The 72,089-nt window shown below is 40.8% G+C and overlaps 2 protein-coding genes across 3 annotated transcripts; one reads left to right on the forward strand and one right to left on the reverse strand.

Moving 5' to 3' along the window:
• The first annotated feature begins 10,640 nt into the window (after window positions 1–10,640).
• FHL2 (four and a half LIM domains 2) lies at window positions 10,641–42,693 on the forward strand. Of its 2 annotated transcripts, XM_063304927.1 has the most exons (7): window positions 10,641–10,830; window positions 10,951–11,143; window positions 27,027–27,206; window positions 32,104–32,278; window positions 35,522–35,691; window positions 37,826–38,012; window positions 41,197–42,693. In XM_063304927.1, the coding sequence occupies exons 3-7, from the start codon at window positions 27,051–27,053 to the stop codon at window positions 41,346–41,348; spliced, it is 840 nt and encodes a 279-aa protein (XP_063160997.1). In that variant the 5' UTR covers window positions 10,641–10,830; window positions 10,951–11,143; window positions 27,027–27,050; the 3' UTR covers window positions 41,349–42,693. The 2 variants fall into 2 exon arrangements, with proteins under 2 accessions (XP_063160997.1, XP_063160998.1); XM_063304928.1 differs by lacking the exon at window positions 10,641–10,830 and having other exon boundaries at window positions 10,908–11,143.
• Window positions 42,694–44,769: 2,076 nt separating this feature from the next.
• On the reverse strand, window positions 44,770–53,610 carry C5H2orf49 (chromosome 5 C2orf49 homolog). The gene is made up of 4 exons (XM_063304929.1): window positions 53,126–53,610; window positions 49,724–49,890; window positions 47,610–47,973; window positions 44,770–46,429 (listed from the first exon to the last, which is right to left on the reverse strand). Exons 1-4 carry the CDS (start codon window positions 53,288–53,290, stop codon window positions 46,373–46,375), a joined length of 753 nt encoding a protein of 250 aa, XP_063160999.1. The 5' UTR covers window positions 53,291–53,610; the 3' UTR covers window positions 44,770–46,372.
• Window positions 53,611–72,089: the final 18,479 nt, after the last annotated feature.

Genomic DNA, 72,089 nt, shown 5'->3' on the forward strand with positions numbered 1-72,089 from the left:
GCGTCTTCTGATTTCCTGACTGCAGTCAGCATCTGCAGTAATCTTTGCACCTAGGAATACAAAGTCTTTCACTGCTTCTACATTTTCTCCCTCTATTTGCCAGTTATCAATCAAGCTGGTTGCCATAATCTTGGTTTTTTTGAGGTTTAGCTGCAAACCAGCTTTTGCACTTTCTTCTTTCACCTTCATCATAAGGCTCCTCAGTTCCTCTTCACTTTCAGCCATCAAGGTGGTATCATCTGCATATCTGAGATTGTTAATGTTTCTTCCAGCGATTTTAACTCCAGCCTTGGATTCCTCAAGGCCAGCTTGTCGCATGATGTGTTCTGCATACAAGTTGAATAGGTAGGGTGAGAGTATACAGCCCTGCCGTACTCCTTTCCCAATCTTAAACCAGTCTGTTGTTCCGTGGTCTGTTCTTACTGTTGCTACTTGGTCATTATACAGATTCTTCAGGAGGCATACAAGATGACTTGGTATCCCCATACCACTAAGAACTTGCCACAATTTGTTATGCTCCACACAGTCAAAGGCTTTAGAATAGTCAATAAAACAGAAATAGATGTTTTTCTGAAACTCCCTGGCTTTTTCCATTATCCAGCGGATATTGGCAATTTGGTCTCTAGTTCCTCTGCCTTTTCTAAACCCAGCTTGTACATCTGGCAATTCTCGCTCCATGAACTGCTGAAGTCTACCTTGCAGGATCTTGAGCATTACCTTACTGGCATGTGAAATGAGTGCCACTGTTCGATAGTTTGAACATTCTTTAGTGTTTCCCTTTTTTGGTATGGGGATATAAGTTGATTTTTTCCAGTCTGATGGCCATTCTTGTGTTTTCCAAATTTGCTGGCATATAGCATGCATTACCTTGACAGCATCATCTTGTAAGATTTTGAACAGTTCAGCTGGGATGCCATCGTCTCCTGTTGCCTTGTTATTAGCAATGCTTCTTAAGGCCCACTCAACCTCACTCTTCAGGATGTCTGGCTCTAGCTCACCGACCACACCGTCAAAGCTATCCCCGATATTGTTATCCTTCCTATACAGGTCTTCCGTATATTCTTGCCACCTTTTCTTGATCTCTTCTTCTTCTGTTAGGTCCTTGCCATCTTTGTTTTTGATCATACCCATTTTTGCCTGGAATTTACCTCCAATGTTTCTAATTTTCTGGAAGAGGTCTCTTGTCCTTCCTATTCTATTGTCTTCTTCCACTTCCGCGCATTGCTTGTTTAAAAATAATTCCTTATCTCTTCTGGCTAACCTCTGGAATTTTGCATTTAATTGGGCATATCTCCCCCTATCACTGTTGCCTTTTGCTTTCCTTCTTTCTTGGGCTACTTCTAGTGTCTCAGCAGACAGCCATTTTGCCTTCTTGGTTTTCTCTTTCTTTGGGATGTATTTTGTTGCCGCCTCCTGAACAATGCTGCCAACTTCTGTCCAGAGTTCTTCCGGGACCCTATCTACTAAGTCCAGTCCCTTAAATCTATTCTTCACCTCCACTGCATATTCCTTAGGAATATTAGTGAGCTCATATCTAGCTGATCTGTGGGTCTTCCCTAATCTCTTTAGTCTGATCCTAAATTGTGCAAGAAGAAGTTCGTGATCTGAACTACAGTCAGCTCCAGGCCTTGTTTTTACCGACTGTACAGATGTCCGCCACCTTTGGCTGCAAAGGATGTAATCAATCTGATTTCGGTGTTGTCCATCTGGTGAAGTCCATGTATAAAGCCGTCTCTTAGGTTGTTGGAAGAGAGTGTTAGTTATGCAGAGTGAGTTGTCTTGGCAAAATTCTATCAGCCTGTGTCCTGCTTCGTTTTGTTCTCCCAGGCCATACTTACCTGTAATTCGAGTTGTCATTTGACTGCCCACCTTAGCATTCCAGTCTCCTGTGATGAAAATAACATCTCTTTTAGGTGTTGTCCAGTAGGTGCTGCAGATCCTCATAGAACTGCTCTACTTCAGCTTCTTCAGCATTTGTGGTTGGGGCGTATATTTGGATCACTGTGATGTTAGATGGCTTGCCCTGAATTCGAATTGAGATCATTCTGTCGTTTTTTGGGTTGTATCCAAGCACTGCTTTAGCCACTTTACTATTAATTATGAAGGCTACTCCATTTCTTCTGTGGTCCTCTTGTCCGCAGTAGTAGATCTGGTGGTCATTTGATGTGAAGTGGCCCATTCCAGTCCATTTCAGTTCACTGATGCCCAGAATGTCTATCTTTAATCTTGACATCTCACCAATAACCACATCCAATTTGCCCTGGCTCATAGATCTTACATTCCAGGTTCCGATGGTGTGTTGATCCTTAGAACATTGGATTCGCCGTTCACCACCAGCACCGTCGGCCGCTAGCCGTCCTTCCGGCTTTGAGCTAGCTGCGTCATCACGTCTGGGGCTAGTTGAGCTCATCCTCTGTTCCTCCCCAGTAGCATTTGGCCATCTTCCGACCTGGGGGTCTCATCTTCCGATGGTATACCGACATATCTCTGGTTGTACTGATCCATTTAGTTTTCACGGCAAGAATACTGAGGTGGGTTGCCATTACCTTCCCCAGGGATCGCATTTAGTCTGACCTCTCTGTCATGACCTTCCCGTCTTGGGTGGCCCTTCACGGTTTAGCTCATGGCATCATTGAGGTGCTCAAGCTCCAGCACCACGACAAGGTAACGATCCTTTGCTGAAGATGTCATACATAGGTTGACTTAAATGAGGAAAGAGAGCAGGGTTCCGCTAGCTGTTACCAAAGTCATAACAGATTTTTGGCTGCTTCTGACAACCAGTCCACTTTTTCCTATTTTTACTACTTTGGGGAAGGCGGCGTCATTTTGCCTGTTTCATGAGCGATGTCGAGATGCTGCTAGCCACAGCCACTCACTGCCAGGACCACCATTCTAGTCAAGGATGGATTTTGCTCTTTGTCAATTCTCCCTCCTGCTTCACCCTTTAACTTCTATGTGCAATCTCTTGACCAAGCTATTTTTGGACAAGGGTTTAGGGCTGTTTTGTGTACAGAAGTAGCCTGACTGACAGGTAATAGGCACAGAGCACCTCTGCACCTGCGACCTGTTTGTTGGCAGCTTGGCTAAATATCCAGCTGAAAACCTTGACCACCACATGATTAGGACAGTGATGGCTGGTTGTTCCTCTGACCAGCAGGTGATACTTAGTGCAAGAAAAACTAAGCTTAGGGATCACTAATCATTTTCCTTAACTTGTCCTGCATTAAAACTATAAAGAGAAGTTAACTTCTCTTTACAGTTTACTACTGGCTAGCTTTCTAGCTCACTGCTGAAGCAGAATAGGGATCAACAATGTGAAGCCAATTTAATGGCCTGCTAGAACCACTGAAATGGAGCAGAGCTTATAACACAGCTGAGAAGCTGGCACAGAAAAAGAATATTATCTTGAAATAGCTTCAATGAGCATGCCATAAAAATACAGGTTATGGATCTTACACACTCAGCCCTCCAAAGCATAAAGAATCACACGCTTAGACATATTAGGTTAAGAAGTAAAAAGAATCTTACTGACTTTATTGTTGCTTCTGCTATCCACCTTGGTGGAAAAGATGAAGTTCCTTTGTTCTTCTTTCCTTTCTAAATACTTAGTTTTGCCCTAAACTCTCAGCCCTACAGCTGCCAAGAGCTGCATGGAAGAAAGGGGAATTCCAGGCCTACCACGTGGTGCCCAGAATGGAGGAGAGCAGCACAAATCCACCTGCTTGCTTCTGGTGGAGAAGAAGGAAGAGACAAAGAGGAAGTGGGAGTGGCAACAAACAGCTTCCTCAGAGTTGCATTGTGGGACCACTTAATTTACATGTTAATTCACATGCAAATGAGGCATGCTGGATTTGCCAGAACTTCCAACACAACAAAGGCAGTGTAATTTAGGCAGGCATCCTTTTTTGATGTCTCGGGGATTGGAGAATAGCACTTTGATGCAGCTTTCTGGCTGTGCCCTAAGCACTGGATTTATTTGCTTTTAGGTGAAACAGATTATTACTAGGCTTATGTATCTAGACTTGCTCTAGGTCAAGTTGCCATACTATAAATTGAGGTTCCTGTTCAGATGGTGCTGAGTGAAATGTGGCTAAACATTTGAAAAATCTCATGGTAGCGTTTTTCTTCGTCTTAACATTTGCTACACCAGCAGCAACCTTAGGAGCCATGAAACCAACATCTGCATCTGAATTTGGGAGATCTCATTGGCCCAGGATTCCTACGAAAACATGTACATACATATTTTAATTCCAAGAAAACCTTGACTTATTTGCCACTGGAAGAACTGGCTATGGTTTTTGTCATGCAAAGTTTAAATCACAGTTAGCCTCTCTTGCATTATTTGAAGGGGGTTGTATTCTTTCTGGGTATCGATAGCAGAAGACAGGGACCTCTGTGTTTGCGCACTTTGCCCATCAGAGATTTTACAATCATGTTCGGTGAAACACTATGAGAACTCATTTTTTTAATTCAATTTTTATTTATATTTTAAAAAGTTAAGGAATAATATAAATGACTACAAAAAAGAAAAAAGAAGTAAGTGAGAAAGGACATTGTGGATGGAAAATAAAATATCAGTAAATAAACAAAGAACTTAAAATTAATTATTTCACCGATTAAATCATTATTTGAATATATAAAACTACTCGTTGTATCATCTTGAGAAATAATTGTAAATTGCCACAAAACTCTAAACATTCTTATTTATATTGATGTCGCCACTATTTATTGTTATCTAAAATAGATGCACATTATCTTATGGAAAAGAAAAACAAATACGAAAAACAATCAGTAAAAACAGTATTAAGTTCTAGATTCCATCTTGACTGGTGATTACATCAAATTATTTACAAACATTAAAACTGCTTCTGGTTACTATCTTTACACCAAGTATTTCCCCCTTAAAAAAAGTATTCTAAGTATCTGAGTTTGTCTTGTGTGAAAGAACTCATGTTCAGTCGCATCAAGGGAAACTCCCTTGAATCCAGTTCCATTTAGTCTGTCAAGCTAATCTGGTGTTACTCTAGAGCAGCTTTTTCCCAACTCATAGCCCCCTAGCTGAGTTGGATGACAGTCATTGCCTGTTGCTTGTGAAGTCTGGAGATGTTGGGATCTGTATCCCAACACATCTGGAAAACAGCAAATAAAGGAAGGCTTCAATATTAGCCAGTCCAAAGCCAGATATGATGCAGTGGCTTGTTTCTTTAAGCAACTGTAGTTTAAGGAAGGGGAATCAAAGTGGATGCATGTACAAAGGGTTGGTCTTCCATCACTTCTGCCATCTTGTCTGTTTTGATACCCTTTCCATGTGCTGAAATCAAATGAAACATCTACATTTTTAAAAAATAGCATAGAAAGTTATAGCTAAAGTTCTATTTGGTGCCACATCCTCTTCTATGACCCATATTTTTCCACTAAAAATCCAATTTAGATTATATTCAACCATCTGAAATAAACCACATATATACCTTTCACTCTGTTATGGGGAAAAAGTGTACGGCTGTAATGTACTCTTAAAATATGTTTTATTAGGCCAATCAAAATAACTTAATCCCTTTGTTCACTGGTGGTTGTCTTCTGTAGAATAATAAAAGAGATTGTAAATTGTATTGAAATATTGAGCAGTTTTGAATGGTTTTACCCTGAAAATGATATATGGTATAATAACATTTATTTTAAAAAAACCTTTACGATATATTTTACATGTTAATGAAATGTGGTTTTCTGTCTATATTTTGCATTAAAGTGTTTCTGAGGCCTGAATTTAAAGCCTTAGAATGAGACCACATCATGTTTCATTTTCAGAATTGATTTTGAAATGATTATTGATTTACTTCTTGTATTAAAAATAGATGCCATAATATCCTTTTTCATGTTATATTAGGAAAAAAAGTAAGTTGCATGGATTTCAAACACTTTTGTCAATACTTTACCTGTATGTGGTAAAGCATTTTTTTATGTCAACACTAGAAGATATATGCAGGCATTATCTCAAAGAAATGATCATATATTTGAAATTTTGCACATTAGATTTGAATCAACAAATCCAGAAGGCAGATCTGAATGTTTCATTTTCAGTTGTTCTCTAGAGGCTGAACGAGATCCGTCAAAGTCAGAAACCAAACCAAACCAAACCAAACAGGGTGTTCCTTATCCAACAGAGCAGAGCATGGCCTTCTATTTACATGAATGGGGTACAAGAGATAACAGATTTTACAAGACATTTTCTTGGCCTGCCAGAAAGTAACCTGAGTTCTTCTTCGACTAAAGTGAAAAACTAAGCAGCATTTTCTGGTGTTCTTTTTGTCAATTTCCATCCTGTCTAATGGATTGCTATAGACTGGAATTATTTCTGCCTAAAGGGAGGTCTGTATAATGAATTCCTCAGTTTACAAGACATGTTTTAGACAGGGACATCTGCAGGGGAGAGAGGGTTCAATATGGGCAAGATGGCAGATGGGCCATCACAATGCAATTCCTTTTGTACATCTGTGTGACCCCTCTGGGTGGTCATATTCCTTATTAAGGCTTTATATTTTCTTTGCTGCATCATATTAGGGTATAATGTGGCAGGCTTGATTTCAGCATAACATGATATTTGAACCCAGCTGCTGTGATCAGTAAAGCATCTTTATGGTTTGATATTATGAGTGAACCATGGGACTATGGCTTGTTCAGCAAATCATGTTTAAAACTATCCATGGGCTTGCATGTGGGGTGAATCCAGTACTGTGTTGAAATTGGATGTGTGTGAAGCATGCAAGCATTCAAGTTAGGCTCTGAGACACTCTGAAGATTTCTGATTGATCTGGGATTGGCCCAAGAGTCACTGAAATGAAGAAACAAACAGCAGTTGATCTCTTGGTTTGAAAAATATAATTTCCAGCTGCATCCTTGGGTAAAACATACCCAAATTCCTTGGTAGGTGAAAACAGAAGTAGAAATAAACTGGACATTTTTCCTAGTAAGAAAGCTTAACATAGATTTTTTTATAGTATATTTGATTTTAAAAATAGAAACCAATAGCTTTTCTTCCTTTGAGAGGAATATAACCTCAGAGACTAAATTTCCAGCTACTCTTTTTCGAAGTAAGATTAAAAAAGCATTTAAAGAGTTGCAAAACTGAGAACCAGAAAAGGTTTACCATGTGTCATTCTGAGTGGGGGAGAATTCTCCCTATGAAAGGCAATTCCTATTTAATCCTATTTAATTCCCATCAAATACATTTCCGGTGTTAAAACTTGCAGTTATGCTGCCTTTGGGCCTTTGGTAAGTAGCTTGTTGGAAAATTATGCGTATATTCTGACATATGATCCATCATACTTGTTATTCCAAGATTTGCAGGAAACTCACTGGAGCCATCGTTTTAAAACATACATATGTGGGTTACAGTCTCAGTGCTACCAACTAGCACTTTGCTCAGGAGCTTTTAGGTTTATTATGTTTGTCCTGGCAAATTTTCAGCAAGATCAACACATTTGTCAAGGATCTCACTTCATAACTGATTCTTTTAAAACTTGTGCTCCATCCAGTAATAATCACTCACTGGATGAACTTTGATCTGCCTCCTGACATACTAGAAGTTCTGAGCTCCCCACCCAACCCAGACGTTAAATGATGGAATGTATTCCTGTTGCAGGCTACAGAATCACAGTAGCTGATTCTGCAGCCAGGCTGATCACTGATCTGAAACCAGTATTTTTAACGTATCATAGATTCTGTTATTCAGAATGTGGTTAGCTAAGAAGAGCTGGTTTAGAGGATGCAACCATTTGAGAAGATACCCATTTTTCTGCTGACATTTGTTTTGAAAAATAGAAAGTTCATTCAAGAGCCTGCACATTTAAGCAAAAGTCACAGAGGGTGAGGGCTTGGTGCTCTCTGAGCCTCTCAGCACCAAGGACTCCACAGCTCAACCCTGAGCTACAAATATTTGCTTCAATTGGTGAGGGCTTGTTCGCTCTTTTCTGCGCACAGCTCTCAGCAGCTTTATTCCTTGAATGGAAGTTAATAAGGGGACTGGAATCTTTTCCTTGAGAGAAACAAGAACAAAGTTTGTGACAGTGTGGAATGTTGAGCAGAAAAGTATGGGGCAACTTTTCATCACCCAGTCTCCTCTGCTTCCATCTGGGTCTCCTATTGTCTTTGTTTTTGGGGGGGTGAGGGAGAGAGAGACAGACTGACTTTTATGTAACAGTAACAATGTCATATACATACTAGGATCATGCAAAGAAAATGCAAGGCTTCTTCTTGGAGTTGTAAAATATATCATAAGACTAGTCATACAAGCTTCAGTCCTAATTGGCTGCTCTCTATATATGTTGCCTAGCAACTGGAAGAAACCAGGGCCATCTACGCCCCCGCCCCAGAAAAGGCAGGATAGCAACTGCGACCATGTGATGAAAGCCCTGCCCCATTTTTACGTGCATAAAATATATACATGTGCATGTGCATATCTATTTGATCTGCTACTGTACTAGCAACAGGTAATGTTTAAAATTGGTTGCCACTGCTTGATACTTTTTTGTATCAGTTGCTCTTTACCAAGCTGTCAGGATTTTAACTTATGGATTTTAATTACCTTGTTCAGATCTTCTGCTAACTGATGTTGTTCCACTCCCCCCCTTCATATCCTAAATGCAGTGCTCCCACTAGTGTACAAAGTCTGCTGTATTCCATTAAAGCCTTCATTAAAAAGCAATAGTTGAGTACCATGAGATGCCTGGAGATGTTACCACACCACCAGAATACTATATGTTCATTCACCTTACTTGTCATCCTGGTGACACTAATATTGCCCAGAAAACAACCTAATATTGCCTCTAGTCCCCATATCCTTCCTTGCCTTGGTGCAAAGTCTAGAATTTGTTGCCAAGATCTGGGGTGACTTTAGATGCCTCTTGGGCATAAGTTAAAATGTGGATACTAAGGAACCACCTGTCCCATCATGAACCTGTCCAGCTGTTAAGATTGGTAGGAGAGGACCTTGTGAGGATCCCCCACTACAGAAGCAGGTAGTAAAGCAGTCTTTCTCAACCTTGGCAGCTTTAAGATGTGTGGAATTCAACTCCCAGAATTCAACTTCAATTCCCAGCATGGCTGGCTGGGGAATTTCTGGTCTGATACTTTAATGTCTGATTAAAGCAGCACTTCTGCCTTACACAGCTTGTGTGAAACTCATCTGGTTCAAGGAGCTGGATCAAAGCAGAATGTAAACAAGCAGCAGAGTCTGTAAAACACACAATGATGCCAAAATGCCAACACATATGATGATGTCACTCCAATGCAGCAATTACATATTTGTGTCATGACATATGATGCAAGTACATCAGTTACAGTTCTTACATGATAATATCACTGAATTTGCCCCCCTTGCCCCATCACACTTGAACAATGTATTTTTATGACTGCATATTACTTGTTTCAGTTATATACATTTTAGTTTGTGATGAACTTTTACTGTCACACTTGTTGTCTAGCAGATCCTGAGAATTGTGTGAGGATATGGTGAATTTGTTCTTGTTACAGTGGCTTGGTAGTAAAGAGGCCCTACTATGGATATGATGCTCAAATTGAGATTGTTAGCTAGGGTGCCCTAGCTTGCATTATATCCATAAGTGACTCAGTAGTACCACACATGCTTTGTGTGTAGTAGATCTTAGTTTGAATTGTTGGTTCCTCAAACAGCAGGAATGGCAAAGGTGCTGGTAGAAATGAGATAGGTGTATTGTCTGAGTTAGCTGCATCTCCACTTGCACCTAATCACAACACAAGATGTCCTGGCAATGAGATATTGCCTTCATCTTATCCCCAGTCCCTGAGTGAGATAGGCTTAAGCTGTCCTTAGTTGTAGCCGTATTTAAGCAGTCTTCCCCACCCCACTTATTCCTACACTATCCAGGGGCAGCCTCGAGCTGGATAGGATAGTTCTCACGTATTAGCTTGGAGGGAAGTCAGATCACTGGCCCTGCCTGGGAAAAGACACAGTAGAGGAAGAATTGGAATGGACAATGGCGACAAAAAATGTCATGCTGACCTACCTGCCAACTCAGTGATGAATGGAAAGCAGTATAACCCTATAATGGGGAAAAGCCCTCAGTATTTCCCAGGTTTTTTAACCATACAGTACTTTGATCATTTGCATATTTTAATTCATATTGTTTTACAGTTTGACTACCACCTTGCTGCTGCCTAGTTTTATGGTGTCTTTATCTTGCATGTTATTTGATTCTATTAGATATGTTTTAACTTGAATTATATTATTTATTTTTTTCTTCTTTGGTGTGTTTATTGTAAAGCACCAGACAGCTTCAGCTATTGTGAGGTTTAACAAATGTAAAAAAGAAGAAAGGAAAGGAAAGGAAAGGAAAGGAAAGGAGGTAGCTTCCCATGCCACTGAATTCTGGAACTTGTCTCCCTTGACCACCCTTGCTGTCCACCACTTTTCTCCAACTTGGTGCCTTCATATCTGGATGAAGGAAGGCTGCTCTAGATAATAAGTTACTTCACATTGAATGTGCAATCTGGTATCATCATCCTCTTGTTTATGACCTTAACTAGGTGAAGAGGCGTAAGACTAATACAGAAGAGGGTGTGGATGTGTAAGCAAATATTCAGAGGCTTAATCTGTGAACTTCTCGCTCTCTTTCTGATGCAAACTGCCCTTGCTTAAATTGGGGTATTCCTGAGAAGGAAGATTTCAAATTCTGAGCCAGATGTGCCACAAGGAAACAAATACAGGAGTGGGGAGCCTGATGATGGTGACGATGATGATGATTGAAAGCACCACGGGATGGAACTGATAAAAGGCAAGGTAATGACTTGGGAGAGGTAGGTGTGGAGAGGATCGGCTCCTTCTGATAGTGCCAGCTGCGCTGAGCACAGAGAGTGAGTGTCTCTGTGCTTTTGTCTCCTTATATGGTAAAATGATACACAGGGGTTTTTCACTAGGCTGTGAAGGCAGACGCCTGCTTCCACACCACACAGACGGCCGAACAGGAATCCAAAGGGCTGTGTGCACCGACACAAGGATTCCCTGGAGTGCCGCACACCCCTTCTCTTCCAGCAGAGCACCCGGTTACCCATTTATAAATGGATGTGATTCTCCATCCCAACTCCAGAGGCTGCTACTAATTATCTGCCTGTAAGTAAACCTCCCTTTTTTGTCCCGAAGAATCTTTGAACCAATCAATGAACCCTTGGAGGCTTTGCTGTAATTAACAAAGGCTGTGCTGTGAGATTGGACAGGACAGGAGAACCCTAACGGTGTCCGAGATAATTCAAATAGGGAAAGATTGCCCTTTTTTAACTCCAGCCGGGAGCTGGGGATAGGGCAGGAGCTGTGCTTCTTCTTTATCCTCAGAGAATTTGCTCTCTTCTGTGTGTAACAAGTTAGCCAAGGGCTACATCAGCATGTCAGTTGTGCATTCAGACTGTTTTTGCTGGGAGATGCTATGCTGGGTAAGCCCCAGAGAAGATCAGAAACAAATGACATCTTGGTTTATGTGTCTTCCTGGGAATAGATCCTGCTTCCTACAGCAACGAAGAACCCTAGTAGTTTTCTAGTTACAGAAGCACAGAAAACAAAGGGTGTCTGATTATGCATTCTCATGATCTCCATATTACACACTGGAAGAAATATAGCATTCTAATTCATATTTTATCATATGAGAATGGAACACTCAAATTCAGTTTTCTTTCCATTGAAACTTGGACAGCTATACTGTTTCTTCTGTGGAACATGCAAGATTTACATTACAGTCAACACCCATTTCCAAGTCTTGTGAGTTATTTACATATTTACACCCTTGTTAAGCATGTATCCAAAGTGATTTGTATTCCTTTCCACCCTAGTAGGTCATTCCCACTGCATTTCCCACTTTCCTTTTTATTCAGAATATCCTTGGATCACTGCACATGCCATTCAAAATCATCTCTAGAGGCTGTTAAAACAAATGTATTATTTGGTTTATCATTCATTACAGTTCTCTAGTAGCCACCCATGAAGTAAGATAAATTTTACACATGTTTAGGAGAGCTGGAAGGTTTGAAATTCGATTTATCAGGACTTCATGCCCCATTTAAATCAGTAAAAAATAATTTTTACTGATTTAAAAATTTAATCAGTGCATTTCCTCCCATTGATCTCAATTATGTATTGTCATTATGTATTGTCACAATTTACTTCTGCTGGATTATATCCTTGGGATAGAACAAACTGCTACAGTATCTTTCCTAATTTTTCTAGTATTTACAAGGAGATTTATTTAAATGCAAAATAATTATAACATCAACAATATTTTATAAAGCGGTATGCTTTCAAAAATGGTCTTAAAATAGTTTGCTTTGATATTTACTATGTCTTCTAATCTAAACTAAACTAATGTGCAGACACAACTTAGTGATACTTTTAGATGGAGAGACTGGATTCTCTCCTATAGTTTGAAACTCAACAGTGAACTTAAGAAAGAGCAAATTGTCATTCACAGCCTTAGAAAAAGTCTGTGCCCCATCCCAAGCTCTCACTGCTGATCAAAACTAGGACTCTTAATTTATTGCATTAGAAGGAATAGCACACATTCTAAGCATTCTCGAGGTTAAATAACCCAGTGTGAGCTGGCCTGCATTCTACCAGATTGAATAAATCACCACAGATTTATAAAACCACCCACACCCTCAAAAGATAGTAGGGTTAGGAGTTTTTAAAATGAGGTCCCTTTTTTCCTGCTGTGTAGAACTGACCAATCCTTGATGTGTTTGGTCTTTTTTTTTTCTTTATGGGGGAAGGAAGCAAAGTGTGTAAAGAGGAAGAAGGAAGAACTAATGCTCCTGAGATCTTTCTAGAAGCCTCTGACCAAGTTGGTGACTACGAACAGAATAATTTTTTGATATCCTTTGATCTCTCTTGAATTTTTATCTGTCTCACCAAAAGGAGATAGAGATGAGAAATAGACAAAACCTCAGACATTAGCAGAGTTTTACCCTAACCTGGCCTATATCATATTATTGTATTGCTTAAATCAAGATTATTGTTTGACAGTGTTCACACATCACATTCACAGCTAAACCTAAGCAAACCACATTATGGCTTAGCTGCATAATGTATGAATCAAACCTTTGTGTTTGTGGTTATGTGAGTAAGAAAGGGAGAGGGAGATAAATAGAGATCTTGTAAATGACTGAAAGAATTCCAAAGTATCTAGAAGAATGATCACATGTTGATGTCAGTCTATTGCCAACTATAAGCATTTATATTTTCTGAGTTAGTCATGCCCTGTTAGTACAATATATTTTTCCAGTTAATGACTATAACCGTTTACACCATTGTAAGGGATGGTTGGTGGCCAAATGCAGCAATCAACAATAATTGGAACATTTGTTCAATTTTTTGGTAAATGTGACTCTTTTTTCTGAGCCAAGCACAAAAGGAACTTTTTTCCAAACCAACTTGATATTTCCTAGCAACCATATTCTTTATTTTGCTTCTCACTCGTCCATTTAGATTGTGAACCCCTGGATAATGTCTCAGTAATTCTTTTCTGTTGCCCGATTGCCTTCCTTTACTCCTCATTTTGAAAATGTGTAGGTAGGGGATGGGGGGAGGTAGGATGAAAATGAAATGTGTGCAGAATTCAATTACACTGGTTAATTATTGAGATAATAATGCACAACCTCAGGAGATTAAGAGTTTTCATTTGACACCCTTTAAACCCAGTCTTCAAGAGCAGCCCCAGGTAGAGCACATTGCAAAAGTCCTACTGGGAAGTGACCAGTCCAGGAATGGGTGTAATTGGCACACAAGACATATCTGTGCAAAGCTCCCCCCACCACCTCCACCTGCTCCTCAGGCAGAAGCTGCAATTCCAGGAGGTCTTCCAAATTGTGCACCACTGTCAAACAATGATCTCTGTCTGGAGAAGTGCTACCCTGTTGAAAGTCAAAGATAATACACCATATCCAGGGAGGGGGGCAAAAACCCAAAGCCACTCTATCTTGCTAGGGTTGAGTTGGAACCAGTTCCTCCCCATTCAGAGCCTCACAGCTTCAAGGCACTGGGTCAGCCTGAACTAGCCTGCTCTCCTTAGATGTAGGGATACAACAGTTTTCCAGTCATCATTTTTGACATAAAATTCAATTCTTAAACCAGGGAACAGCATCTTGACCTTCAACTCAGACAGGGACAATGTCTTGGGCTCCCTTGCCCACTGATTCTCCCTTTGCAAATGGAGAACCTTCAGTTTGAGACATGGGGAAGTATTTAATGACTGTAAGGGATTTCTTATTGCCCTAGTACAGTGTTTCTCTCTTTATTTGGGTTTATTAACTGTATTAGTTTTCAAAGTACAGCTAAAATACAAAATAGAAAATATAGAAAAGCTAGAAAATAGAACTAAAGAAAAAAGAAAAAAAACTATAAAATTGCAAATAGACAGAAAGGAGAAGTGGAAAGTGACTTCCACTTTCTCCGATACAGATACAGGTAAATTTACAAATCTAATCTCTTACAATTGATTAACCTATCATAGTATTATTTCTATTACAACAAACCATTTAATCACTAAAACCCAAAATCAAAACATCATTTTTTTTCTATTACAAGCAAGTACTCTAAAAGTGGTTGCCAAGTAAATATAGATCCAGAAACAGAATGTTCTCTTATTAAAACTGTTAATTTAGCCATTTGAGCCAAGTCCATTAATTTAACAATCCAATCTTCAACCGTAGGTATTTGTGGATCTTTCCATCATTGTGCATATAACAGTCTAGCCACCGTAATCATGTATAACAGCAAAATTCCATGTTGTTTCTCTAAGTCCTTCTCCTTCTCCAGAAGAAAAAGTTCTGGTTTTTTATATACTGTATATATTTACTTTAAGAATCTTTTGAATATTAGCACATATTTGATCCTAGAACTTTTTAGCCTTCTCTCAGATCCACCAGAGATGATAATAGGTTCCTTCACCCTGTAAACATTTCCAACAAACGTTAGTTACACTATTATACGTTTTTGACAGCTTATCAGGAGTTATATACCAATGGTACATCATCTTATAAAAATTTTCTTTTAAATTATAGTTCAACATAAATTTCAAACCTTTTGTCCACATGTCTTCCCATTGTTCCAACATGATACTATATCCAAAATTCTTAGCTGATTTAATCATACAGTCCTTGACTTGTTCATCCTCCGTATTCATCTGTAACAAAATCTTTTACATCTTAGTAATGACATGGTCACCATTTGTACAAAGATCCATTTCAGGCTGAGTTATTTCTTTAACAAATTCATAATTCTTTTTATCTAGTTTAAAATGTTCTACCAATTGTACATAGGTGAACCAATGGCATGTAAACCCATCCGACTCTTAACATTTCCCTTGTTTTAATTTTTGGTTCACCCTCTTCAAACTTTAAGAAATCTTTATATTTTAACCAGCTTGTTCCTCCCATTTTCTCTTCTAACAAATGCTTCTTGAAGTGACAACCATAGTGGTACATTTGCAGACAATCTTACTTAATATTTATTCCAGATTCTCAGTATGGCATTCCTAACAAAATGATTCTTAAAATCCTTATTAACTTTATTATACCACAGATAGGCATGCCATCCTAATCTTAGTTCATGTCCTTCAACCTGTAATAATCTCCTGTTCTCCAAAGTAATCCATTCCTCCATCCAAAGCAAACAACAGGCATCAAAATACAATTACAAAGTAGGCAGGCCCAAACCTCCTCATTCTTTGGCATCTTGTAGCAATTTATATTTGATTATTGGTTTCTTGCCTTGCCAAATAAATTTTGAAATATCTCTCTGCCATTCTTTAAATGGTAAATCTGTTGACAAAATTGGTAGAGTCTGAAAAAGAAACAACATCCTAGGCAAAACATTCACCTTAATCACAGATATTCATCCCATGAGAGACAGTTGCAATTTCCCCCATCTTATCAAATCTTTTTTCACATCATTCCAAATTTTCACATAATTATTCTGAAATAACATACTATTCTTAGCTGATAAAATTACTCCCAAATACCTGACCTTTTTTCAATCTGAAATCCCATCTTAGCCATCAATGAATCTTGGTTAAACAGGGTCATGTTTTTAGTTAATGTTTTAGTTTTTTGTTTATTTACTTTGAGACCCGCCAATGACCCAAAGTCTTTCAGTTTCTTCATCAGATGTTCTGCAGTATCCAAGGGATCCTGTAATATCAAGACTAAATCATCGGCAAAAGCCCTTAATTTGAACTCTTGTTTGATCTTTAAACCCTTTATTTGTTCATTGCTTCTAATGTCTCTGTTTAGAACTTCCAGTACCAAAATGAATAGCAAAGGTAATAGAGGACATCCTTGTCTTGTTCCTTTTTGTATCTGGCAGGATTCAGTTAATTCATCATTCACAATAATGTTTGCCTTTTGTGGTGTATAAATTGCCTTAATTCCTTGAATAAGATATTCTCCAAAGTCCATCATTTCCAAAATTTTAAACGTAAAACTCCAATTCAGATTATCAAAGGCTTTTTCTGCATCTAAAAAGATAAGAGCTGCTTGGTGTTATGATATTGTAGATATTCTATAACATCCAAAACCACGCTTATGTTATCTTTTAACTGTCTTTTTGGTAAAAATCCACATTGATCATGATGAATAATTTCTTGTAAAACCTTTTTCATTCTTTCTGCCAACACTAATGCAAATATTTTATAGTCATTATTCAAAAATGATATTGGTCTATAATTTTTAACTATGCAGGGATCTTGTCCTTCCTTTGGTATTAAAGCAATATTAGCCTCTTTCCATGAGTCCAGCATTAAAGACCCTGCCAAAATAGAATTTGTCAATGCTTAACAAAAAAGGTTACAAAATCTGATCTTCCAAACATCTGTAATATAGGGCAGATAAACCATCAGTTCCTGGAGCTTTTCCCAACTTTGTTTTTTTTATAGCCTCAGCTATTTCATGCAGGCTACAGAATTCTGGGAGTTGAAGTCTACACATCTTAAAGTTGCTGAGGTTGAGAAACACTGCCCTAGTAGAATATTACTATTTCTTTCTTCTACTACATTGAGCAGGACCAAGCCTAACTGGAATCATAATTCAATGTTCAAGGAGTTTGTTTGGTCCACAAAGTGACCACCCTTGGAGCAAAGAAAACTGGATATTTCTTTAATCTTGGTAGAATATTGCCAGATAGTATTTGATAATATTGGACAAAATGGAGAAATAGTTACATATGTTATTTTATTTTTCTCTATCAAATGTATGCACTGCACTTAGGAAGATAGAATATTGCCTTATAATAGTGAATATTTAGGAAGAACAATTCACTGCTACAAGGCAGTGGTTGTGTCCCAAAATTAAATTTAATTAATTAAATTAATTAAATTAATTAAATTAATTAAATTAAATTAAAGTGGTGTGAACTATGCCTATGAATTGTTAAGAAGATTTAGGACATATAAAAATAAATACTCTTTTGCAGATGTATGCTGTGGAAATTATTAATTATATTTGAAATGCTTACGTCAGTGAGTCTCAAAAATTTGCAGTAGCACAGTCTCCCAAAAGTATGTGAACAGTCCCTCCCATGAATAAAATTAATGATCACATTGGGGTTGGGGTTGGGTAACTTTAAATAATGCCATTTTAATCTACAAATCACAGGAGTTTTCAAATTTTACAATCCAGTAACTGCCCAATGTGGACTTATGTAGGCAAATTGAGGAACAAAGCACAGATGAGTTTTTCCAGCATTCCTATATTAACTGCACAAGCTTGATCAGGAATTATTATTATTATTATTATTATTATCATTATCATTATTATTATTAACTTTTGCTTCCTTAGTGAGGATCCCAACCCACAGTTTATAAACTAACTTTTGGATTAGGAAATTACTTTTTGCACAATCTTTTCTTATCAAACAATTCTCTTTTTATCTATTACCTTTATTCCTTTCTTGTTTGTACGGATTTGTAATTTTGATTGGAAAATGAATGAGAGTTCTTTGAGGAAGCACCTAACGTTCTCATGAAGTGATGATAGTAAGACTTTTTTCAACTACTAGAAGGGAGATGAAAAATGATCTGCTCCTGGTAGTTCAGTTTGCTCTAGCTTAACAAATACTGTAGAGACATTATAACGTTATAAATCTCCACAGCTTTTGAAACTACAACAGAAGTGTTTTCCAAACATCTGTTCTTCACGGATTTATGTCTAGGACTTTTCAGATACAAATAATTCTTTCTTCATGAAAGAAAACAAAACAAAGTAGAAAAAATGTACATGGGTAGAAATCTAAACCAGGGCTTTCTCTAAGTATGTGTGTGTAGCACATATGTCTACATAGGAAACATTTTAGCAGTAGTTACAACCTGTTGTGGGGCCACAGTTGTAACCCCAAGTAGATAATTTATGAAATCATTACAGTAATGTATTTCATATATCTAAATATTGAAGAATAATGGTGGACTATGACATGGAGATAAAATCTGCTGATTGTATTTCACTTGGCATTTTCCTGTTTGAAAAAAATGCTTCTGGAATTTTCTGTGGTATCATCAGTAAATCTGGCCACCTCACTGCTCACCTCAAGTTCATTTATAAACATCTTTTCCTTTAGATAACTATTTATTCCTTCTGTTTGCCTCCTGGTATTGATAAATAGAATACTTACAGAACACATACTTATTTTAGTTACAGAATACACGATTCCTTCAGAACTAAAAGATCTACTCAGCAGCCTTTCATAATAATTTGCTAAGTGCTTTTTGAAAAGTTCCAACAAACAGTCACTAAAGGATCTTTATTGTTCACATATTTGTCTCCTTCTCAAAGAACTCTGAAGAATGACTGAAATGGAATATATCTCTATGTTAACAGAGCATATCAGAAACCATGCTGACTATTCTTCAGCAAGACTTGTCCTTCTATGTATGTGATATAGAATTTTAAATTTAGTAGGTCCAACAATCTTCAGCAAAGGATCGTTACCTTGTCATGGTGCTGGAGCCTGAGCACCTCAATGATGCCATGAGCTAAACCGTGAAGGGCCACCCAAGACGGGAAGGTTATGACAGAGAGGTCAGACTAAATGCAATCCCTGGGAAAGGTAATGGCAACCCACCCCAGTATTCTTGCCGTGAAAACTAAATGGATCAGTACAACCAGAGATATGTTGGTATACCATCGGAAGATGAGACCCCCAGGTCGGAAGATGGTCAAAATGCTACTGGGAAGGAACAGAGGATGAGTTCAACTAGCCCCAGACGTGAGGACGCAGCTAGCTCAAAGCCGAAAGGACGGCTAGCGGCCGACGGTGCTGGTGGTGAATGGCAAATCCGATGTTCTAAGGATCAACACACCATTGGAACCTGGAATGTAAGATCTATGAGCCAGGGCAAATTGGATGTGATTATTGGTGAGACGTCAAGATTAAAGATAGACATGTTGGGCGTCAGTGAACTGAAATGGACTGGAATGGGCCATTTCACATCAAATGACCACCAGATCTACTACTGTGGACAAGAGGACCACAGAAGAAATGGAGTAGCCTTCATAATTAATAGTAAAGTGGCTAAAGCAGTGCTTGGATACAATCCAAAAAATGATAGAATGATCTCAGTTCGAATTCAGGGCAAGCCATCTAACATCACAGTGATCCAAATATACGCCCCAACCACAGATGCTGAAGAAGCTGAAGTAGAGCAGTTCTATGAGGATCTGCAGCACCTACTGGACAACACGCCTAAAAGAGATGTTATTTTCATCATGGGAGACTGGAATGCTAAGGTGGGCAGTCAAATGACACCTGGAATTACAGGTAAGCATGGCCTGGGAGAGCAAAATGAAGCAGGACATAGGCTGATAGAATTTTGCCAAGACAACTCACTCTGCATAACAAACACTCTCTTCCAACAACCTCAGAGATGACTTTATACATGGACTTCACCAGATGGACAACACCAAAATCAGTTTGACTACATCCTTTTCAGCCAAAGGTGGCGGACATCTATACAGTCAGTAAAAACAAGACCTGGAGCTGACTGAAGTTCTGATCACAAACTTCTTCTTGCACAATTTAGACTAAAGAGATTAGGGAAGACCCACAGATCAGCTAGATATGAGCTCACTCATATTCCTAAGGAATATGCAGTGGAGGTGAAGAATAGATTTAAGGGACTGGACTTAGTAGATAGGGTCCCGGAAGAACTATGGACAGAAGTTTGCAACATTGTTCAGGAGGTGGCAACAAAATACATCCCAAAGAAAGAGAAAACCAAGAAGGCAAAATGGCTGTCTGCTGAGACACTAGAAGTAGCCCAAGAAAGAAGGAAAGCAAAAGGCAACAGTGATAGGGGGAGATATGCCCAATTAAATGCAAAATTCCAGAGGTTAGCCAGAAGAGATAAGGAATTATTTTTAAACAAGCAATGCGCAGAAGTGGAAGAAGACAATAGAATAGGAAGGACAAGAGACCTCTTCCAGAAAATTAGAAACATTGGAGGTAAATTCCAGGCAAAAATGGGTATGATCAAAAAGAAAGATGGCAAGGACCTAACAGAAGAAGAAGAGATCAAGAAAAGGTGGCAAGAATATACAGAAGACCTGTATAGGAAGAATAACAATATCGGGGATAGCTTTGAAGAGTGAGGTTGAGTGGGCCTTAAGAAGCATTGCTAATAACAAGGCAGCAGGAGACGACGGCATCCCAGCTGAACTGTTCAAAATCTTGCAAGATGATGCTGTCAAGGTAATGCATGCTATATGCCAGCAAATTTGGAAAACACAAGAATGGCCATCAGACTGGAAAAAATCAACTTATATCCCCATACCAAAAAAGGGAAACACGAAAGAATGTTCAAACTATCAAACAGTGGCACTCATTTCACATGCCAGTAAGGTAATGCTCAAGATCCTGCAAGGTAGACTTCAGCAGGTCATGGAGCAGGAATTGCCAGATGTACAAGCTGGGTTTAGAAAAGGCAGAGGAACTAGGGACCAAATTGCCAATATCCGCTGGATAATGGAAAAAGCCAGGGAGTTTCAGAAAAACATCTATTTCTGTTTTATTGACTATTCTAAAGCCTTTGACTGTGTGGACCATAACAAATTGTGGCAAGTTCTTCGTGGTATGGGGATACCAAGTCATCTTGTCTGCCTCCTGAAGAATCTGTATAACGACCAAGTAGCAACAGTAAGAACAGACCACGGAACAACGGACTGGTTTAAGATTGGGAAAGGAGAACGGCAGGGCTGTATACTCTCACCCTACCTATTCAACTTGTACGCAGAACACATCATGCGACACGTTGGGCTTGAGGAATCCAAGGCTGGAGTTAAAATTGCTGGAAGAAACATTAACAATCTCAGATATGCAGATGATACCACTTTGATGGCTGAAAGCGAAGAGGAACCGAGGAGCCTTATGATGAAGGTGAAAGAAGAAAGTGCAAAAGCTGGCTTGCAGCTAAACCTCAAAAAAACCAAGATTATGGCAACCAGCTTGATTGATAACTGGCAAATAGAGGGAGGAAATGTAGAAGCAGTGAAAGACTTTGTATTTCTAGGTGCGAAGATTACTGCAGATGCTGACTGCAGTCAGGAAATCAGAAGACGCTTAATCCTTGGGAGAAGAGCAATGACAAATCTCGATAAAATAGTTAAGAGCAGAGACATCACACTGACAACAAAGGTCCGCATAGTTAAAGCAATGGTGTTTCCCGTAGTAACATATGGCTCTGAGAGCTGGACCATAAGGAAGGCTGAGAGAAGGAAGATAGATGCAAATCATATGGAAACATTAACAGGTAAATATTGACAAGGTACGTTAGACTGATGCTTTGGAACCGTGGTGTTGGAGGAAAATTCTGAGTGCCTTGGATGGCAAGAAGATCAAACCAGTCCATCCTCCAGGAAATAAAGCCAGACTGCTCACTTGAGGGAATGATATTAAAGGCAAAACTGAAATACTTTGGCCACATAATGAGAAGACAGGACACCCTGGAGAAGGTGCTGATGCTAGGCAGAGTGGAGGGCAAAAGGAAGAGGGGCCGACCAAGGGCAAAGTGGATGGATGATATTCTAGAGGTGACAGACTCGTCCCTGGGGGAGCTGGGAGTGTTGACGACCGACAGGAAGCTCTGGCATGGGCTGGTCCATGAAGTCACGAAGAGTCGGAAGCGACTAAATGAATAAACAACAAAGGTCCAACAATGCTTACATCTTTCACTATCCTTGTATACCACAGAGGATTAAATCCAGAGTCACTCCTTCTTTGTTTGATTTCATGACAAATTATTTCAAAGTACAGTCTGTTAGATTATCTAGATATATAATTTCTTTGTCATGACCAGAATGTGCTTTTATTCAGTCTATGTGAGGCATCTTAAAGTCACCCATGACAACATTTCCTCCTTTTCCATAGTCTCCCTAGTTTGATTCTTCAGTTTAAAACCATCCTGAGAATTTGAGTTAGCAGGACAATACCACTAAATATTTCCAGCACTGAATTATTTTGGTACCTGCTACTGTCACTTGTACCAATTCTGCAAAGGAGTAACATTTGGGGCTTTTTAGTCTAGAAAAGAGGCAAATGAGAGAGGACATGATTGAGGTGTACAAAATTATGCACGGTGTAGATAAAGTGGACAAGGTAAAGTTATTTCCCCCTTCCCAAAATTCTAGGACCAGAGGTCACCTAATGAAATTGAAGAATGGAAGAATCAGGACAGACAAAAGGAAGTCTTTTTTACACAAAGTAATTGAACTTTGGAATTCACTACCTTGAGATGTGGTACTGGCTACCAACTTGGCTGGCTTCAAAAAAGGGTTGAACCAATTCATGGAAGTCCTGGGGATCAGTGGCTGTTGGCTTTGATGGCAGTATGATTGTCCCTAAAGTCCATCTGTGGGGAGACTAATGGACTTCCCTGTGCAGTTGGTTGGCTACTGTGAGAACTGATTGCTGGCTAGATGGGCCAGGTGTCTGATCCAGCAGGGCATTGCCATGGATTCAGTCTGAAGAAGGTGCACAACATTGAGGAGAAGAACCATGTTTAATGCTATGGTTGTGTGTCTGCTTTACAAGAAAGAGGGACCCTGAACAATGGAAAAGCGAAGATTTTGAAAGGAGTTAAGGACTACAAGGTAGGAAATCCTAGGGATCTGATTTGCCAGTTTGGGAAAGTTGGGCAGGTCCTGGTCAGCTACTTGGGGTGAGTGCTATTGTTAGGCAAAATGGTGTACGGAGATCGCAGGTGAGGAAGGAGGGGCACCTTCCAAGGGGAAAAATGCACTCACAGTGTAGAAGACCTTGGGCACCCAGCCAAGAAGGTCAGACAGGACACACCTTAGAGTTTCTGGAGTTTTTCCCTTAGAGCCTGCTAGTTTTGCTCAGTTTGGCAAGATTCTGTTTGTATAGTAGGAACTATAAAGACTAGAGCTTCATTCCTGGCTCAGTGTTGTTTCTTCGCCTTAACCCTGACAAATGGGCTTTTCAGGAGCTGGGGAAGTCCATTGTGAAGGAATGTTGAGGTCATCAGTTGATCAAGGATGGAAAGTTGGGGTTTCTCTATGTTGCAATTCCCTTGCAAGGGCTGCCCTTGGGCTAGGCTGTGAGCAGGTGAGGAGGTTTCTCTTCCTTGGTCTACAGGGGCTTGCAGGGGGCTGTGTCTGGGAGGGTCAATTTCAGTCTGATGGGGATTAGGCAAAGAGATGAACTGGGTTTGACCCTGGTCATATCCAGAAGACAAAGGAAGAAAAGGGAGCAGTCTCCATTTTGTTTGTTAGATTTATTTTCTCCACCAAAGGCACTGCTTATATTCTTATGTTTGTAAAGCTAAGTGCTTGATTTAAAGGAGGACATAGATATGGCAGGCCTTGGGAAAAAGTGGTAGGGTGTAACATAATCATCCTGAAGCATTTCAATGCAACTGTATTCTGCTTACTTGAAATATAACCTGGTGTATTGACCATGTAGTGATAACTATAAATAATCTCCTTCATAATACAGAAGAAAATATGGGCTCACATAAGCTGTTTAATACCTCCTCTTACTTCAGAACTAGTTAATAGAATGTGTAATGGAATGTCTATATTTTTCATGTGTATCACTTAAAAAAATTATTGTTGGAACAGAATATTATAGAGTGGACAAATTAATATTTTACTATAATGCCAGTTTATACTTGATGTATTAATTTTCCTTACCATCTATTAGTGCAATGGGGCGGGGCAGTGTTAATTACAAAATCAGGATCTTTTCATTTATCTGTAAATTGCATACGTTGCAGAACATCTTGGGTGCCTTTATTTCAGACTACAGATGGAAAAAATATATATGTCTCAATGTTTTATATGTTATAAAACCTCTTTGAATATGTTTGGTAGGAAAGAAAATGAGGGTTTGACATCCCCCTTGCATGTTAATGCCTTATGCACAAGGCTTTTCTTCTTCTTTTTTTTAAAGAAACCCTGAGTGAGTATTCTCATGGTTACTTTATGCATGTGAACAAGCTTCCCACACATCTTGGGCAATTTCAACCTTGCAAATGTTATCCATGGTAGAAGAAAAATTTCAAGAATGACCAAGAAAGTTGTTCCATTGAAGTGGCTTGCTTTGAGCAACATCTTTCTTCATGACAGGCATAGGGACATCAGAAGCCCCAGCAATGTACTTTGAACCCTTGATTGACAGGAGCAATCCAGATTCATAGAAAGAAAATGGCCATTTCCCATCATCTGCAGTTGGACAATGGGATTGAATGACGATCTCCTGCATGCAGTTTTTCAAGCCAGCAAGGAAACATTCCAAACATTCTTTCAGATGAATGCAGAACAGTGAATACAGAACATTTTGCTTTAGAAAATCATTCTGCAGTGAAAATCAACAGGAGTTGCAGTACAGGTTCCCTTATTATGCTGGTGACTGTTCAGAGATCCACAGAGAATGCTAATAAACATGTGGAGACTTCAAAGGTCTGCCTGGTTGTCAGGCATGATCAAAACAAGAGGTAGATCTATAAACACTGCCTGTGCTGGGCTATGTCTGTACTGGGAGAAAAATCTAACACTATTGCTTAAACACCAAGGTTAGTTTTACATGGCAGATGCAGAGTTTCCAAAGCTAGGAGACATTTACAGCAGAGACTGAGCATGTAAATGATGCCATTTAACCTTTGTACCTGAAACTATTCTCCCTGTGAAAGATTAAAATATATGGCTTTTCCAGTCCTTCCTATTTCCCCTATAGGAGATATCTGCCTTGTGCTCATATTCAAAGCAGAGAGGATATTGCATTATACAGTTTGCCATCTGTGTACTGATAGGCTATTATATTTTGGAAAACTATCATCCTTCTAGTATGTCTCACATAAAAAGAGCTCTGGTGAAGATCCTGCCCTGGTGTGAGGGTTCTTTGTTTTCCAAGGACTGAACACACCACAGCGTAGCAAATCTGTACTAAGTGCTTAATTGCAGCACACCTTCCCCAGCAACAGGCTTTTACGCTGGGTCAGCTCCACCCAAGGACTTGCAAGTTGCTGTTGTCACATAAATACATCTTCAATACTCAGTCCTTTATACTCAGTCTTTTAATACTCAGTTCAAACTAAAGTCTATAACGTAGCATACAACCTTTGCCTTTTTTCCGAAAGTCCTTCACTAGTTGGGATGAGTTGCTGCCTCTGTGAGGTTGTTCCTTTTCAAGTTGCTACTGAGCAACCGGCAAAGCTCCAGGCAGGACTCCCACCAGGATATGCTGCTCACCAACTTGTGGTCCTGGAAGTTGAACGATAGTCCTCTTGCCTGCTTGTAATAGCTGCCAATCTTCAGACATTGCCTCTGCTTCCCCATTTGTATGCCCTTTGCTTATCGCCTTGCCTCCTACACACACCCCTTCCTACTCTGTCTTAGCATTTGTTTTTGTAATCTAAGGGCCTGGGTGGGGTGAGGTGGCTTTTGGACGTCAGCGCATCCTTGACAATGCTAGGGTGTGGCTTAATTATCACAGGCAGCTGGAACGCTGGTTTGGACATTTCTGAGTAACATTGTGGGTTAATGAATGAATGTATGAGGGAAACGGGTTGAGAAGTGTTTCTGCCTGGCTGCAGCTACCTTCACTCCCTCACACCTGGAGTTAGCTGTTGGGCAAGCTGTCAACTCACAGCTTCATCTTCTGCTCCTGTCAGAGGATAACAATAATAGTAATAATTTATTAAATTTATATGCTTCGAGACTCCAGTGACTCTGGGAAGTTTATAAATTGTTACAAACATTTAAAAACAAAGAAACAACACAAAAAACAACACAACACAAGAAGCAAAGATGGCATAGAAAATAAACCCAGAATGGAACAAAGAAAAGGAAGAAAAGGGGTGTTAATCATCCTCACTAAAGGCCTGGGTGAAGAGCCACATCTTCAGGGCCCTTTGAAATACCAGTAGGGTGGGGACCATTTGAATTGGGGAGGCGGGACCTACTTCCAGAGAGCAGGCACTGCTACAGAGTAGGCACACTTCTGAGGTCCTGATAGATGGCATTGTTTAACTGAAGGAACCCAGAACATGCCAATCCTGCCAGATCAAACCAGCCAGGCATATACTATGGGAGACAAGCAGTCCCTCAAGAAACCAAGCCCTACACCATGTAGCACTTTATAGGTAGTGACCAGCACCTTAAATTGCACCTGGAAGCACACTGGCAACCAGTGCAGCTTGCGAAGCAGAGGTGTTACATGGGCATACCGAGACATGCTCACAGTGCCCATGCTGCTGCATTCTGGACCAGTTGAAGCTTTTGGGTGGTCTTCAAAGGCAGCCCCATGTAGAGCATGTTGCAGTAGTCAAGCCATGAGGTGACCAGGGCATGAGTGACTGTCTTGTAGGGTCCTCTCATATGTCATCCTGAGGCTCCTAGAAGAAATCATGGAAGATAAATAAACCAATCATCTCCTCCTCCTCCCTGCCCCGCTGATGTTTCTAATAACATCATTTTGGATTTAACACCTCTCATCTTTTTGTTGACAGCCTGACCAAATCCCTGATACCAAAATGACTGAACGCTTTGACTGCCATTATTGTAAGGAGACGCTGTTTGGCAAGAAATACATTTTGAGGGAGGACAGCCCCTACTGTATCAAGTGCTACGAGAGCTTGTACTCCAACACCTGCGAAGAATGTAAGACGCCAATCGGCTGTGATTGTAAGGTAGGCAGCCCTGCCCTTCCCTGGCCTAAGCTTTCTTACTCACCACAGAGTCTCTCCAAAAGATTGCCCAAGGATCCTGCCCAAATCAAGGATCACAAGGAAGAAACGCCTCTCCTGTGAATGGCTCAGATTAACTGGGACCTTTCAAAACAGCCAAAGCACGATTTCCTTACAACAACTGGTCCATGTTATTTTTCTCCTATCTGGAGATAAGCAGTCTTCCTGTTTGACATTGTTTCCCCCCTTTTGTATATTCTGCCTCTTTCTTTCCATATATTAAAGCAAATACTGTGAAAATCAAGAAGGGCCAGGGGTGCTGCTGGATTTGAGGGAGCCACCGTCAACTACTGTCCCTGTCCTGTCCTGGGCACTTGAATGATTCCCCAACTTAAAGGCAGAAGGAATTAACTTGTCTGATGGGACAAAAGGAATGAACAGAACCCTTTAATAAAAGGAACAAAGACTTATTTGTCCCTGTTCAGCCTTTAACAGGTAATGGGAAGTAAACAAATAACAAATGGGCCTGCCTTCTTTCCTTCCCTCCTTTTTATAACATTTTTAAAATTATATAATTGAAAATCTACATTGCAAAAATATAATAATAATTTAACATGGAGCATAAGGTAATAGGATAGCATCAGAAAACCAGAAACGACTACACAAACTTTCATTGGAACTAGAAAGAAAGAAATGGTTGTGAGCTACTTGGTTGTTCCAAAGTGCAGTGCAAGGCTAGTGCTCCATGCCATGTGAGCATGGATTAGGTTACTGCACCTTCTTGGACTCACCAGCCAGGTCCTGTTTAATATGTGGCCTTTTGTTTGTTTTTGGCCACACAGTTTTAAATTCCTCAGGTACTTTGTTTAAGCTGGGTCCTCAGTGACTTCACAAGTTGCATGAGTGTGTCAGCCGTACTGTGGCTCCCTGACACACTGCGATGGACTGAACATGACACCGGTTGCCTGTGACGGCCACAGGGTATAGATTCAGTTTTCAAGCCTGTCTTCCTATTCAGGCTTAGTGTGATTAGAAGGAAAGGAGGTCTGAAACTGAGGGGGTCTATTTCTATGACTAGCAGGGATGGAGGGATCCAGGCCACTTTTGGATGCCACACAGTATCTGAGTCTCTGCAATGGAGCCAAAGATTTTCCAAAGCTAGGTGACATTTTCATAGTCCCTTTTCCTATGGGTCCTTTAGCAAGAAAGTAACATGGCAGGGAGAAAGGTTGCTCCATGCTAGGGAGGAAGTGGGAAAGATCAGCTTGTGGTTTCCTCATGAGGGATGTTGGCACTGGGAATTATGTAGTCTAAAACCTGATGGAGGTTTCAAACGTTAATAAAAGAACTCCAAGCAGCTAACAGCAATCTTGCAGAGTAGAAACATGAACCAAAAGAGAACTTGCACATTAAGCTTAATTGCATTCAGAAATAAATTCAGTCTTCACACAGTAGTTAGATGAAGAAAAATAGAGACAGTTTACTTTTATTCAGTAGATCTGGATACAGTTAGGTTCATAGCACAAAGCACTTAATCATCATTGGTTCTTTGTAGACACTTTCTATGTGGAATAGAAAGTCTGTGTGCAGGTGAGATGGTAGGGGGAGGACTGCATTCCTGCAGCACCTCCTGCTTGCATGTGTGCCAGAAGGGTAATGGAGATTGTTAATCCCCAAGCCCAAGGAGGAGGAGGAAAAGGAAATCAGGTGACCCACATGACATCCCACAAGCACAATAGAGACACGTCTACCAGAGAAACCCCCTTACTATGCTTGTGAGACAATGCTGAGTTGACCCCTGATAATTCCAACAAAACCAAGGAAAGGCACCTAGTTGGAGGAAGTTGTAAGGGACCTGGGGCTAGGATGTTCTTTCTATTTTTTAAAAAAACATTCAGTGTTCCCCATCTATTAATAGTTTTCTCCTACTTCTTCACAAGCATTTCATTTCATTGGCTTATCTGCTGCTCTGATCAACCACTAACTGAGCAGCTTACATACCTCATTCTGAAACAAAATTAAAACAACCCAATCCTCATAACTGCAATAACAAAGCAATGCTAACAATCCTGGAAAGAAAAGAAAAGAAATCTTATCATCAGAAATATCACTTAGCCAACAACCACAAGAAGGCTTCATGCCATCCTGCAGACTCCCAAAGTTTGCTGAAACAGCCAGCTCTGAATAGCTTCATGGAAATCCAGCTGTGCAGAGGCCATCTAGAAACTCTTCCTTCAAGGGGGGGGGGGTGTTCTCTCAGAGCTTGCTCACTGCTTAATCCCCACCCTGACTAGACTGAAAGCAAGCTCCAAACTAAAATGTGGAGGAAAGGGGGAAAACACGATTATTGTTAGCTCAAGAGGTGTATGGCGGTACTCTGTTTATTATTGGAGCCCTTGCATTGAGAACGTAAGTTTTATTTTCCTCTTCTTTCGCCATTTGCCCTGATCCAAATCACTCTCAAGGCTGCTAAGCTTCCAGTGGTGAAAAATATAGATGCTCATCACACAGACTTAACTATGGAGAGAAAACACACAGAAAAAATTTCAAAATTTTACCTCAGTGGCTACTTCAAGGTAAAAATAAAGATATCCCCAGTTTTTTGTCAATTGACTTCAATTTTTTTTCTTTTTAAAAGTACATTTTCTAAAAATCCAGTATTTTTTTAAAAAAACCTGCAGATGCTCTGAGCTGGCACTGAAAGCAGAGCTATATTAGATAAATGTACCATGGACTTCTGGGAAGCAGCAAGCAGAAGCAAACACAAAAAGCAAAAAAAAAAGAGGCAAATATGCAAAAATTCCTGAAGCTGACAAACCCTGTTTCTTCCCAGAATTCTTTTTGAGTAGGATTTTAAAAAATCCCTTGTGTACTTTGTGTGTGTTGACATTCCTGAATCCCTTTGCTTGGCCTGCCTTCAAGATGTCTCAGAGCAAGGCAGGAATTAGCTGAACATTTCAACTCAGACAGATGGATTTGGGAAGGCTTAGTACTACCTGATCTTTCCAACAGGCCCTTCTGCAAGGCCAGATAAAGTGAGTCAGGGAAGATGGTGGGCCCCTTCCTCTCTGGGTGAACAATTAAGAAAGTGTTTGTTAATGATGGGGGAATATAGGTAGAAAGTAGCGTAATTACCCCTGCTTGTTTACGCACTGACGTAGAAGCCTGATGTCTGCTTAACCACAATGGGAGAGAATGACCAAACGGAGGTGTGCTATATTATTGGCTATATGATTTTACCCATCCAGTGACTCCTAGAAAATCATATACAGTACATCAGTGTTTCTGAACCTTGGCAACTTTAAGCTGTGTGGACTTCAACTCCCAGAATTCCCAAGGTTGAGAAACACTGCAGTAGATAGTATTTTCCAAAGTAATTGAAAAGTGCTAAGTATGTGGCTTCTCTTGATGATTCATGATTTGAATGCATGGTACATATATACTTGTGTGCAGCAGACAAACTTGTCATATGAATTTCTCATTATCATCTCTTTTTTAATAATCCCTTAATTGCAATTTTAAAATCCCATTCTTGCATTAAATGATAAATTACTGTAGACCTTGAGGGATTTATATCTATCTATCTATCTATCTATCTATCTATCTATCTATCTATCTATCTATCTATCTATCTATCATCATCTATCTATCATCATCTATCTAGTCCCAGGAAAGCAGAGATTTATATATGCATAGCTCTGCAACGCTCAGCAGCTGTTGTATTTTATGGTTTGTTTTCCACTCAGCTTAGCAGGAAAATAAAAAGCTGATGCACACAAGAAGGCATGTGAGATTGAGTTTGAAATAAAATTCCATGTGAAGAAAAAAAGAAAAAAAGAGTTTTGGCCCTTTCCAGCAGCCCACTTCTATGTAATGATTATTAGTAAAGTGCAACACCTCCTTGTAAAGTAGGACTCTTCTAATACTGGAAATTGGCTTTACAGGAAATGTCAAAGCATACGGTAACAATTTCTTCCTAATCCAGGCAACATTTCTGTTTTTAGTTATAGTACATCCAAAGAATTTCTAACACCTATTGGGTGTTCGCAAAGTGGAAAAACAAAAGAGGAGGATATGCTGCATGCCACACTTTTTCAAATGAATGCATAAGGGGGTGGGGGTCCCCTACTTTGATATGCTTTTTATTATTAGGAATGATGCTGATAAATTGTTACCTATAAATTGGCCAATTTGCCCAGATTGCTCAAGATTGTACAGAGTGCAGTCTTTTGTTTGAAAGGAAAGTCTCCTCTGTAAATACATCTTCAGTGCAAAGGCTTATGCAGTCCAGATGTGGGTTTCAGGGGAAGAACCCTAACAGGGAGAGCAAGGAAGGTCTTGAAGTAGACAAGCAAGAGTGAATAGACTTGGCAGCAGACACGTGAGTCCCCTGTCTTCTCTGCTCCAGTGAGATGCACTGGGGTGCATTCAGAAATATTTCACTTAAGTAACAGATGACAGTTACTTAAGCAAAATGTTTTTGAATGCCCACCTATGCCCTTTTTTTTTTGACAGGTACAATATTTTAGGATAGCATACAAAGACTGAAACACGAACCACAGCATACAACCCATGGCGCCCAAGGATAAAACATGTAAAAATGTCTGCATAGTTTTTACTTCTTTTTTGATGGAAAGAAGACGACAAAGGGTTTGGCCATTCATACAGGTTGCATTTATTTAAAGGATAGCAAAGCCAGTTTATTCAAAGCAATAGCTTAAGATGGATGCTAGCTAGCTGGCAAACTGGAGGTTAAATTTAGATGGATCTGAATATTACCCCTGGTCATGTGTTTTCCATTAGTTACCAGTCCTTATGTACAATGCTGTTGTCAATTTTTCCCAAGGTTATATATAGGGTATTTTTTAACATGTGCTTATGTGATCTGGGATTTCTGCAGGACCTGTCCTACAAGGATCGTCATTGGCATGAAAACTGTTTTCACTGCTTCCAGTGCAAGAACTCACTGGTGGACAAACCGTTTGCTGCAAAGGAAGAGCACCTTCTTTGTACTGAATGTTACTCCAATGAATACTCCTCCAAGTGCAGTGAATGCAAAAAGACCATCATGCCAGGTTAGACCTTGTCTGCTTTGGGGACACAAAGGAGCTTTCATGCAATGCCTTCTAAAACCAGAGGGAGGTTCTTCTGCAAGACACTTTTCCAGGTCTTTTATTTGCCTTCAAATGGTCCAACAGAACTCATGGGTTCAGCCAGGACAGGATGTCTTTCATGTAAGGCAGTCAAGCTGGAATGGGTGGGGGATGCACTGAATGTCCTTTGAAAGGCCAAGGACCACAGTCTTGGGGTGATGATGCAGAGATGGCAGGGTCACAACACATATAGGTTCTATTTATTTTTAGGGAGTTACAGTTTTCTTCCTTTTAAAAAATTGGTCAGCCTAGCTCTATGTTTCCCTTCTTTCAGTCTTCCTTAAGTCTTTCTTATAAAACAATATTGCCATATTGCTATTACTAAAAAGGCTTAATTACAGAGAATGGAACTATTTTTACATGTTTATCTATATACTACTAAAACTCTCATGTCTGTTTGTAACCTTCAATTGGGTGAAACAGTGCATCATAGGGCGACAGTTTTTGAATCAATGTACCTCAAATGGGCTAACCTATAGGATGTGTCCAAAATCCAGGACCGATTACTCTGTGGAATTGAAATTTGGCAAAGTTGTGGCTGCTTCAGTGCCACCGTGCCTTCCAACTACACTTCCCAGAAAACCGTAGGCTGCATTGTGCAAGGGAAGATGGGAGGGGTGTGTCCCTGCCCTCTCTCCCACCTCCCTCTGGTCCCTGCACCCAAGCATCTGGGACAAGGGCTGACAGGTGAGCAGTGATTGGCTGTGTTGTAACTGAGGCTGAAATTTGAAATCTCTTAGCAGTTGGCAGCGAGGGAAGGATGAGGGAGTGACTCAGATGCCTGCTGGTTAGGTAGAGCTGGCTGGGGGGCACCGGTGGCTGATGGGTTAATCCTCTTCCTCCCTGGAGGGAGGGGGCCCTTGGGGACACACTGTGATGGGGAGCAGGGGCGCAGTTTTCCTTTCAGTCCATGGCTCCCTTTGTTCCTCCTCACCCCAGCAAAGTGGCAGACAGTTCTGCAGACAGCCAAGGAGGAGGAGGAGTGATTTCCAGTGCTCCCTGCCAGCTTCCCACAAGCAAAGTCAATGCTTTTATGCCCACCCTTGGTCATTCTGTTTCTCTGTTTAGGTAAGAAATATCTCTGAAAGGATGACCCAACAGGTCATGGGTTTTCTAGTGGCTTTCTAAATAGGTGTTTCTTAGACCCCTTTTGCATACTATTTGAAATGATCTTTATCCAGTAAAGATCAGCTCCTCCCCCTCAAAAAAGAATAAAAATCCAAAATAAAACAATATCAGAACATGAAGATTTTAATAGCCATCTTTCATTTAGAGCTGCCTCTGTGGTGGCCCTTCATCAAAGAAGGTCCTGGGAATACCCTTGTCCCAGAAATAAAGTATGGCCAAATGTATGGCCATCTAGGCTCTTACCTTGGCACTGTTACTCCAATAGTTTATCTGTGTACTCTACTATTGGATTTCAATGAAGTCATTGAGATTAAAAGGGTTTGTGATGCTGTACACTCCCTGAAAATATCTCTGAAAGGATGCATGATAAATATTTTGAACAATAGGAAGGAAGGAAGGAAGGAAGGAAGGAAAGAAGGAAGGAAGGAAGGAAGGAAGGAAGGAAGGAAGGAAGGAAGGAAGGAAGGAAGGAAGGAAGGAAGGAAGGAAGGAATCTCTTAAGAATTCCTTTGCAGTTTCAACAAAACAGATGTAGCATCTTTTTAAATAAGGTACTGTATATTTATACTTTTTTAAAAAATGGAAAATTTCTTTGATATCTATTTTTTAAACAGCAAACATTTACAGTGCCATATTAAGAAGTAAAGGTCACTGAAAGATTTGGCCTCATAAAGAACCAAAATTCCTTCTCTCTGCCCCCCCCCCACATGCTACATTCAACTTCTGTTTTTATTCACATTGTACTGTTTTCCATTCTTTTAATTATAGAAGGCTATCAAGAAGCATACTATTTATCTGATTTGTTTATTTTTGATTTATCTGAATTATTGATTCAAAGCTGAATTCAATCTGCTTTGATTTTCATCCCTGAACAAAATGAAAGAGCTTAGAAATGGAAGTGTTGATACTGGAAAACTCAGGGGGTAGGACTGAAGTACAGTAGGAGAAACAAATGCTTTTAGGAAGTCAGTGTGTTATTTACCACTCACCACTCCCCTGGTAAGAAAAAAACCTTTTTGAATGGCCTCTCCTGTCATTTATCCTTAAATGAATTTTTATGCTTTATGAGCCATGATACTGAAATTAAAGGCTTTGATTACAAAGGAGAAAAGTGTAAGGATAATTAATGCCACTCTATTCAGAGCAGATGGTAAAAATCCATTACTATAACACAGGTGATGCAGACCTTTTACCCTTGGCCCCAACCTTACACATAAGGGTAAACATTCTGGATTGTGTGTACTTACTGAGATCAAACAGATTTGATTCTGAGTTTAAATTAAACTGTACTCTCTATAGATGCAAGATTTCTAAAAAAAAGGATTTCAGCAAAGTGTACAAAGAAACCACCAAAATGTCTTTTTATAAGGAAATAGCAGATATAGCTTCAGTTGGTCAAATGGACCATATTAATTCAAATTAAAGTTGGTTGTGTTCCCAAGTTAGTTGAGAACTTCATAGGCTGTATTGATTGTAACAATGCCTTGGTAGTCTTCAGATCAAGTTAACTTTAGTTTTCCCCCTCGTGTGTGTGTCTTTGGCAATTAACCATATAGCCCCAGAGATTACTTATTTTAGCCCAATGGCCCCTCCTGTTATTGGAAGGTTACATGATGATGATGATGATGATGATGATGATGCCACAGCTCCATTGTGTGAACTCACTCAATAAGTGACTCTCTTTGGGGTCCCTCAGAAATGTTAATCTACAATGCCCAAGGTTGCCATATCCAGACTGCACATGGCCACTAAGTGGCAGAAAAGAGTTCTCTGAATCTCCTGTGTTAGCAATGCCCATGGTGGCGTCTGAAAGGCATCAAATTTGGGCTTATTTTTAGTATTCAAGATCTGAGAAAAGTAGAGATTATAGGTTGTAATTTCATTAATCCTGACTGCTAACCTAAGTTTTGGTAACCTGCCCAGTTTCTTCCCATATATTAACTGGAAAATGGAATAGGTGGAAATAAAACATGGAATCTCCACTTCTTTTGTGCCAAAGCAACTTAAAAGCTGGTCCTGAATTTATTCTTCTCATAGGGACACGGAAAATGGGATATAAGGGAAGCAGCTGGCATGAGACCTGTTTTATCTGCCATCGGTGCCAACAGCCCATTGGAACAAAGAGTTTCATTCCCAAGGACAATCAGAATTTTTGTGTGCCCTGCTATGAGAAGCAGTTTGCTATGCAGTGTGTACAGTGCAAGAAGGTAGGGTTTATTATGCTGTGAAATATTATGCTGTGAAATAACATATTTCCTCTTCTGTTTTTCCTCTTTCTCCAAGCAAATGTTTCCAGGCTGCTATCCTACCTTATCTTGCCCTTTGTTTTGTTGGAGCTGATACCGAAAGACAGATTGATCCAAAATAATCAATGATGTAATTGTGGAAGGGCAGGCAGACCAGAGGAAGGAACAGGAAGAATAGCTTGCCTTTGTTGCACCCTCTCTGCTATTCTTTACAACCACAGCATAGAGCGTGGCTGGTTGGGCAATTCTGGGAGTTGAAGTTCACACATCTTAAAGTTGCGAAGGTTGCGAACACTGGTATAGAGAACTGTGAGAAAGAATCACCATCATCTATAGGGGTTCTGTCTCTTTCTTGAGGCTTCTTATCCATTCTTTAAGCATTTGGGCCTTAATTTTCTGGATTCTGTGGTGAGCATTTGAATCAGATTAAGACTTGCTTAGTGCATTGGTCACCCTGCTGCTGCTGCTGCTTAAACTGTGTCCCCACTTGCATCTAACCATAATGCACACATGCTCTGGCAATATCCTTTTTCTATCATGTCTCCATTATGTTGTCTTCATCTTGCCTTCAGCCTCTGAGCCTTTAGTTGTCCTGGGCTGCATCACGGTTCAAGCAGGATTTTCTCATTTCTATGCCGTTCAAGGTTGGCCTCAGGGTGTGTAAAATCTGTCAAGTTTCGTCACACCTTGTTACTGTGAGGGGAAGTTAAGTGACTGGGAATGAAAGGCAGTGGAAGTAGGATAGGGATCAGTAATGAGGACTGCAGATTTCTTGCCAGAAGAGTTTTTATGGTGACTCAAGAATGGGTAGAGAACAGTATAACTTGATAGCGGGGAAAGGTCCTCAGTCTGAGTCAGCTGATAAAGATGAAGTCGAATCTGGTACTTGAAATCAGGTCTTAGGATGATTATCAAAATGCATAGTTATTGAGGCAGCCCAGGACCTCAAACAAGAGCCTTTCCAACTTATTATCTACCCATTATCTACATTATAATGTAGGACATATAGGACATATATCCCGCTTGGGGCAGGATGGGGCTAATCAATCGTGGGGGTGGTTAGCGCCTTGAAGAAGCCCCAGGGAATTATATGTATTTAAATTAAGGTCTTTGGAATCCATCTTGGATTTTATATTTTATATCTATACTTAATTTTTTATGAAGAATTTTGCTTTTATTGTATTTTAATCTGTAGTTATTTTAATTTTATTGTAAACCACCTAGAGTTGCTCTTAGTGAGAGGAGCGGTGACGAAATATGAAATATACATAAATAAATAAAATAGGACACTATTACAATCTGATCTACAGAGAAAACTGACCAGAGTTTCAATGGCAAAAAGTTTATAGGATTCTTTGACCATGATCTTGTTGATGTCCATCGTGATATAAAATCCACAGATATTTCTATTCTAGGATAAAGTTCAGAAAATTATTTCATCCTATTGTTATATAACAGGAGGGTGGAGGATACAGAGATGATTCTGATCTTTCTCTTTCACTGCTCATGACATCTACTAGAATTGTTCAGTCTGTCTAAGGCAGGGGTCCCCAAACTCTTCAGTTCATTGACCTCCTCATGAAGTTTCAAATTGTTCATTGATTCCCAAATATTAATTATATGAAAATAATTTACAAAACACTACTTTAATAGTACCACAAATAACAACAACAGATAGGCCCACTGACCCTTGGGGGTCAATATTGACCCCTTTGGAGAACCCTGGTCTAAGGACTTGGTTTGGGAACAGGAATTGCCTTAGGGGGGAAATGGAAAAGTGTAATGTATGTAAATGTGTGTGTGTGTGTTTTGGGGGAGAGGGAAGGTGTTACCTTCTTGTGCTTGTAACCTTCCCATATTTTCCCACTTGTTCTCTCATCTGTTTTCTTTTTAGAAAATTTCCCTTGAGTAGGAAACTATGGAATAATTGGACATTGGACAGTGTCTTAATAACTTTTAGGGGCTATTATTCTTGATTACTTTGCTGTTTCTTCCTAAAACATTTGCAAGTTAAAGAAAATGGAGGGCGCATCGTAAACAAAGAATGAACTCTTAGCTTTCTCTCCTCTCTCCCCCCCCCATTTTAAATAAACAGCCAATCACGACTGGAGGAATCACTTACCGAGAACAGCCATGGCACAAGGAGTGCTTTGTGTGTACTGGATGCAAAAAACAGCTATCTGGACAACGCTTCACTTCCCGAGATGAGTTTGCTTATTGTCTGAACTGCTTTTGCAGCCTCTATGCCAAGAAGTGTGCAGGATGCACTAATCCAATAAGTGGTAGGTACTTTGTTGTTGCCTTCTTTGAAAATAGGACAAATTTCTATTACCAGTCAATATAAATTGCCATTATCACCATCAATGCAATTTAAAGTTCTGGGCACATCCACCAATTGGGTTTGAGAAGACATCGCTGTGAACCCAGGAATTTGAAGCAGTGAAGCCGAAATAATAGCACCCAAGAACAGGACAGAAAGGGTGGTATGGTGGTAGTGGTGGTGATGGTTTACAAAAGTGGAGATAATGTTTAACTTAAAGATCTGCTGCATAAAGTTTTAGATTGGTCCCCAAAGAGCTAAATGAGAGGGAAATGGACAAATAAACCAATAGCACTTGTCCCAAGAATTTGCACAGTCCATCGTTAATATCCTCTATTCGCCTCTGAGTGCCAGATCCTAGAAAACAGTAAGTCAGTGTTTTTCAACCTTGGCCACTTTAAGATGTGTGGACTCCAACTCCCAGAATTCTGTGCATCTTAAAGTGGCCAAGGTTGGAAAACACTGCAGTAATTGTTGGAAGGAAAGCATTGCCATCTGCCTATGAGTGTTCCGAAGAGCAAGACACATTCAGGATGAGTGAAGCAGATTTTATAACCCAATGAATTTTTATTAAAGAAATACATGATAGACAAATGCAAAATCTAGCACCTAGGTAGCGACTTCCTACCAGGAGAAAAGTCAAAGAGTAAGGCATGAGGAAGTCACATGCAATTAGCAATTTTGTTGAAAAAGTGTAGCCAGAGAGGACATGGAATAAACCCTCAGTTCTATTTCTACACCCATTACCCCTTATGGTCAGTAGATTGTGAGGAGCTGAAGTCAGTGGCACTGAAACCACTTCCAACAATAATGGGGTACGGCTCTTGTTATCACTCAGATGCCATCATTCACCATCAATACTTGGCATCTTTGGTAGCTGGAAGGACCATGAGTCCTAGCAGTTTCGTTCTGATGTCTAAGGCTTACAATATTTTATATATAAGGCCTGTTTGGGGCAGTGCAGGAAATTGAAATAATGGCTAGATCTAACCACCAAACACTGCTTTTACTGCTGCCATGGAGGGGTGGGCTGGGAGGAATCAAAGGATATTTTGTCTATGATTCAGTCCACCTGGAGGACACAGATGGGTGTTTTATGTCCTTCTCCATGGATTCCTCACATCTGGTTGGTCACTGTCAAAAAAGGGCATCACAGACATTTCCTATGAAGATTAGCCCATTAGTATTCTGTTGTATTCCAAAGCTTTCCATTTCCTTTGTCAATTTATTTAGCCTCCACTTCCATTGCTTCTATCCCGAGCATCTTCAGTTAACCTGAAAATTCTTTTTGAGAACTCCGTATTCTCTGGAGATTGTTTGGGGAGCTAGGAGGCAGAGAGGGGGCTGGGGAAAATACTCCTGAGCAGTGTCTGTAGTATTGGGGAACAGGTATCATTGTATACAATCAATCCCACATTGCCAGTCTTGTTGCCAAAGAAAGGGCATGTGCGTGCATGTATCTGAGGTTATGGAACAAGGATATGAAACTCATCCATAAACATCTTAAACCAGCTCTGATGTAGCTAGAATGCCCAAACAAGCTGCAGCATCTCAAAGCAATAACTTACCTTCTGATACAACTGACCATTTTTGCATTCTAGAAGTAGCATGACACAGAGAAGAGCAGGTTGAGGCCTGAGATATTGTCCAAAGATGCATGAATAGCACAACAAAAGCCAAAGGCATTTATACTGTTAAGAGTAAAACTTTCCCTATCTGCCTCAGATTCGTTAGGGTAACTCTGCAGCCAACGTTTGTTTTTAATATAATTATCTTGTGTAAGGATTGGATAACGAAGGGCCGAATCTGATCATCCAGATCATTATTTCACAGCTTTCCCCAAGAGATTATCTCCATGGTGCTGGACTGTTTCAGTCCATTCAGGTAGCACAGTCATTGGAGATCCCAGGTGGAGATGATGGAAGCGTAGTCTAACACATCTGGGCTTTTTATAGTAATTTTATTGAAGATTATAATTACAACAGTAAAAACTAATACAAACTGAAACATAGAATAAAAAGAAAGAATAAAAGGTACAGAAAAGAAAGGAAGAAAGGGAAAAAATAAAAACAGAAATAGAAAATAAAGAAAAAATAAGAATATAGTAAAGAAATATATAAAGTGACTTCCCACTTTCATCACAAGTATGAAGAATTTTAGTAACTTATCACCTTCTCTTAAAATACAACAAATGAACTCTTCTTCCCATATCCCATCTCGTTTAAGGATTTGTTTATATGTTACCCAGAGTTATCCTAACCTCACATTTCAGTCCTGATCAGCAAAAGTCCATTAAGGGTTAGCAGAAATAGCAACACATCTTCTTTAACCTTGATCAAATAAACCAACTTTATATTTCTTCTTTATTTCTAACGATCTTAATCTTTAGTCCCTTCAAATAATGTTGTAGAACTTGATTTCTTTTCATTTTTTCTTTGTCCCTTCTCACAAAGTTCTTCCAAATTTTAAGACTTTTTTGTAAATCCAGTATAGGAAAATTATCCAGGTCACTCTATTGGTTTATTGTTTGTATATCCCTTTTGATTATTAAGACATCAGCCAGTTTCTTTTATATGTCCAGTGTAACATCTTTTTCCATGTCATTCTTGTAGCCTATCATTTGTAGAGTAGTAAGTAAGTAAATATTTATTTGGTCAATGACCAGCAATCATTTGTAGATCCACATTCAACTCAGCCTCAGTCTTGTCAGTAGAACGTGTTCCTCTTCCATAACATCTTTTAGACACGGTCTGTCTATAGTGGCAGACACTCTTAACTTCTGGATCCATTGTTCAAACTATCCTTCAATACGTCCAATGTTAAAATGTTTTGCTTCATTCTGTAATTTTAAGTTGAGTTTAGATGTTCTTCTCCTTTAATTGTAATATTTAATTCCCTCTAGCGTCCAATTTTTTAAATCTTATTTTAATTCAAAACAAAAGTATTTTCCCATGGAAGGATTCTTTACAATTAATTCCAAAATCTTGTTTCAAATTTATCTGGACCCTTAGTCAGTTTGTAATCTTCTAAAAATAAAAGTTTGGGCATCTAGAGGGCATTAGGTCAGGGAAGGTTGCTTCATAACCCAAGATCCAGTTTCAACTGCTTCACACAGATGTGCCTCATGTTTTCTTCTCATTTTCCAGGGCTTGGTGGTACCAAATATATTTCTTTTGAGGAACGGCAATGGCACAATGATTGTTTCAACTGCAAGAAGTGTTCCCTATCGCTGGTGGGCCGTGGCTTTCTCACAGAAAGAGATGACATCCTGTGTCCCGAGTGTGGGAAAGACATCTAAAAGATGAAAAGCAATTTTGGGAAAAAGCTGTACTTACATGTATTGTCTAATATACATAACGATGTGCATGAGTTTTGACCAAAAGTGCAGAAAGTTAATGTTTTTTTTCTCAGCAATACATATTAATCGGTTAACACCAGCTCTCTGGGTGCTAGGCCTGAACACAATGTACAGTACTAATATATACAAAGGAAACAGAGCCATGATTGGTGGTCTTGTATGTTAGAGCCCATCCTTCAGACCATAACCTCCCTTTATAGAGCAGATTTGAGGAGAGCATCTACTCAAGTTTGCCAAGTTAGGTGGTAGCACCTAGTCAACATTGGCTGATCTTGAAAAGGTAAACAGGGTCAGACCGGTTTAATATTTGGATAGGAAACCACCAGGAAATCCCAAGGCTATAGTTTGACTGAGAAATTAAAAAAAAAAAATCTTGAAAGAAGGCCACAGCATTGCTGACAAGAAAAGTCCATGTCCATGAAGTCATCAAGGAGTTGAGCTCATTTGAAGACTTTATTTTTTACTCATATTTACTTGAAAGCAAGTAAAAATATCACTGGAATGAATCCCTGATAAATCAGGTTTTCAGACTGTGCAGAGAGATCTTACTGAGCTCATCTGGTAGATCAGAAACAAAGACATTTGGTCTGGATGATGGAGGCTAGTTAACAGGGAGACCTATATCCGAACACTTGTGTAGGCATTACACCTAAGGAGTTTTTTCTTTTTCTTTTTTAGATTGTAGAAATGTATTGAAGTAAAGTAGATATAATGGAGAGAAGGTAATTTTTTATATCAATTGTCAAACAATACTTCTCATTTATGAATCCATAACAGTCAAATAGAAAATTTGAGTGATTCAGATACTATCAGTATAATTTTTTCTTTGGCAGATAGATAAATCAGGACTTTCGAAAGACTTACAATTGCCAGTTTAGTGTATTGACGGAGGAAGAGTCAATATTTAAATGTCCCCGTTTGCAAATGTATAGATGATAATATGTAGGCTAATTTAGGTACAGATCAGTAATACAATGTTTGTGCCATGCCTTAAAAGGAAAGATTAAAGAAATTGATTTTCTGCATCATCGATTTGGAACTATTCCCTCTGAAGCCAATGGAGCTTGTTTCCAAATAAATCCACAAGTTTAGGTGGATGCAAATATACAACACATTATTGCATGATATTGCAAGATCATTGCACAAAATACATTTTTGATTCCTAAGAGATGTTTTGAAATTTCATTGCACCTTAGAGTTTGCAAAGTAATAAATGTCTTTCTAGCCAAGTCTGTTGTATTTTTGTGAATTCTGACTTTTAATAAATGTTAACCATTAAGGTAAAGCTTGTGTGGAGTCCTTCTCTTTAAAAATACAAATCTACATAAAAAGAGCATCTAAGGATTTCTAAAAACCAATTTTCAGAAACCAGTACAAAACCAAAGCACTTCATAATTACAAAGTATATCACAAAATAGCTGGGACACAGTTCATATGGAGGTAACAAATTGCCCTTATTTCCTGAAATATTGGCACATAATGCAAATTTATCTTCCAATTCTATTTCTTGTGCTGCTGTAGCTGTGATAAAGCGTTATATTATGTCTGTTCACTGCCTTTCCTTATTTGTACAGACCCTGATCACAACAGATGTTCATCTAATAGGTGACTCACTGTGTAATCCCTTTACAAATCTACTCAGTTAATGTTTTACTGAGAAATACACTTCAATAAATAAATGAGACTCTTTGGTAAGTGCATTAAAATGCAGCTGAACAGAAACATGAGGCTGCACCTCCCTGGATGTAAGGTTATTGCACATGTTAAGTCTCTTTCCCAGCTCAGGGATGGAGAACCTACTTTCCCCTGAAAGCCGCACTAAGCCCATGCAATCATGACTGGCTCTGCAGGGCAGCCGTGGGCATGGCCAGAATTCAAGGCAATTGGAGACAGATAGATTATACCATGTATCTGAACCACTATCCCAAGACTCTGGTCAGTTGACAAAGAACAAACAGCACAATAAAAACAATACATAAAAAATGAAATTATAATTGAAGAGGCATTTTTAAAAAGCTATCACCATATCCATACCCCAAATCCCAAACATCTTTATCAAAAGCCCAGCAGAACAAAATTTTCACTTCCTCCATAAACCAAGCAGGCAATGGGCCAATTTAACTTCACCAGCTGGAGTGGGAATGAACTGTTACACAGAGAGGGGCCACGACAGAAAAGATTTGTTTCTGACCTTCCACCCTCTGATCTCAGGTGGGATGGAAATGCAAAACAACCCATCCCTAGAAGAGAACCTGTTTCCTTTGCCCAAGACACCAGTTTCACTTTAGCTTCTTTACCCTCTTGATGCTCATCCTAGAGCAAATTGAAAAACAGAAGCCTGGTGGTTGCCACCTACATCATGATTTTCCATACCACTGGCTCAGAAATAATGCTACACATGGACCTGCCAAAATGCACAGTGTGGTGGCTACATTAGATTACGTTTCTGAGAGGACCACATTAATCTGTTGTCCTAACATAACCCTTGCTAGCTGGACTTCCAAGACAGCAGCTCCTGCATTTATTTCATAGCAGGAGTTACTAGCAACGCTTCTGGGCTTCAATCAAGGTGACAAGAAATAGTTCACACTGTTTCTAGGCATTGTTTGCTGAACAATCCCACCTGGTTTGCCATCTCAATCCTACTCTAAAAGCTTTTAAAAAACTATCAGCCATTATGATTGAAAATATCCATACAGTATGTTTGAAAACTTTTCATAATTCAAATCTTTGTAACAGCTCATCCCTTTCCCCCAAATATCTTTATGGCTGCCTCACCAGACAATCACTCACAAAAAGTGACATGTGAACAAATCCTTTGGAATCTGAAATTCTCTATTTTTACCACCTCCATGACAGGAACACAAATTATTGTGCTATTTATTTTAATTAGAAAGAACATGTGGTGGCCACACAGAAGGTTATCTTTTATGGTCTTTGTAAGCATAATTGTTTTTACCTGAATCTAAAAATAAAGACTGGGAACTGCTAATTTGAAATATATGCTGCAAATCCTAAAAATGCAGAACACATCCAAGTTAAAAAAAATTTTTTTTTTACAAATCCTTATAGATGTAATGACCAAAGATGCTTTTCAAAGGATATTAAATTCAAGCTATGATCAAGAGTGCCAATTTTTAAAAAATCAACATAAACATTTAATATAGTTATTTACAGTACAGACCTAAACCTACTGTATGCCACTTATAAAGAATATTTAAATGTTTCCAGTGTTAATAACAGTTGTGTTAGATGTACCTTAATCAACCAGAGTACTGGCATAGATGCTTAATTCTACTGTACAAAAAACTCAGTTGAATCAGTCCCACAAGGAAGATAAAATTATAGCATAAAGATGGTCCATACAAGAGATCACATTTAATTTAATTTAATTTAGATAAGCTAATAAAAATACAGCAATCCAAATACAAAAACACAAAATTAAACTGTATACTTAAGTAGAAAACTTGCACGAGTGTTTAAGAAGAGGCAAATTCAACTACACTTCAATACACCATTCTTTATATTCTGAAGTGCTCAGTGATGCCTTGGGGCATAATGTAGGCAATGGAAATTGTAGGTCAATAATGCAGTCCTAAGTGTGAGTACACAAATGTAAGCTAAATGGAACTTACTGTGAAGTAATGGCATATAGGACTGTGGGCTAAATCTCATAAATGTTCATAAGTGGTATGTATTTTACCTACCTTACTGTTACCAACTTAACTTAAATGTACTCAGTTTGGATAGATGTGTTGTTTTTTCCCTCCCCAATACAGTGAGCAATTCTTATAAAAATTATATTTCACTTTACTTCTGCTTCAGAAGTATATTTCATTGTTAGGAAGCTGTTAACATTTACAAGTTTTGAAACTAAATTATCTTTATCACCGAGATGCTGCCAGCATCTTCAGAGCCTTTAACTAATACAATTTCATTAACACATATGACATAAAACTACTTTGTGCATACAAATGTGAGTCTAACATTATTAACCCCCTGGGATGCTTTTTATCTCATACAAGAAAAGAATACAGAATTTATTCAGACAGAACTTTCATCCTTGTAAACTTCCACTGCATATTCTCTGTATGATAAGTTCATCTCTTTTCTAGTTTCACAAATAAGTAGAACAAGCATTTGTTTATCTATTTATTATTCAAATTTTGTTACCGCCCATCTCCCCCAAAAGAAAACATTACATTCCTTCTGAATTTTGTCAGGCATTTTGTAGTTAAATAAGCCTTCCTTAAAAATTTTTAGTATAAAATACCTGTCACATACTGTATAAAAATACAGTTCTAGTTCACACAGTCTTTTTTTTCTCACAGTCTTGGGGGTGGGGGGCTTCTGCCTATGTATCTCCAAAGACAACAAAAATCCATTTGATCTTCCATGTTAACAAAAACTTCAATTTGAAGCAAAGCCAGTGCACAGTTCAGGGTTTCACCTAGGAAAGGACCCAGATATTTTCTTAAAAAGTGATATTGGCACCCAAGAATTAGAAATATTTATCCTAGGCCTTGTGACAGAACTATTCTGTGCAAGTATCTTGGGAAAACCAGTAGAATGAGGAAGCACAGTCTTCCATACCATCTAAATATATCTGTATATATTTTTAAAAAATATTCTGTTGTACAACTGAACAGGAACAGTTATAAACTCACACAGTTTTCTCTACCAGATCATGCAAAGACTTGACCTACAGACTACGGTTAAGAAAGCCAAAGAAAGGCTGGTAAAACCATTTTGTTCTACCAAAATGAACTTCTAAAATGGGAACTAAATAATTCAAAGTGCAACAGAAATGTTCTCAACTTGATGGTGAAGATATGGTGCCTCCTTTATACTGTGAAGTTCTAAGCATTATGAATAACCCACTGCAATCTGCAACTCTGTTTAATACAATTCTTCTGTACTGTAATGAAGACTAAGCATTATTTACATTCCTAACTCCTGTAGGTTCATGGCCATGTTACATGCTGGATCTTCTTTTTTGATTCAGTAGGCTTTAGGCCATTCTGGAGGGAGAAAAGAATTAAATTATTTAAGGCGACCTGTTAAAACATCAAGAATGTGGTTTCTGTTGCCATCTGGTGGTTAAAACAAACAAAAGTGTCTTAAAACCTTTTAAAAGGACTTCAGTTTTCTGTAAGATATTTAGATTCTTTTCTGGACTAAAAGGAATAAAGGAAATATTACTATATATCCCAAAATAATTGAAGGTGAGTTCTAGCCCCGCCTTAGGCATGAAAACCGGCTGGGTGACCTTGGGCCAGTCACTCTGTCTCAGCCCAACTCACCTGACAGGTTGAGTGGGGAAAACAGGAGGAGGAAGGAGTATTAGGTATGTTCGCCGCCTTGAGTTATTTATAAAAATAATAAAGGCGGGATAGAAAATGAATAGAATAAAATAAACAGAGAAGGAACATTTAAATCATCTTCACTTCTCGCAGTCATCTGTATCCTCCATAATGTCCAGAGACACAACGAACAATGTGGAAGTGGAAGTTGAGCTGGGGGCATAGATTGCAGCTTCTCTAGAAAGACAGAGGGCCCACCTAGACTACGTGAGTTGTGAAATGGGGTCTCCTGGGACACTAATGCCTCCTTCCTTCAGCAGGCCTTCTAATTCTTCTCTCCTAGAAATCTCTGTGCTCCATCCCACATAGCTCAGGATTTGAGCCAGCACAGCTGTTTCAAGGTAGAAGAGGCATTCCTTCTGTGAAGTTCCTTATAGTAACATATTTTAAGATCACAGTGAATGAGAATTTGGAACGGGGGGAAGGAGAATATGGGTTACTATATATTTAGTATATATTAACGTCCATAAGAAAACTTATTTTCCTAGAAACCAGACATTTTCAAAACACAAAAAAAGCAAATGAAGCTTGTGCCATTTCTAAAGTAACTACCTTTGTATCTCACACAGACTTTTGTAAATCAGTTTCAGGGCAAAGCATATTAATTGTTTTGTGCCCACCTGAAAGTTACTTTTAACAATATTAAAACGCTATCAAGATAAAACAACAACATGGTAATAATGAACAAGGGTCTACTGGCCTCCCCAACTAAATTAGAAGAAAAAAGGCTGTTTGAAGTTTGAACATCTGCTGTTAGAAATGACAGCTGCTAATTTATTTGACATTAATTGGGACATAATTCAAGAGTAAAATCATAAAATAGTGCAGATATACTTACTGATGAATCCAATTCTTCTTTTGGAGCAGCTCTCTTTAATTTCACAACAGTAGTTCCTGTAAGAGGCTCTAAAACTGATGGCTTTTGACTAGATGACATACTAACTATAATATTGTTCTGCTTAGCCTCATTATTGCTAGATTTCATTTTAACGTCTGATGAAAAGGTGGGAGCAGATATGCATGATGAGGAATTTGAAGGAATAGCCAGTCTTTTACACGCGATATTGTTACTTCCAGATGTAAGGAATTTTAGACCATCAGCAGCTCCATTCTCAGTCTTCCTCACTTTAATACTTGTACTTGTTGAGCTACCATCAAACACAATGAGAGGCCTTTTCCTTAGACTTTCCATTGCCATAATGCTAAACAAGGAAAGGTAACATAAAGAATTCATTATAGATATGAAACCAAAATTACTCAGGGTAAACCCACCCCATTCTAAATAGCTATTTGGAAGAAAGCTCAGTTGACTTTTCCCAGATTTGCATACTTAGATCAGGATTGTAGCCATTCAAACTGATGAGGAATTAATCTCACACAAATGGCAATGCTGCTTGTATCCTCAGATTTGCATTTATTTCACAATTAACCCAGTCTAAGGACAAAGGAAACACTAATAATCACAAATCTCCAAGGAGTACATAGATTCTCCAAGGAGTAATTCAAAGATGGACAACAATCTTGGGCTAAGATCCCAAAGCCCACAGAGTTAAATTCCTTGCCTCCACATCAACCACTTCTGAACACTAGGGCTGCTTAGAAATTTGTCAAGGTTTTTTTTCCCCCAGAATTGATCCACTTTCAGTTGGCAATAGTCCTTTTAAATTATGATTTGCATCAGTGCCCCCAATCTCAGATAAAGATGCTACAACCAGAGGAACCAGCTAGTTAATAAAGTATAAATGTATGTGGCACACTTCTTATTTACTTAATTCCATGGATGCAGTTAGGCACTTGGGCTATGCATGAAATATAACACATATAGATAAATGAAAGCAGTTCCATGCCGTTCAACTGACGATCTCAGTACTAATTTATAAGACTGTTGACTTCCTATTTCTTTTCAAGATAACATTATAACATTGAACTGCCAATAAATACAACAAAATAGTTGTTTTATTTAATAAGTGTCCTGAGTAAGCAAGAACCACGCTGAGACGAGGAAGAAGTCTCTAGTGCTTTATTATTGCTATAGTAGACAGAAAATCCTACCAAACTGAAGAAGTGTGGGAAAACCCAGACAGATAAATCCCCAAAAGTCAAGGCGGGTCTGTCCTGTTTCTCTTTGAATGACAGCTCAAACTTCCTAAACTACGCGTGCGTTTTCCCCCTGGATAGGGGCCCCCTCCTGCTCACCCTTGGTACTCATGACAGTAAGTGACAAAAAATAGGCCAAAATAATCAAGGTTCCCCTTCTTCAATGGCAGGCTTTTTCTCAGATAAAGCTGAGAGTCTGAAGTCACAGAGAAATAGACCTCGCATCAAGGAGTGCTGCTTAGCCAGACTCTTCCCTGAGGGCGCTACAGTTCCATTGCCACCAACTGTCCTGTGGAAAGAGGCCCTCAAGAACCAGAGGAAAAACCCCACCGTGGCCTGCTCAGCTGGACTCCCTTTTTCCCTGTGACCCACAGAATAATTATCACTTGCTGCCCTTTGGGAAGGATGGTAGAAAATTGGCTCTTTGTTAGTTACCAATTACTATTTACTGTATTTTCATTGCTTCCTTAGTCAAAAGACATTTTGGGAAGATGCAAATAATAGCAGGTCGGTATAGTGGTTAAGGTGCTGCCCTAGAAAGCAGGAGACTGAGTTCTAGGCCTCCTTTAGGCATGAAAGCTGGCTGGTGACTTTGAGCCAGTCACTCTCTCAGCCCAACCCACCTCACAAGGTTGCTGTGGTGGGGAAAACAGGAGGCAAGGGTATTACATACGTTCGCCACCTTCAGTTGACCAAATTTAAAAAAGGCAGGATAAAAATATTATTATTATTATTATTATTTAAAATGCAGGAAATAATATTGGGCTAATTCACAATAAGGTGGTTTCCTATTATGTCTCAGACTTTTGAAAGATTTTGAAGAGAATCCAAGTACTGTAAGCAAAGCAAACTTACCTTTGGGTGCCATGTTTCAACACTTGCTGACCTCTTTTCTTTTCTATTAGTTTTCCCCATCTGGTTTTGGGTAAATCACGCTGAGGCAATGGTATGACATGCTGAACATATAGATCAGTAAGGCCATCCTTACTGATTCTCACCTCATCTTCTATTGGGATATTCTTCTGAGGAAAAGCAATGGAAACCACGATGTTATGAATATTACAGTTCATCTTATGCTTAAAAGCAACTCTATGCATAGCAATATAAATAGAAAATCACAAAATATTTTATGGCATGTTCTTTCACCACATGGACTGCAGATTTTATTCCAGACCTACAAAAACAGGAAAAGGCTATCTTCAATAACACTAGCAGGTTATCAAATATGACAGAAGACCTCCCTAGTATAAAAATTCTGGTTACTCCACACATTACTCTTCTACAGAGGAGAAAGATGAAGTTCATCAATCCATACATATCTCCACAGTAATTTAAAGCTTTACCATATGTTAAACATGCAAACATTTTTGTACCTTCTCAACTGTTTTATGAAATCTACCTCATATGCTTTTCAAAGTAAGCCATGCACCAAAGCTTGCAATTACTACTACTAAAATAATCCTGTTGGGATTGTTTCTGCAGGTCACTTATTTGGAAGATCTGCTAAAACTTTCTTTGTTTAGCTTTAAACAAAATGCCAATGTGCAAAAATTTATCAGATGGATTTTTCCTGGAACAAAAATAAACTATTAAAAATAAACTTTCCTGGAACTAAAATAAACTAACGCATTGCTTAGTGATGGAAATTCTGGTTCCAGTTGGGGTCATTAAGTGAGGACTACCTGTATCTCCTCTGGTACCATCAACATGATGTCCAGGTGACTGTACCAGCAAAATGTCTTGCAAATCTATCACAACTGCCTGAAGGAAGATCTACTGGCCCTACCTGTCTCAGTGTAACGATCCACACGCTCGAGCATTCACTCAAAGACAGTTCTGAGATTTGGGATTCTAGTAACTGTTTAATGATGCAAAGCATCTTGTACAAAGCAAAGTCACGAATGGCTTCTTCCCACACATTCTACAATTTAAAAATCACATTCTCTACTTTCCCCTCCTTTCTACGCATCCAAGCATGTGCTCCCCCCTTGGCACCAGATGGCTCAGATGGTATTCTGCCGGATGGCCTTGAGTAATAAGTTCCTAGTCACAACAAATGAATTCACCCCCCAGGTTAACACCCCCCTCCCCTCTGGTGCCTCTCTGTCTGTGAACACAGGTTCTATGAAGATGGATGCGAGTTCGATCAGGATGTTCTGAGGACATTGTGATGAGGAGTATGACACTCAGTAGTATTTGGGTCACTGTAAACAAGGCTGCTGAAAGCCATTCCAGTGATGCAGCAAGGACTGAGAAATACTGATGTTTCAGTGCCACAGGGTAGACCCAAATACAGCTCTGTTCCTATGCCCAATTGCATTTGCTCTTTATTTTCCACCACAAGTGCTCCAGGTGTCTTTCTTGCTGCTTCATTACCTGGACCCCCTCAATAAACCAGAGTGCCTCCCAGGATTTGTAGGAGGAAAGGGCCACATAAGTACAATATTCCATATTCCATATTCCAAAGGCAAAAAAATAGGATTGTGAAAACTGCCACAATCTCACTGGGAAACTTTCGAAATGCCTGTCAGAATCTGAACAAATCCATAAAAGGGGGAGGGATGGGATCTTATCTGGTCCACCACCCCTGCAGCCCTGGCTCCAAGCTGACCATAATGCATTTGAACCATGACAAAAGAGTGGTAACCATGCCTATGAAACACTTGTGTTAACATTAGTGATACGTTGGTCATGGAAATGTGTTGCTTTCACACGCAGACAATGCCATATTCTTGGCTGAGAATCCAAAGTCTTTCCAGCAAATGTTAGATCATATGATGAAATGAGGAATACAGATCTGAAAATTAATGTACCAAAGACCAAGAGAGTTGTGTTTGACCAGAAAAATGAATAGCTGCAAATTATACATAAATGGCAAACAATTAGGGCAAGTAGATAAATTTGTGTACCTTGGAAGAATGTTTACTAAGATAAGGAAACATATAAGGAATTTTAAGATGTGCAACAGTTGGCATAGAGATAATGTGGTTTGGGGTTTGTTGAAAAGAAGGAATTATGTCAAAAGAAGCAAAAATGGCTATTCGTAAGAGCATGCTTCTGCCCAGTTCGGTTTATGCAAGTGAGGGTAAAATATGTCAGCAGAAGCAAAAAAAGAACTTGAATGTAGTAGGGATGAATTACTTATGAAGTGTATATGATAAAACAAAAATAGAGTCAGTGAGTGATGAATAAACAGAGACTAAATACAAATATGAGTGACCAGAAGAGTATACTGAGAAAATGAATGAGAATTTTAAAAATCATTTTAATCAAAATTTATATGCTGATTACTCTTCTGAATGTATATGAAATACATAACAGAAAACTGAATGGGTTGAGGGGGGGAACAATGGGCTAGGTTGTCTGGAGCTCATGCACCTGAAAAAAGGGGGAAGTGAGTTTTTAAAGAGAAAAATGTAATGTATGAAGTTGAACTAAGGAAGTTATGCAAGGAAAGGTATGTAGGGAGAGGTACAGTGGATGGTGTTGGTGTAAACCAGATTCACTTAATTTCCTTTTCTTTTTATCTCTTCTCTACCTCTTACTAATTTTCTATGGTTTGTATAACACTGTTTAGTCCACAATGAAACAGCAGGATCCACTGTGCATTTCTAAATGCAAAGACGTCCAGATCTGCACAACAAAAACAAACCCACCAAACAACAAACCTCAACCCAGCAACAGCAACACACCTCTCAGGGAGCCAACAGTAGACTGTGCACCCAGTGCAAAAAAATAACAGGAGAGGAATAAGAATTGGCACTTCTGGGGAAGCCTTATGGATACAGTGACCATATTTTCTTGGAAAAAAATAAAAGACAAACCTGAAAAGGGGCAAATCTGAAAAAGGTTGATAAAAATAAAAAAAATTGTTTAAGTTTGTAACATTGCTTTACAAAGGAAAATTCAAGAGCAAAACCAAGAGAAATAATTAAATTAAATGAATCTGAAGGACTGCTTTCTAAAATAAAGGCCTGTCCTTTATTAATGAAGGACGTGTGGTCACTGTACTTATGGAGCAAACTTTTTTTACTAGCTTGTCTTCCTGCGTTGCTACCAACAACAACGGAGAATGCCCATCTCCAGGCTGGGCAGAAACGAGCGTTAGAGCGGGAGAGGAGGCCAAACCCTTTTTCCCAGGGCTGTGGGCAACCCAAATATGCCCGGCACAGACCGCTGCGCACGATGGGTGGTGGGTATCAGGGAACCCCAGACCCAGGCCGGCCTCCCTCTGCCCCCCTTCCCTTCTCTCGCTACCTGCTCCAGCGTCAGGAGTAAGAACTCCTGCGAGAGCAGCTCCGGATGCAACAGGAGGTCCGAGTCCGCTCGCGCCGTGTCCCCACTTCCCTCCTTCGCGGAGGACCCTCGGCCCCCGAACGCCGCCATCTTTCCGAACGTGATCCTGATTGGCCGCCAGAGCATTCTTTCGGGTGGTTCCTTCCGGTGACGCGCGTCGCCGCGGCAAGGCGAGCAAGTTTCGGGGGAAGCGTTGCCGAGATACGAAAATGTAGAGCGAAGGTGTCCGTTTCGAATTTTTCACTTCCGGGTTCCCGTTTTAAGTCACTAAAAAAAAGGAGAGAGAGAGAAAAGGGGAGCCGCTCCTTGCAGCTTTCTTGATGGCGCTTCAGCGTGGCTGCCTTTCAGCAAAAGCTCAGAAAAAATGCAGGGCCCTTTACTTTCCAACTTTCTGTTTTGGACTGATCCAATAAATGGAACGTGAATTTCCCGTGTGAAAACAAGCCTCTTTAAGTTTTAAAAACTTCAGCACTGTGTTGCTCAAACTTGGCAACTTTAAAATGTGTGGACTTCAAGATGTGTGGACTTCAACTCCCAGAATTCCACAGCCAGCCTTGCTGGCTGGGGAATTCTGGGAGTTGAAGTCCACACATCTTAAAGTTGCCAAGTTTTAGAAATACTGTTTAGCAGCAACCCTATCTAAAATTCATTTCAAGGATACCCCATTATCCTTACATTGTGTGTGCTTTCGGGCTGGGGCGGGGAAATACAATAATTTACGAGGGTCTTGCAACTGTAGGCTAGCAGGATTTTACATTTTAAAGTAAACCAAGCTGAGATCAGCCCCCAAACAGGCAGGGTCGGCGCAGGCGGCTTATCCGCTGGTGACAGGACGCTGCTAGGCTGAAAATGATTTATGATCACCCTGCAGGTAGTCCAAACCAGATAGTAAAGTCTTAAATGATGCTCAGACTGAGATTTCCATCCAAACATGCACCTTATAAAGCGGCTTGCGAAGTAGTTAAAATGTTCCCTTGCCCTTCCCTCGGTCACATTCAGTCAGGACACTGGGAGCACCTTTTCCGACCAACCCATTTTATTAAAAGGCATCAGCTTTCGTGAGCTGCAGTTTATGTCTTTTAATATAAGGGGTTAGTCGGAAAAGGCGCTCCCAGGCTGATTCCTTGCCACCAGGGCTCTCCTTTACAACGTCGATCACATTTAAAGTTCAATTACAAACCTAGTACGCGGGCGTGCAAGCACGTTGAGTTTTAAATGCCGTTGCAAAAAGTAAACTACACTTTCTGTTGTTAGCCGCTTTGAGCGTCTCATCATACAGCATATTTTTAGCTGAGGAACTGAGTTGTTCTTCGCGGTCTGCAAATCTCCGGTCACGAGCAGCTGCTTTTCTTTATTCTGCAGCGTGGGAATAACCGAACATATTGCTATTTACTGACAGCTAAATACTGGACTTCCCCGGTTTTTTGTTCAAGTCGCTCCTCTGATCGCTGCAGCATCCTTCTGACCTTGAGAAACGAAGCGTGAGAAGACCTCCGTAGCCCTTGGATGGGGGACCACTAGGAGATCTCGGAAGCAGGGAACCCAATGTTCCTGGGCAAACCCCATCGTCTCTGTTGCAGAGGAAGCTGTATGAAGGTGATCAAAAAGTTAAGAGGAGCTGAGCTCGGCTTGAGGGAGTCTTTTTTTCCCCGTCGCTTGTTACAACACAGAAGGGAAATGTCCATAAATCAGAGATTCATATTTTGTGTCATTCTTCCTTTTTCTATATCTTTGGGAAGGCAGAGAATCGGGAGATGCGCACCTAAATGACGAAAGAGAGAATTAGGAAGCACTTAAAAGAAGCAACCGCCCCTCCCCCAGAGTTCGCTAAACATCCGGGTTAAGATGGCTGTACGTATTTTTTGTGTAGATGTAAATTCAGAAGGCTTGATTGGTCTTGATCTGAATCCTTTTTTAATTAGAAGTTATGAATTTGTTATATTCATGCCTGTATTTTGAAATGCTTATTATTTTTTTATTTCAGCCTGAATATGCATGAATGCATTAGGGAGGAGAAGGAGGAGGATCATCTAAACATAATTATTAAAAGTAACCCTGCTGGGTCTGGCGTGTGTTTCTCACAGTGGCCGATCAGCTTCTCTCTCCTCCTTCCAGGCAAAAAAAAAAGTGAATATGCATTCCTCTTCTGCAGTTGTTCCCCTGATCTGCTATAGAGGACACCCCATTCCTCCCCCCAATCTGGAGGCAAATAATAACATCCCGCATCTCTGCCCTCCAATCCACTTTTAAAGCCAGCTGAGGATATAGACATCATCAAGCTTTGTGATCAATGGATTCTGCAGGATATTTACGCATATAGCATGCATGCATGCATACATACATTAATTTCTTGTAATAATCGTTCTGAAAGCATTGACATCCCAGGTGCAAACATCAAGAAAAGTTCTCTAAAAGTAAGAACCAAAGGAGTTGTTTACTAATATCCATGTAGGCATTTGCTACAAACTGCAGTGATGATGTAAAAGTGACAGAATTGCAATGTGACAGGGCAAATCCCAGTCTTTCAAGGCAACCTCAATTAAATAATTGTATATGGATTCTAAAATGAATTCCATTGTATATGTCTTAAATAAATTTTCTCCAACCTGGTTCAAAATGTGTTAAGGTACAACTCCTAAAATTTCATTTTCCTATGCTAGCTAGAAATTACAGATGTGTGATTCAGCATATTTGGAAAACACCAATGTGAGAAAGTTGACTTCAGGATGACTGAATGGTGAATTTTTTCATTACTGTTTGCATAATGAGATTTCTTTCTTTTTTTAGAATTTTATTAAGTTTCAAGGCAAAGATAAAAGCTATGAAAAAACACTACAAAAATAAAAAAGAACTAAAAAGATGTGAAAAATACAAGAGAATTTTTTTTCAACATTACAGAAAGTTGTGAATTCCAACTTTTAACAGCAAGGGTATAGAAAAATTTTCCATAATCTCTTACTCTATATTAAACCAAAACCACATTATTTCTATGAATCATTCCCCTTCAGCACATTATAAAAATCACTAAGAACAGTTACTCCCTCCCCTTATATTAAAAGAAAAAATAAATAAACCTCCTAATCAACTTTCCCCACCAAAAGTTAACACTTATTTAATTATTCCCTTCCTACTACTATTCTATACATTTCTGCTACTATAATAAAAATCAAGCTAAAAAGCACATAAATTGTCTGCCATTATACTAAATAATACAACAGTTTTAATAATCTTAATAAACCCAAAAAAGAAAAACAGTTCAAAACAGTGACCTGAAATCAAATCCTTAAAACCATCCAAATAAACATTTTTATATCCTAGTGATCTTAATTCAAATCCTTAAAAACAAGTAACATAGTCAAACCCTAAAAGCAATCCAGATAAACATTCTTCAACCCTTATCCCAGTTCAAAATAAAACAAAGGACTTACATATTTCCACAATGTGCACAGAGCTTTTCTCTTGAAAAAATCAAACAGCCCAACTGCCTCCCTCAAAAATTCCAACTTCTCTTCCGAAAACCTCCCATACATAACGAACCCTTCTTTTTCACGGCATTTCACCAGAAAGTCAGTTTCCCTTTCTGCAGATCCCTCTCCCGTAGATTTCTCCAACTCCACTATACAATCTTCATCCAGCATCTCAACAGAAATCCCGATCGTTCTTAGAAGAAACATTTCTATCACTGTTGAATTCCTCAGTTTCATCCACTACATCCCAACCAGATGACACATTTTAGACCTCATATTTTCCACGATGTCCTGAATGTCTTGTATAAAAGCTTGATAGGAGTCAGAAAAGATCTGTTTAAAATCCTCTGTATCTCACACAGTAGATTTTGGTGCCCCCTAGGAGCTTAACCAGCGAAAGTCGAAGATATGGAAAAGTTCCGAAGTATGTTTACACAAAGTGAAAGCAGACAGTTCCCAAGGGAAAGTAGAAACAGAAAGCTGAAGGTTTAAATCAGCCAATTCAATGTGTGGGAAAATGTTGAAATCTTCAAATTTAATACCAAAATAATAACAGGAAGACAATTGTTTACTCTCAATCCTCCTTTATATTTGGAAGGAAAATGAATTCCAAAGCTCAAAAAAGTATTTAAAAAAAAAATCCCAAAAATAATAATAAGTACCAGGAGAACCAGCTTCTCCTCACTGTAGAAAGCCTCTCTTAGGGTATGCATACTTTATATATACATATATATATAAATATAAATAAATTTGGTGATTTAGAAATGGGATGGCCTGTCTTAGTGTCCCTTTAAGGCTACAGAGTGGCTTGGAAAATGATGACATCCCAGCCTCCCAGCTAGCTCTTACCAGTCGAACACGAAACACTGTTTGCGATCTTCTGGCTGGAAGCAGCCATCTGGAGGACAGATGGGGGTGATTCAAGGTGTTTTCCTTTATCTGAAGAACACTCCTGGGCTTCAGGAAAACCTGCCTGAGCCCCCCAAAAATTGCTGCGTTGTCAATTCCACTCGCTAAGCCCACAGGCACAGCTGTTCAGTCCACCATGTCCCCACTGGAAGTCCTCCTGTATAATGAGATTTCAAATGCATGCCATCAGGAAGGGTCTGCAAACCCAAAAATGTTAGAAATAATTATAATTAACTTACTTTTTATTGATCTAACAACCCAATTTATAAACTAAAGTTTTGCTCTCTAAAGTAACTTAAATCTCTTTATTTTTATTCTCCTGATAAATATATTAAAAGTGAAATCCCAAGCATACTTACATAGAAGTAAGTCTGACTAAGCATAAGATTACAAATCCAATCTCAATTTACCTGAGCCTTGATTTTGAACAGATCTGTATTAGGTTACCTGATTGGTCTATTGTTCTATTTATACTTATTCCATTGAACTCAGTGGAATGGACTGCAGAGTATTCGTTCATCCCTTTCACATCATCCTTAAGAAAACATTTCCCTATAAAATTTGAAAGGAAGGATGTAGACAGGACTAGGAGAATTTGATTCAACATAGTTTGAATTCATATGGATTAAAATTAACTTAATGAATTGCTGTGCAGTTGATTCAGCAGGTGGCGGCATTGAGCCAACCTTGTGTTGGCTGGGAAGCTAAGCAGGATAGCCCTGACTCATATTGGATGGGCAGCTAGCAGGAAATGCCAGGGCTGTCAGCTAGACTGGGAAGTCAAAAAGCAAACCACATCCACATTGGCAGGAAGAAAAATGCAGGGTTGCATCGATGTAGTTGCCAAGAGCCAAGCTCGACTTGATGTCTTTCCTTAGTTCCCATTAGTGTGATACTTTTGTGTCACATTAAAACACAATTTGGAGGCAAAGTCTGGATGGCTTTGGGTGGTCCTGGGGCATCAAGCTATATTTTTAAAGGCATGGGATAAGAATGCCAAAATTTAATTATCTATCAACTTCCAGAATTCCCCAGACATGGCTGGCTGGGGAATTCTGAGAGATGAAGTCCAAATGAAGAGCCGATCTAACTATTGCTATCTCACTTTTGTAATACGCTTGCACTAGGGACAGAGGAGATAAGCAAAATTGCTACTGAGCTGGGGCAAAGACCTGAAGGTAGCTTTGTGATTGGGCCATGCCACCCCTCGGGGGACATACGTCATATCTCAGGCATGTATAAAAGCTCCCGATACCTTCATCGTATGCGGGTCATGCGGTTTCCCAAGTGAAGCCTGTATTGAGCACCCAGCCGTTTGTTTGATCAAATAAACTGTTGTTGAAATTAAATACATGTTGTCTGAAGTGTCTGCATTGGGAAGTAAAGGTACTTCAGACGTTGGGACCCTACACAGACATCTTAAAGTTGCCAAGGTTGAGAAACACTGATCTAAGATTCTCCCTGATTTTCCTACTAACTCTCTCATTCAGCTAGGAGGTAGTATCTGGGTAACACTGGTTGATCTTGAAAAGGTAAACAGGGTCAGCCCTGGTTTGTTATTGGATGGAAGGCCATCAAGACTTTCTAGGGCACTATGTGAAAATGAGAATTTTAAACAAAATCCAAGAAAGGCAGTGGCAAACCACTTCTACACAGTTTGCCAAGAAAACTCCATGGATGTGTCCCTGAAGTCACCAGAAATCTAGCTCAATTTAAAGGTGCTTTGACCTGTGTCCTACTTTTAAAATGTGTGTTCATGAGAGAATCTAGATGTTACATTAGCCGACCTTATAAATAAGATCAAATTTTATATATTTAAGATCCAGCAAGGCTTAGCCCTGAGTAGATATGTCTGTGCTAAATTGTTCAATAATACATTCTATAATTGGAGGTCGAGAGTAATTATTCCTCTTCATTTGGTTTGCCCTTGTTAGCCTTCTTTTTTTTTTTTTTTGCAGATTTCATAACTATGCAGCAGCTTCTCTGGCACCGTACATGAAAACTTTTCTTTAGTAGGAAGATCCGAATTTTTTTAAAAAAAGATTGTGTTTGCAGATCATTCTATGACTTGGCACACACAAAGCCTGAGGCTTGCCTAAATGAGGGTGTAGCAGGATGCCGATCTAAAATGAGTGGTCAGTTTAGGGACTGGGAAATCCCTGGCTGATATGCCTTTGGTACTGGAGAAAAGATCTGCAGGATTGGAAAACCCATCACTGTTGCTGGTCAACTTCCGTGCCCCCATTCCCTAAAAGACAAGGGTGACCGGCTTCATCTTGATTCCAGAAAAGACAGCTTACTTAAGCTGTTCTTTGCACAGTTAGAAATCTCAGCAAAAAAAGTTGTGTGGATGCACACAGGCAACATGGCTCCTTATGCCATCCATATTCTGCATGGAACAAGCTTTCTATGAACAGGGCAGTATATTCAGTGTGGAATAGTCATAGCCATTTCCACAATTTTTCTTTTTAAATATAACAAAACTTCTTTAAACTGATAATTGTCCAGCAGAAAGTATGCGAAGAAAAGAAGGACAAAACTTCACATTTTAGAACTGGCTCCTAACATTTCTGCTTAGCAGAAAGAATTTCTAGATTGGCCTCAGAAGATCAAAAGTTTTACCAGTTTTTTTGTCGAAAGCTACAAATGTTTCAGGGTTTTTTTCTATCAGGTAAGAGACACAGAACTGTGCTTGAAATGATGCAGTCATGAAATACGTTGCTTTGATTAAGAGATTATCCCCAAATTTAGAACGCAATAGCTAAAATCAATTGCTTATCAGTCTAATAATTCATTCTGGCCTTTGGAATGTTCATAGTACAGTCTCAGGATATTGAATATTTGATATACTAACAGGAAAGAAATCATTAACCTACAAACTTGTTGAACTGGTTAATATTTGGCTGTGCTTTCTGAACTTGCTTATCCCAGTCTAATGGAGTTGCAGGAGTTCATTCAATCTAAACCAGTGTTTCTCAACCTTGGCCGCTTGAAGATGTGTAGACTTCAACTCCCAGAATTCCCCAGCCAGCCATACTGGCTGGGGAATTCTGGGAGTTGAAGTCTACACATCTTCAAGCGGCCAAGGTTGAGAAACACTGATCTAAACAGTACAACAGAGGAGAGGCTGTTCTAAAGATGCCCCACTGCCACAGCTCAGCTACTCGGGTACATGGGAAAGGGTACATGGGGAAGAAGTCTTGGCTGTCATTCTCCTGGGAATTACTAAGATGGGAAAAATGCATCTCTTTTGCCAAGCTTTAATTTGTTAGTTATTTGAATCACTGATTTTAATTTTGGTTCTGATTTTGAAAGCATCAGCATTGTTATGTTTTGTATCCTTCATTTTTTTTTAAAATGAGTGCTGGTATAAACAAGTATGTGGGACGCGGTGGCGCTGCGGGTTAAACTGCTGCGCTGCTGAGCTTGCCGATCGGAAGGTCGGCGGTTCGAATCCGTGCGACGGGGTGAGCTCCCGTTGCTAGTCCCAGCTCCTGCTCACCTAGCAGTTCAAAAACATGCAAATGTGAGTAGATCAATAGGTACCGCTTCGGCGGGAAGGTAACGGCGTTCCGTGTCGTCATGCCGGCCACATGACCACGGATGGGTCTACGGACAACGCCGGCTCTAATGGCTTAGAAACGGAGATGAGCACCGCCCCCTAGAGTCGGACACGACTGGACTTTACGTCAAGGGAAACCTTTACCTTTACCTATAAACAAGTATAGTTTAAACAAAATAAGTAACAGTCCCATTTGTTACAATATTTGCTTGCTAGTTGGCTGATTAATTGCCTTACAAAGCCCAGCTTCATCTTGTGGATCTTTGGCTTTGTTGTCATGTCATAATTTGTTTTTTTTTTAATGTATTTTCATCAAATTAGTACAAGAAAGTATACAGTTAACAATGCAATCCCACATGTCTAAATGAAATTGTCAGAGTAAGTTCAATAGGATGTACTTCCAGGTAAGTATTGAGGCTGTGCAGAGACCCAGACTCAGAAGCCAGAATGTGATTTGGTGTGTGCATGAATGAGTGCATGTCATTGTTAGAAACACCTCAAAACAGTTTACATACACACTGAATCACATTTTATTCTTAAATACAGATCTTTGCATAGCCCTAACAAATACATATATGACTACAATATGAGTCCTTACAAGAAAAAAAAAACATTGGAGAGTTTTAGTATTTCTTGGAAAACTCATACTATTTGATTTCAGTCTAGTAAAAAGCTCTTTGGTCCTTCTAACCCAACATTTCACAACTTGGACAACTTCCAGGTTGCTGGACTTCAACTCCCAGAATTCTCTTCAGTGACAATGCTGGATGTGGAATTCTGGGAGCTGGTTTACCCTTTTTGAAAAAGGTTCTTAATGTAATGAACTGAATCTTGTCCAGCCTAGTTTTCTGTATGTGCGCAGCACCGTATCGTGATGTGTACAAACCAATTTTGGCTGAACTAGGTAGAACCAAATAAGGAATGTGGTTTTCATAGCAAAAGCTTCACAAGGAAAATGTCTTTGGTGTCAAGGACCCCATGTCCTTGGATATTACCTGTCAATAGCTGCATGTCAGGAATGACCTGGGCATCTTCCTGTTTTTTTGCTATTCCACCTACTGATAGTTTGAGCAAAGGACTGTTGATATAAGGACAAAAGGTGCTTATTCCTGAGATAAAGCTTTTCCTCTTGGACTTAACAGGCAATCCTAGTAAATCTGTGCCATTTAGCATTTTGTAAGACAGCAAGGGGAGCTTTCAAGAGGAGGAACTAAAGTGTCCCCTGAGTCCCTCTTCTTCTCTCCCATTTCCTTTTTCCTTTTTCATCCTGGAAGTTCAAATGTCATATTATGGTTGTTGATCCTTTCCCTTTTAATGCAAAGCTTACATGTTTCCATTTACCTCCCACCAGGATCACCATTTGTGCCACAGACATTTTGCTTGGTGTCTACCAAATTTTCTGCCCACTTCATTTTTTTACATAAAAAAAGGGGTAAGTTGGCATGCTGCAAAGCATCAGCCTCCAGCTTAAGCATTCTTCAAATGTCTTTGATCTTGAGTAGATCCCACGTTTTTTTAAAAAGAAAAACGAATGATGGATTGATGCAGCCTGGTGTTTTCTTTAGAAGCATCAGAAGGAATCTAGTACCACATCTTCAGACTAACTTATTTTATTAAAAGGCATAAGCTTTTGTCAACTACACTTAGTTATCAGATGCAGTGAGTGACTAAATTGATGTAGGATTTAAATTGGGATGAGGTGGGAGGGGGAAAGAAAGGGGAAGACAGGATAGTTATGCAGATGCAGGTTACCTGTGAGACAGATGACAACTTCCGTATTGTTAATTGAATTTATTGAGACCATCTAAGATTGCCAGAAACCTTTTTTTTATAAGAATTTTATTAAGTTTCAAGCAAAGATAAAAGCTACAGGAAAACAAAAAACTACAAAGAAAAAAAACCTAAAGTGTAGAAACACAAAAGAAAAATTTTCAAAGTTACAAAAAGAGGTGACTTCCGACTTTTAACAGCAAGGATATACAACAGTTTTCCTTACTCTATATTAAACCAAAATCACATTATTTCTATAAATCATTCCATTGGCACATTATAAAAATCACTAAATACAGTTGTTCCCTCCCCTTATATTAAAAGAAAAAATATATGTAAACCTCCTAATCAACTTCCTCCCCCAAAGATAACATTTATTTAATTATTTCCTTCCTACTACTATTCTATACATTCCTGTCTACTATAATAAAGATCAAACTAAAAAATATATAAATTGTCTGCCATTGTACTTGGTAATACAATTTTAATAATCTTACATCATATTCAACCCAAAATCAGACATTTATTATTTTTTATTATAGAAATAATTTGATTATAATCAAAATTGTTAAAGATAAATGAAATCAGCCGAACCCTAAAAGCAATCCAGATAAATATTCTTAAACCCTTATCCCACTTCAAAATAAACCAGAGCATTTTCATAACCCCACAGTGCACGCAGTTTTTTTCTTTAAAAAATTGAACAGCCCAACTGTCCCCCTCAAAAACTCCAACTTCTCTTCAGACCTCCCATACATAATAACCCCTTCTTTTCCATAGCATTGCATCAGAAGATCAATTTCACTTACGACTTGCAACTCAATCTCTCCCTTTAATTTCTTCAACTTGACTCTCCGATCTTCATCCAGCATTTCTACAGAAGTCCTGCTCTCACTCTTAGAAGAGACATTTCTGTTGCTGTTAAATTCCTGTTTCATCCATGACATCCCCAACCAGATGACACATTTTAGACCTCATGTTTTCCACAATGCCCTGTATGCCTTGCATAAAAACTTGGCAGGAATCAGAAAGAATCTGCTTAAAATCTTGTTGGAAGTCAGAGAAAGTCTGTTTAAAATCCTCCATGTCTCAAGCAGCAGATTATGGCACCCCCCAGGAGCTTAACCAGCGAAAGTCAAAGATATGAAAGAATTCCAAAATGTGTTTACACAGGCGAAAGTGTGATATGCAGACAGTTCCCCAGGGAAAGTAGGAGCAGAAAACTGAAGGTTCAAAACAGCCGATTCAACATGTAGGAAAATGCTAATACCTTCAAATTTAGTACAAAAATAACAACAGGGAGACAATTATTTACTCTCAATCCTCCTTAATATTTGGATGGAAAACAAAGTCCAAAACTTAAAGAGAATTTTTTTAAAAAATTGATCCTCAAAATAATAAGCACCAAGAGAACCTGCTTCTCCTTGCTGTAGAAAACCTCTCTTAGGTTACGCGTACTTAAAAGAAATATAAATTGGGTGATTTAGAAATGGGGTGGCCGGTCTTAGTGTCCCTTTAAGGCTACAGCGTGGCTTGGAAATGGTGACGTCACAGCCTCCCGGCTGCTCTTACCAGTTGAACATGAATGCTGTTTGTGATCTTGTGGCTGCAAGCAGCTGCCCACAGGACAGATGGGGTGATTCCAGGTGTTTTTTTTCTGGAAAAACACTCCTGGGCTTCAGGAAAAACCTGCCTGAGCCCGAAAAAACTGCTGCGTTGTCAGTTCTGCCCACTGAGCCCACTGGCATAGCTGTTCAGTCCACCATGTCCCCACCAGAAGTCTAAGATTGTCAGAAATCTTTTGATGTATGTGAGCTCAGCAGTTGCTGCCTCACTTGTGTTGGTAGTTTCTTTATTCCAAAACAGCTATGAGATTTGTATTGGAGCATCCTGGGAGGTTAAAATGCTCGATATTACTTTTTCCTTGAGTCCTGATGTGTCATGATCACCGTTGCGATGCTTGTAACATCACAACGGCTCACATAACAATACAAAGAAATGAGCACCGGGTGGATTAAGGGATAAGGCAACCAACTAACAAAAGCAAGCAACAGGTGCTGGCAACAAAGTATCGATCCTAGCCGGAGGCACGGAAGAGATATAATGTTGCAAGAGAAGTAATTGACAACACCCGACCACGAGGCACGCCCGAGCTGTCAGAAAGCTTACGAACCGGATTGCCCAGCAATGACCCATCACCGGCCGGAGAAAAACAATTAAGGAGACACCTGAGGCACAGGAGGGGCTGCTCGACCCCTCACCTACCGGCAACAGGGCTTGGGGTACACTCGAAGAAGGAGGGGTGGAGCGCTGACCGGCGCGGGCTATTTAAATCCCGTTCCGGCGCACTCCACTCACTCTCAGCTTTTCCTAAGGCATGCATTCTATACTCTAATAAAACCAGAACCTAAAGCCTACACTAGTGTCTGTGTTTTACTGGGTAGCAGGCAGAGCCTGACATAAAGCTGAGAGTCACCAAACCAAAAATCGCCAAGCTCCACCGGACGAAATTTTTTTCCACGGGAGAGACCAACTGGCGAGAAACGGAACCAGGGACAGTGATGGAGCCAGCACTTTGCACCAGAGGCGTGAAGGACGGCCCGCAAGAGGCAGAGGCGACCCGACGGCGGCTGGAGGCGGCACACCCCACAGGAGACGCGGACACCCTCCCTGCCCACACCGCTCCCCATTTCCAGACCTGGAGCCCCAACCCAGACAGGAGAACCCCGATGGAAGATGAGGTCGGGGACCAACAACTCCTCGCTTGGGCCGATGGAGCAGGATCCCGGACGGGAACACCCTACCCCAGCTGGAGGCTCCGCTACCCCGAAACGCCCGAGCAGGAAGGTGCAAGACTACATACCGGACAGCATCTGGCAGCACTGATGTCAGACGACCAGGGCACGCCAGACAGGGTCACGGCTCTAGAAGCCAGAGTACAATACCTTGAGCACCTGCTCCTGTCCCTGCCAGCGGCAGATGAGGACACGACCCTGAAAGCCAAGGTACGAGACCTGGAACACATGCTCCAGTCCCTGGCAACAATCGTCAGCCAGCGCTCCAAGACTGAGGCAACACAGGGGATAAGAGGGGACCGGGGCAACATACCCACCCCGTCTACAACCCCGAGTGGGAAGGGCCAAGCTCTGGACTCTACCGCAGAGATTCGCGCCCCCAGGCCAGTGGGAGCCATCCTTCAACACCCACGGGTTGGGGACCCGCAACACGGGAGGTTTGCAAAAGACTTCACTGTGCAATTTGACGGGAACCCCACGAAACTGTCCTTCTTTTTAACTAACGTGAGGGACTACATGGCCCAATACGGCCATTACTTCAACAGAGAAGCCACCAAAATCTCGGCGGTGGCCACCAGACTCCAGGATAGGACTGCAGACTGGTACGTACAGATGTACGAGTCCGGAGCCCCAGCTTTGACCAACTTCCATGACTTCCTCACTGAGCTGAAACATTACTTTGAGGACCCCCTGGTGAAGGAAAGGGCAAAGTGCACACTCCTAGCACTGCGGCAGGGCAAGAGAACGGTGGCCGACTACGCCCTCGAATTCAAGGTCCTCGTGGGCAAAATCAGAGAATGGTCGGAGGCCACCCTCATCGACATGTTCAAGCATGGCCTCAACCGGGAGGTGCTCCAATGGGCACTCTACAGAGACGACCCAGCCTCCCTTCACGGGTGGATTTGTCTAGCCGGCAAAGCAGAGCACGCGCAGCGCACGTTCCTGCTCGCAACCGCAGAAGACAAAATCCTGCCCAGCACAAGAGGACCAGTCCCACAGTCGGGGCCAACCTAGCACGCAGACCAACAACGGAGGCTTGCCCGCGGACAGTGCACCAAGTGCGGGAAAATGGGCCACCGAGCGGCAGATTGCTTCACGAACAGAGCAACAGATCGCCTGCCCAGACCCACACCGAAGACGCCGCACAAACCATCCAACCCCCCCCCCCAGACGGCTGACAGGAGCATTAGCAACCCCGGACGAGGACGCGGATGCCTACCTCGCAGGGGACGCGATCGATGCCCAAGAACAGCCGGCGGGAAACGCTCCCCACCTGCTCTAAGCAGCGCCACTGGGCAGGTGGTGAAGAAGGGGCGCAACAACCCCAGGGTGAGTGACGACTGCTCCATCCTGGCAGGGACAATCAAACTTGCTTACGGCCCCAGAGTCATTGCGGCCGAAGCTATGGTGGATTCTGAGTGCTCCAGAAATCTGATCCACCCGAACATTGTCACCGCACTCAAACTGCCCTGTGCCCCCCTCCCTAAACCGCTGGCGTTCCACCAACTAGATGGTTCTACAGTGGGGGGGAGACCGGCCACCCAGAGGACCGAAATGGTCACCCTGACAATGGGCACCCACAAGGAATCAATAAACTTCGTGGTGACCCAGATAGGGAAACCCATAATAGTGTTGGGGATCCCATGGCTAACACGCAATAACCCACACATCGACTGGAGGACACGCTCCATCAAGTTCAAAGACGGGGTCTACCAGGCACCGACACTGGACAAACCATCTACTCTGACAGTGGGGAGGGCAGAAGCCGTCGTCCACAACAATGACCCCCCCCCCCCAGAAGGACTGCCAGAGCAATATGCAGACTTTGCAGATGTCTTCGGAGAAGAGGTGGACCAATTACCCCCCCCACCGCAAGACGGACTGCACAATTGAGCTGCTCCCAGACGTCCCATTACCCAAACCCAAGATCTACCCCATGACCCAGAGAGAATTAGCGGCGCTGCGGGAATTCTTGGATAAAAACCTTTCCAGGGGCTTCATAGAACCAGCGAACTCGCCGGTTGGAGCACCCGTCCTATTTCGAGAAAAGAAGGACGGCACCCTAAGACTATGCACTGATTACCGCAGATTAAATTCCGCTTCCCTATCCAATAAATACCCACTACCCCTCGTAAAGGACATGCTAGCACACCTGTCAAAGGGTAGGGTGTTTTCCAAACTCGACCTCCGCGAAGCATATTACAGAATCCGCATCAGGGAAGGGGACGAGTGGAAAACGGCATTCAACTGTCCCTTGGGCTCCTTCCAATATAAGGTACTGCCATTCGGCCTTGCGGGGGCTCCGGGGGTCTTCATGCAACTCATAAACGAGGTGCTGCATGAACACCTATTCAAGAGCGTGTTGGTGTACCTGGATGATGTCCTCATCTACATGAGGACGCAGTGGGAACACGAAAGGTTGGTGAGGCAAGTCCTCACTAAACTACGGAAAGCCAAACTCTACGCTAAGCTGTCCAAGTGCGAATTCCACAAATTGCGCTTGGACTACCTAGGATACAGAATCTCTGACAAAGGCGTAGAAATGGACCCCGCGAAGGTCCAGGCAGTTTTGAGCTGGGAACGCCCACGCACCAGGCGCCAGCTTCAAAGCTTCCTTGGGTTCGCGAATTTCTATAGGTCCTTCGCGAGGGGGTTCGCGGAAATAGCCCTACCATTAACCGATCTACTTAAGACCAAGGGCGTCGGGGAGACGCGCAAGGTTAAAAACCCGGGGGCCGTACTTAATTGGACTCCCTCCTGTCAAACTGCATTTGACAGGCTGAAAGCGCTGTTCTCAGTGGAGCCAATCCTAGCTCACCCGGACCCCGAACAACCTTTTGTGGTGCAGGTGGACGCCTCTGACTTTTCAATAGGCGCCATCCTACTGCAAAAGGACTCCGCAGGAATCCTTAAGCCATGCGCCTACCTCTCAAGGAAATTCTCGGAGACTGAGAGGCGGTGGCACGTATGGGAGAAGGAGGCATTTGTGGTTAAAGCAGCACTGGAGGCTTGGCGTCGCCTTTTGGAAGGGACGACTTGCCCGTTTGAGGTCTGGACAGACCACCGCAACCTCGAGGCACTCCATATGCCCCGACGCCTCAGCCCCAAACAAATACGCTGGGCACAGTTCTTCAGCCGGTTCAACTTCCAACTGAAGTTCATACCAGGCAAAAAGAGCTTCCTGGCAGACACACTCTCCCGACTACCCCAGGATGCGGAGCCTATCTCCGACATCGTAGGGACGGTACTTTCCGACTCCCAGCTGGGTATGGCAGCGGTCACCCGGGCTCGCGCTCGAAGACAGCCTGGCCCCCCCCTCACAAACAACTACAACGCCACCCGCCCCCAGGCGCAGACAACCTCAAATACCGGGTGGGCTATGGGCAGACTTCATAACGGCATCGAAAACTGACCCCTGGCTCCTCGCCAACCCCAGCAAGGTCACCATGGACCAGAATCTCGCATGGGTGGAAGGAAAGCTATATGTACCCGACTCACAACAGCAGGCGATCCTCAACAGATCGCATGACAGCAAACAGGCTGGTCATTTCGGGTTCTTGAAGACCCTACACCTGACTCGGAGGCAATTTTGGTGGCCCTCGCTGAGGAAAGACGTCAAGACGTATGTGGTGTCCTGCCCAGTGTGCGCTATGGCCAAGCGACCGGCTGGCAAACCCCAGGGGCTGCTGCAACCCGTGGCTGAACCCTCCCGCCCTTGGGATGAAATCTGAATGGACTTCATAGTCGACTTACCGCCCAGCCAAAAGAAAATGGTCATTTGGGTGGTAAAAGACTACTTTTCAAAACAAGCGCATTTCATCCCCTGCACCTCGATCCCGTCAGCCCAACAGCTGGCGAAACTGTTCCTATTTCACGTGTACCGCCTACACAGATGCCCTTCCCACTTGGTGACCGATAGGGGCACACAATTTACCTTGAGGTTTTGGCGGGCTTTTTTGAAACTGATAGGTACCCAGCAAGCCCTGTCAACCTCCTGGCATCCCCAGACGGACGGATCCACAGAGATCCTTAATGCCACACTGGAGCGATTCCTCCGCTCCTATATCAACTATCACCAAGACGACTGGGTAGACCTCCTCCCGTTCGCAGAGGTCGCATACAACAACGCGATACACCAGAGCACCGGAAAAACCCCATTCGGGGTGGTGTCGGGCCGGGAGTTCGTCCCCATCCCTGAACTACCTCAGCCTCCGTCCCCAACAGTGGCCGCTTGTGACTGGGGTGAGAAAATCGCAGCTTCCTGGCCGGTCATCAAGGATGCGCTTAAAGAGGCACAAACAGCGTACAAATCCCAAGCGGACAAACACCGGCGCCAGCAACCAACATTTCAGATGGGAGACATGGTCTATTTATCCACCAGATTCATAAAATCGCCACAACCATCAAAAAAGCTGGGCCCCAAGTTTATTGGACCGTTCCGGGTAACACAAATAGTGAACCCAGTCACGGTGCGCTTGGACCTGCCCCATAATCTTAAAAGACTGCACCAGGTATTTCACTGCAGCTTACTCAAGCCGGCAAGTGACCCCTCCCGGTGGCACCCACGCCCCCCCCCCCACCAGTGATGATAGACGGACAGCAACACTTTGAGGTAAAAGAGGTGCTTGACTCCCGGAAGCAGTGGGGCTCCCTCCAATACCTCGTGAAGTGGAAACACTTTCCACATCCTGAGTGGGTCGCTGCCCGTGACGTCCAGGCTCCCGACCTGATCCGCACCTACCACACCACCTACCCCTCCAAACCCGCGGCTTAACCTTTCTGAAGGGGGGCAGCATGTCATGATCATCGTTGCGATGCTTGTAACATCACAATGGCTCACATAACAATACAAAGAAATGAGCACCGGGCAGATTAAGGGATAAGGCAACCAACTAACAAAAGCAAGCAACAGGTGCTGGCAACAAAGTATCGATCCTAGCTGGAGGCACGGAAGGGATACAATGTTGCAAGAGAAGTAATTGACAACACCTGACCATGAGGCACGCCCGAGCTGTCAGAAAGCTTATGAACCAGATCACCCGGCAATGACCCATCACCGGCCGGAGAAAAACAATTAAGGAGACACCCGAGGCACAGGAGGGGCTGCTCGACCCCTCACCTACCGGCAATGGGGCTCGGGGTACACTCGGAGAAGGAGGGGTGGAGCGCTGACCGGCGCGGGCTATTTAAATCCCGTTCTGGCGCGCTCCACTCACTCTCAGCTTTTCCTAAGGCATGCATTCTATACTCTAATAAAACCAGAACCTAAAGCCTACACTAGCGTCTGTGTTTTACTGGGTAGCAGGCAGAGCCTGACATGATGTCAAAAATGTGTCTATTAATTCTTTCGCACAAAGTTGGGCCTGTTTGTCCCATGTAGAATCCAGAGGGGCATCACTGGCAGCTGATAGCATATATCACCTTAGGTGAACAGCATGTGAAGGCACCCCTAATCTTGTATGTATAGTACTTGGAACCTGTGATAGTGCTGTTGGTTATTTGGGGGCAAAATAGATATCTGTGTTTGTGGTAAGCTCTGGAATCTATATTAGCATAATTCTGTTGTTTCTTATTGCTTGCAACGATCTGCTTCAGATTAGATTGTAGTCTATATTTAAGTATGGGCCTGCCACTCAGTGCCTGAGAAAGTGCAGTGTCATTGCCCAGTATAGGGTGTACCTTATTTGAGTGGCTTGAGTTGTGAGCTGAAGATGGTGTTCTGTTTTGGGGCCTGTCTTTTAATAGGTCCTCCCTGGGAATCAGTCTGCCTCTATTGATTTGTCTGTTGATCTTGGGTGGTAGTTTGATCTCCTGAATGGCTGGTTTAATTCCTTCAGTTGAACATCTCTGTCATGTGGGCCAAAATATATATGGTTGTGTTGAACATGGCTATAGACATAGATTTAGTGGTGTGTTCTGCCTGGAATACATGTTCTGGAAACATGTAGGTAAGCATGTCAATCTATGTTCCCTGTGTAGTGTGGTGCTAATGTGTCCATTGTGTAGTTTTACCATGACATCAAGAAAGTGGATGTTTTGTAGATAGGCTGAGGCCAAGGTTGATGGTGTGGTGGAAATTGATAGAATTTGATGGCAGGTTCTTGTCCATGGGTTCAGATGATGAACATATTGTCAATGAATCTCAAGTTCAGTTGAGAAAGTGTTGTTCTAGATCAGCCATAAAGATCTCAGTAGTTATGGAGCCATCCTTGTGCCCCTGGTTCTGCCACTTATTTGCAGATATACTATATACTATATAAGTAGTTAAGAGTGTGTAGGAGAAGTTCTATATTTGGACCAGACATAACAACACATTACACCGAAGCACAAATTGGCTTATTGACAGTACTGTCAGCAAAGACAGGCCTAAAGAGGAACTAGGGTACAGTCCCTCTTTATAGACTTAAGCAAATTGGAAAATA

The sequence above is a fragment of the Candoia aspera genome, chromosome 5, assembly GCF_035149785.1.
Source record: "Candoia aspera isolate rCanAsp1 chromosome 5, rCanAsp1.hap2, whole genome shotgun sequence".
NCBI lineage: Eukaryota > Metazoa > Chordata > Lepidosauria > Squamata > Boidae > Candoia > Candoia aspera.

Coding starts and splice junctions, on each gene's coding strand:
- FHL2 (XM_063304927.1), top strand. CDS start 27,051: ATGACTGAACGCTTTGACTGCCATTATTGTAAGGAGACGCTGTTTGGC. Junction 27,207..32,103: donor CAATCGGCTGTGATTGTAAG/GTAGGCAGCCCT, acceptor GGATTTCTGCAG/GACCTGTCCTACAAGGATCG. Junction 38,013..41,196: donor ATGCACTAATCCAATAAGTG/GTAGGTACTTTG, acceptor CTCATTTTCCAG/GGCTTGGTGGTACCAAATAT.
- C5H2orf49 (XM_063304929.1), bottom strand. CDS start 53,290: ATGCTCTGGCGGCCAATCAGGATCACGTTCGGAAAGATGGCGGCGTTC. Junction 47,974..49,723: donor TTGAAACATGGCACCCAAAG/GTAAGTTTGCTT, acceptor TTCCTTGTTTAG/CATTATGGCAATGGAAAGTC. Junction 46,430..47,609: donor AAGAAGAATTGGATTCATCA/GTAAGTATATCT, acceptor TTCTCCCTCCAG/AATGGCCTAAAGCCTACTGA.